The following is a 72,089-nucleotide window of genomic DNA, read 5'->3' as shown; positions in this document are numbered from 1 at the left end:
ACAAAAACATATTTGTTTGGTTATGTCAACAGTTTAACAGAAGATTGTCCGTCAGCATTTTGCTGGGTGTTATCTTAAAAAAAATATTTATTTCTTTACTTTCTGCAAACTGCATTTCTAATAAATATTCCTCTATAAGCTCTGCCCATTTCTACATTATAATTGCTTATACAAAAGTAATTTACCTCAAGTTGGTCATCCATAACATAATAATTATTACCCACGCTGACTGATTATCTTAAGTCAGAGTTAAACTTTCCTCACAGTTTCAGGAACTGCAAGCAAAGTCTATGATGAAGGGCACTCTCTGGGGTTTACCACACAGAGAAATCTATCAATGCTGCATTTTTACACATAATCAATGGGTTAGCACACGTTTGCCTAGGGTTTACGCTTTGGGGTAAAGGCAGTTTCAATGAATACTGTAGCTCCAGGCATGAACCATGAATTTTCCCATGCGACAAAACCTGCTGCTAACTGGATTCTCACTAAATTGGCTGCATTTGTAGTTACTTTGAAAAAGAACACATCTACATAATACAAGCATACAAGAATACTGTAAAGTAAAAGTTATATGTGGTGATGGTGAAAACTTGCCCCTGAGGGAGTCACTCTGAACATCGATAAAATGCATCAGAAAGGTAACTAATGTGAGGGACACTGGCATTTTTAGCCGATATTTTGCGCACTTATCACAGAGATGTTGGCAGTCAAAGCGTTAACCTGGACTGTTTGAAATTGCTCTCCTTTTGGAACGTTATGTGGATTAAAAGTTCTAGTGAAGAACATTTCCAGAGGTTACATATTGGTTAAATACTGACTATTTCATGGGGAAAAAGTCGATATAAACTGACAATGATTTTCTCAAAAAAAAAACCTAAATGCATTACATAATAAATAGGCCCCTTAATAATAGTATAATAATACATTACAATAACCAGTGTTTTCCAAATGTTTATCAATCACTGTGACCTAGAATAGGCCTGGCCAACCTGTGGCTCTTCAGCTATTGTAAAATGACAAATACCAGCATTCCCTGCCACAGTTTTAGCATTTCCTATTAGAAAACTGTGGCAGTGCATGCTTGGATATGTCGTTTTTTACCTGGAGAGCTACAGTTTGGCACCTTTAGGACAGAAGTTTCTTATTGAGAAATTCAACCAAAAATGAAGCAATTATGATCAATTTATTATATATATATTTTTTTTGCTCCTACGCTATTATTAACCTCAATAACATTCATTTCCACTCATTTCCTGTCTATTCTGAATATTGTTTTTAGGGAAAAAGGTTGCACAGAGGAAGCTGTATAGCTATGCATAGCCACAAAAGTGTGCGGCACAAACAAGTGGCTCATCTAGGAGTGGCACTGCAGCGGCAGACAGGATGGCAGTTTGAAAAACTAGGCCCCAAAAAGACCCCTATCTGGCTTGATCCTGTATACCACCAACCGAAGAGCAGTGGGTGATTGGTGCAGCAAAGCAATAGCTGCAAAGGAGTGGAAGCTTCTGACCACAGGCGATGACCAGCCGAGGAGCAGTGGGCGGTTGGTGCAGCAATGCAATAGCTGCAAAGGAGTGGAACCTTCTGACCACAGGCGGCGACCAGCCGAGGAGCAGTGGGCGGTTGGTGCAGCAATGCAATAGCTGCAAAGGGGTGGAACCTTCTGAACCTTCTGACCACAGGCAGCGACTAGCCGAGGAGCAGTGGGCGATTGGTGCAGCACTGAGTTGGTTTGCGAGTGTGCTGTGTATCTGTTTTGATCAGTTTAATATCCAATAAGACCACTATCTGGCTTGATCGTGTTTACCACCAGCCGAGGAGCAGTGGGCGATTCGGCAGCCTTCCCCAGGTAGTGGCAGAAATCCTCCTGTCACTTAGGCCGTCTTCTGACGGCGTCTGGTTGTGTGATGCAGGGTGAGAACAGCAGCGGCAGATTACAGAATAATATAGGGAATATACTCATCTAGTATAATAAATCTGGTATTATAAATAACTGACAGGCAGCTTTGGTATACCGCCGCTAAGTGAAATCTAAAATCCTAGCGGCTCATGACAGCGAATAATAGCAGCTTCATGCACTGACTATACCTGGCGGGCAGCTCAGTGACTATTTAGGGGATGCGGTCATTTGGTCTACTGCATTATGGTAGAAAGTCATTAGGTCGAATCCATTAGGTCGACATGCTAAAAGGTCGACATGACTCTAGGTCGACATGGGAAAAGGTCGACATGATTCTAGTTCGAAAGGTCATTAGTTCGACAGGTCATTAGTTCGACAAGGTCATTAGTTCGACATTGTCTATGTCGACATTCACAAGGTCGACATGGAGTTTTTCACTGTTTTTTGAGCCAACATGTGCCGACAGGCGGTATTTCATGCCCTATCATCCACTAGGGCGTGGTGGGAGAATAAAATAGTGTGCCGAGCGTAGCGAGGCACCGTGCCCGACGCATAGCGAGCGCAGCGAGCGATGCGAGGGGATGCAGTGCACTTTAAACTGTGTCCATGTCGACTGTGTTGACATTCAGGTAAAAAAACAGTGAAAAACCCCATGTCGACCTTGTGAATGTCGACATAGACAATGTCGAACTAATGACCTTGTCGAACTAATGACCTGTCGAACTAATGACCTTTCGACCTAGAATCATGTCGACCTTTTCCCATGTCGACCTAGAATCATGTCGACCTTTTAGCATGTCGACCTAATGGATTCGACCTAATGACTTTCTACCATAATGCAATAGACCAAATGATCCCAACCCCTATTTAGATATTCTACTACACTAGCACGCAGAGTGCATATATAGTAGATACTGCCAGTATTCTATTATAGCAGAATCAAAAACATTACTGTAGGATTTGGATATTAAAAATAAATACAGTATATACGATCTACATACATATCTGTAATAAATGTGAACACCAAACAGATTATTAATTAAAGGAATAAAATGTTATTTCCTAACATGGTGTTGTCATAAACAGATTTATATATGTATGAAGCACATCAAGCTCTGATTCATTATAAACACACAAACACATTGTAAAACTATTTAGCCTAAGTAGTAGTATTTCTTAATAAAAAGATACTACTAATCATTATTTGGTTACATAAATAACACAAGAGAAAAAAAGTAACTAATTTCTCTGACATTATACCCAGAGAGAGAGAGAGAGAGAGAGAGAGAGAGAGAGAGAGAGAGAGAGAGAGAGAGAGAGAGAGAGAGAGAGAGAGAGAGAGTGAGTGTCTCATTGCAATAGGTTAGAAGCATACAGGGACAACTTAACCCTATTAAATCAGTACACAGTTGAGCCGTGGTCATTTATATTTTAAATCTCATATTTCTCATTCTTTATTTCTTTCTATCATATTTTAATATTTCACCTATTTTATTGAAAATTATTAAAAGTTACATTTTATGAATCGTTATTGGGCTTACAGTGCACCTGCATTATACTTACTTTTTCTTGTTTGTTTTGTGAATATTCTCATCTGCATTACAGTGTCTGTGAATGTGACAGTCATGTACGTGTTGTCTGTGCTTAAGGTACAGTGCCTACATTAACGACACTGCAGAATGGCTTCCTGGAGACACCTATAACACCCTATCTAAGGCAGTAGATGGACCAGCAGAGAGGTATTATATGTACGGCAGTAGAATGGAATGGAACCTATTGACCAGACATACCTTTGTAGACTTATGTCCAGCGGAAACAGGAACACAACATACGCTTTAAACCGAGGATCAAGCACGGTGGCCAGAATGTATTCCTCTGACTTTAACAGACTGACCACCCTCGTATCCTTGCAAAGGGTATGGAGGGCTTCATCCACAAGAGCTACATGCTTTGCGGAATCGGAACTCTTTAGCTCCTCCTTCACTTTCTCCAGCTGCTTCTGCAACAGCCTAATCAGGGGAATCAGCTGACTCAAGCTGGCATTGTCTGAACTAGAGATGTGCAGGCTCGGATTTCAGAGATCTGAGCCCCCACGGACGTCATCATTCCGAGCCCGATTCCGAGCAGCGCTCGGAGATTCCCGCCTGACTCGGGTCCGTCCGCGTGATTAGAATGTCATCTCCCGGCGCCGGATTTCGCGAGGCTTTATAAGCGGCTGCCGCGCCCGCCATCTTCCCTCCAGTCAAGTAGTGGGTTGGGAGAGGGTGTGTTGGTGCTGCTGCTGGGGCTTAAACTTGAGGTTGACCTTGAGCTTGAGCGCAATATTTTGCAATCGCTGGGGCTGTCTCTCAGTGCTGCTGTGTAGTCTAACTGTGTACTTGTAGTACTACTGTCTCCTCTGTGCGGTCTACCTCTGGTGTGCTGTACTGTAATTAATTATTTTATTTGCTGGGCATGTCTCCCTCAGTGCTGCTGTGTACTCTGTTCTCCTCTGCTTAGGAGAACAGTCTAATTGTGTACCTGCCTGTAGTGCTACTGTCTCCTCTGTGCTGGGGCCTACCTCTGGTGCTGTGCCATTTATTATATATTAATAATTAATTAATTATATTAAATATTTAAATAATATATATAGTCCACTGGTGCTGCCTGCACTGAATCTGCCAGTATTATTTAGTTACTCAGTCCACTGTTGCCACTGACAGTGCTACTGCTAGTGTACCTACCTAGTACATACTAGGCTGCTACAGGTATATCTAATTTAATTCAAAAATAATACTTGTGCTGTGTGGGACTGTAAAAAATTATTACATGCTGCTGGTGCACTGACGTGTGCCACTTCCAAACAATACCTAATAATTAATTATTATAAATTCTGCTGGTGCACAATAGTAGTATTGCTGACGTATCTATCTACCTGTCTTGTGCCTAGTAGTACTCTCTTATCTACCTGTCTGGTGCCTAGTACTGCCATATCTCCTGTCTGGTCTGGGGCTCACTGCCTAATACTGGCGTACATGTGTGGTCTGGGGCTCACTGCCTAATAAATACTGCCGTATATCTACCTGTGTGGTCAGTGGCGTAACTATAAATTTTGCTCCCCCCAGCCAAAATATTTTCAGGCGCCCCCCCACATACTGTCCCTTATACATTAGGCAATACGTCTTAGTGTCACTTATACTATATGATACACACTATAATTCCACTCACACTATACACCCCACACCATAATGTACCTTACACTATACACTATAGGGTTATAGGATGTGGTGTGTGTATGTGTATGGTTAGGGTTATAGGTTGCGGGGTGTGTGTATGGTTAGGGTTATAGGCTGTGGGGTGTGTATGTGTATGGTTAGGGTTATAGGTTGCGGGGTGTGTGTATGGTTAGTGTTATAGGCTGCGGGGTGTGTGTGTATGGTTCGGGTTATAGGCTGCGGTGTGTGTGTGTAAGGTTAGGGTTGTGGGATGCGTGGTGTGCATGTATGGTTAGTGTTATAGGCTGCGGTGTGTGTGTGTGTGTGTATGGTTAGGGTTATAGGCTGTGGTGTGTGTGTGTGTATGGTTATGGTTATAGGCTGCGGTGTGTGTGTGTGTGTGTGTATGGTTATGGTTATAGGCTGCGGTGTGTGTGTGTGTGTGTATGGTTAGGGTTATAGGCTGTGGTGTGTGTGTATGGTTAGGGTTATTGGCTGCGGTGTGTGTGTGTGTGTGTGTATGGTTAGGGTTATAGGCTGTGGTGTGTGTGTGTGTGTATGGTTATGGTTATAGGCTGCGGTGTGTGTGTGTGTGTATGGTTATAGGCTGCGGTGTGTGTGTGTGTGTATGGTTAGGGTTATAGGCTGTGGTGTGTGTGTATGGTTAGGGTTATTGGCTGCGGTGTGTGTGTGTATGGTTATGGTTATAGGCTGCGGTGTGTGTGTGTGTATGGTTAGGGTTATAGGCTGTGGTGTGTGTGTGTGTATGGTTAGGGTTATTGGCTGCGGTGTGTGTGTGTATGGTTATGGTTATAGGCTGCGGTGTGTGTGTGTATGGTTAGGGTTATAGCCTGTGGTGTGTGTGTGTATGGTTAGGGTTATTGGCTGCGGTGTGTGTGTGTATGGTTAGGGTTATTGGCTGCGGTGTGTGTGTGTATGGTTAGGGTTATTGGCTGCAGTGTGTGTGTCTATGGTTATGGTTATAGGCTGCGGGGTGTGTGTATGTATGGTTAGGGTTATAGGCTGTGGTGTGTGTGTGTATGGTTAGGGTTATTGGCTGCGGTGTGTGTGTGTATGGTTATGGTTATAAGCTGCGGTGTGTGTGTGTGTGTATGGTTAGGGTGATAGGCTGTGGTGTGTGTGTGTGTGTGTATGGTTAGGGTTATTGGCTGCGGTGTGTGTGTATGGTTATGGTTATAGGCTGCGGTGTGTGTGTATGGTTAGGGTGATAGGCTGTGGTGTGTGTGTGTATGGTTATGGTTATAGGCTGCGGTGTGTGTGTATGGTTAGGGTGATAGGCTGTGGTGTGTGTGTATGGTTAGGGTTATTGGCTGCGGTGTGTGTGTGTATGGTTATGGTTATAGGCTGCGGTGCGTGTGTATGGTTAGGGTAATAGGCTGTGGTGTGTGTGTGTATGGTTAGGGTTATTGGCTGCGGGGTGTGTGAAGTTGGGGCTCTGTGCAAGACAACCTTTCCAGCACGGAGCACCATCACACTGTGAAGCAGAGGTGTAGCTAGGTTACGATGGTGCCCAGGGCAAAGGTATGTTGGGTACCGAATTGTGGTCGTGGCCAACATGTCGTGGCATGTTACATTTGAAAAAAAAAAAAAACATTTAAATTCCAAAATTGGTGACACAGTCTATTCCTTTGTATAATTCAATTGAAGATAGTGAGGTGCTGCAGTCTAAAACGGAAATTAAATGTATGTTTTATGATTATATATATATATATATATATAGTACTCATCCTGCCTGTCCACAACCTCTGCAACGTGCTCAGAGCTGGGCACTAGGACTCCCTAAGCCTGCCATCTCCGGGCCATCGTCATCCTCCTGATCATCTCAGCTCGCAGCTGAGAGAAGTGTTGCGGCGTCTGGAGCCTCGGGAATGGCGCTGGAGGTGTCAGGCATCCAGGTTACTGTGGGAAGGTCCAGGCTGACTGCAGGCGCTGTGGGTTGTGTGGCTCCTCATGTTCCGGCTCACAGTAACCCGACAGCCTGCCGCCCGTGCATTGGCGGATCTAATTCTTCTAGGGGGGGTGGGGCGGTTTACTGATAAATCTTGCCCCCCCTCCAGTCCCGACTCCTCCCCTTCCCAGTCCCGACTCCTCCCCTTTCCAGTTCTGACTACTCCATGAAACAGATAAATATATTGTAAGTTTATTTGCCTTATTTTAGGCAAAACACCAAATAGCTATAAATATCCTGGGCGGCGGCAAGATGTGGCAGGTGCTGACCTGAGTGGCAGGATGGGCTAGCGGTGAAGCGGTGCATATGAAGCTACACAGTAATATCCCATATACACAATGCCCACCATAGTAGTGACACTTTCTATAAGTTGTGTCGGCGCCTCTTAATGTGGTGGAGAGAAAGATAGATTGTTCAATGAGGTGGGAGGTCTGGGCACACAGGAGCATGCCAAGTCAGATCCAAGAACCATATTCCCCCCCCCCCCCCCCCCCCACTGAAGTTAACCTGCATTCAGCGCCTCCAAGTATGGACTGAGCAGTAGGTGCTGATTGGGAGCTGATAGTCAGCAAATACATGCAGGTAGGCCATGCTCAGCAATCTTTGGTGCAGGGCTGACTAGCAAATTTTAGCTTGGTGGGGGGGGTCAAAACCACTGGTCCATGAACGGCCCATAACACATGGACATGCAGACATATGCTTACAATGACACACAGATGCAGTGATACGCAGATGTGGACACAGACACTGACATTTAACACACAGATGCTGACACATAGACATATATGCTGACACACGGACACTGACATACAGACACATAGATTCTGATACACAGACGATGACACTCGGACAACCACTGACATACTGACACACACATGCTGACACATGGACACTGACATCCTGACATAAACTGACACACAGAAACTGACACAAATATACACTGACACATGGCGCAGACATACAGACACAGCCTCTGGTTGGGACAGCAGGGAAAAAGAGGAGAAATAGTTGTGAGTGGTAGGGGAGAGCAGGGGGAGACACTACAGCAGAGAGAAGGGGGCGTAAAGACACTGCCACCAGGCAAGAGTGTGGGTGCCTACAAACAGAAGCCAGGGTGACGACAAGGGGTGCATATCCAGTGGTAGTTCCCGTGGTTTCATCAATGAAGATAAAATACATCCATAAAGAAAGACAGTGGCATTCACAGTAGAGAAATAAAATGGTTTTCTGGTGATGTTTTGACACTAAAATCTGTCTTTCTTTATGGATGTATATATATATATATATATATATATATATCCATATACTATATGTGTACATTAAAAAGTAAAGAGGGTGCCTACCTATGTTTCACCAGGCTGTCCATGACCCAAGCTGCGCATCAAGTTCTGTTCATTCTGGATGCCTGGGAGCCGCCGGTGCCTGTGTGTAGGTAGGAACAGGGGCTGCTGCTCAGGTCACCGGACGGGGGGGGGGGCTGCAGCGGCTGCGGAATAAAGAGCGTGGATGCTGCTTGCGCTGTCATGTAATTTGACAGGCGCGGTAGCAGCAGCACTAAAGAACAGGGTCAGCAGGGCAGGGAGAGTATCTCTCCAGCTAGCACCGGCCCTGCTGTAAGGCTTAAGCTACGCTGATGCTCCTGCTCCGCTCACGCTGCATGGGCCCTTTCATTGCCGCAGGCGCAGGGACGGATACAGGGGGGGGGGGGGGAGTGAAGAGGGCTGTCGCCCCCCCAGGCAGTTATTCATCAAAGTTCAGGCAGGCACCGCTGGCGAGACGTCCTGCCCCAGCCACTCCAGCCCTGCTGGGTGCCCCCCTGCGGTCAGCCAGCCCTCATGTTACACCTGCGACTGGGTTAAGCTTTCGGCCTCGCATTCGGCCGGCCTCCCGGTAACTTCAATGGCCAATCCGCCCCTGCCCTCAGCGCTCCGTTACCAGCCAATTGTAGCGCTGCTTGTGGGGGGGTCCCAGCGCTGTAGTGACTACAGCGCTGGGACCCCCCACAAGCAGCGCTACAATTGGCTGGTAACGGAGCGCTGAGGGGCTAACTGCGCTGTCACTCAGAGATGTGACAGCGCAGGACCGCCTATACCTGTGGATGGTGGCTGCAGGGATCAAACAGCCTGCGGGCTGCTGCTGGCGTTGCCATGGACTGGAGAAGGTTGCCGAGCGCACCTCTCCAAAACCTGCGCCCCTGTGGCCCCGGCTCCCCCCCGCCACCGCGGGGGTGCCTACCGCTAGTTACGCCACTGTGTGTGGTGTGGGGCTCACTGCCTAATAAATACTACCATATATCTACCTTTGTGGTCTGGGGCTCACTGCCTAATACTGCCGTACCTGTCTGGTCTGTGGCTCACTGCCTAATACTGCCGTATCTACCGTCTGGTCTGGGGCTCACTGCCTAATAAATAAAATACTGCCGTATATCTACCTGTGTGGTCTGGGGCTCACTGCCTAATAAATAAAATACTGCCGTATATCTACCTGTGTGGTCTGGGGCTCACTGCCTTATAAATAAAATACTGCCATATATCTATCTACGGTACCTGTGTGGTCTGGGGCTCACTGCCTAATAAATACTGCCATATATCTACCTGTGTGGTCTGGGGCTCACTGCCTAATACTGCCGTATCTACCGTCTGATCTGGGGCTCACTGCCTAAAAAATACTGCCGTATATCTTTCTGTGTGGTCTGGGGCTCACTGCCTAATACTGCTGTATCTACTGTCTGGGGCTCACTGCCTAATAAATAGTGACGTATATCTTATCTACCTGTGTGGTCTGGGGCTCACTGCCTAATAAATACTGCCGTGTATCTACCTTTGTGGTCTGAGGCTCACTGCCTAATACTGCCGTACCTGTGTGGTCTGGGGCTCACTGCCTAATAAATAAAATACTGCCGTATATCTACATGTTTGGTCTGGGGCTCACTGCCTAATAAATACTGCCGTATATCTACCTGTGTGGTCTGGGGCTCACTGCCTAATACTGACGTATCTACCGTCTGGTCTGGGGCTCACTGCCTAATAAATACTGCCGTATATCTACCTGTGTGGTCTGGGGCTCACTGCCTAATACTGCTGTATCTACTGTCTGGTCTGGGGCTCACTGCCTAATAAATAGTGCCGTATATCTACCTTTGTGGTCTGGGGCTCACTGCCTAATACTGCCATACCTGTGTGGTCTGGGGCTCACTGCCAAATAAATACTGCTGTATATCTACCTTTGTGGTCTGGGGCTCTCTGTCTAATACTGCCGTACCTGTGTGGTCTGGGGCTCACTGCCTAATAAATAAAATACTGCCGTATATCTACCTGTGTGGTCTGGGGCTCACTGCCTAATAAATACTGCCGTATATCTACCTGTGTGGTCTGGGGCTCACTGCCTAATACTGCTGTATCTACTGTCTGATATGGGGCTCACTGCCTAATAAATAGTGATGTATATCTTATCTACCTGTGTGGTCTGGGGCTCACTGCCTAATAAATACTGCCGTATATCTACCTTTGTGGTCTGGGGCTCACTGCCTAATACTGCCGTACCTGTGTGGTCTGGGGCTCACTGCCTAATAAATAAAATACTGCCGTATATCTACCTGTATGGTCTGGGGCTCACTGCCTAATAAATACTGCCGTATATCTACCTGTGTGGTCTGGGGCTCACTGCCTAATACTGCTGTATCTACTGTCTGATATGGGGCTCACTGCCTAATAAATAGTGATGTATATCTTATCTACCTGTGTGGTCTGGGGCTCACTGCCTAATAAATACTGCCGTATATCTACCTTTGTGGTCTGGGGCTCACTGCCTAATACTGCCGTACCTGTGTGGTCTGGGGCTCACTGCCTAATAAATAAAATACTGCCGTATATCTACCTGTATGGTCTGGGGCTCACTGCCTAATAAATACTGCCGTATATCTACCTGTGTGGTCTGGGGCTCACTGCCTAATACTGCTGTATCTACTGTCTGATCTGGGGCTCACTGCCTAATAAATAGTGATGTATATCTTATCTACCTGTGTGGTCTGGGGCTCACTGCCTAATAAATACTGCCGTATATCTACCTTTGTGGACTGGGGCTCACTGCCTAATACTGCCGTACCGGTGTGGTCTGGGGCTCACTGCCTAATAAATACTGCCGTATATCTACCTTTGTGGTCTGGGGCTCACTGCCTAATAAATACTGCCGTATATCTACCTGTGTGGTCTGGGGATCACTGTCTAATACTGCCGTATCTACCGTCTGGTCTGGGGCTCACTGCCTAATAAATACTGCCGTATATCTACCTTTGTGGTCTGGGGCTCTCTGCCTAATACTGCCGTACCTGTGTGGTCTGGGGCTCACTGCCTAATAAATAAAATACTGCCGTATATCTACCTGTGTGGTCTGGGGCTCACTGCCTAATAAATACTGCTGTATATCTACCTATGTGGTCTGGGGCTCACTGCCTAATACTGCTGTATCTACTGTCTGATCTGGGGCTCACTGCCTAATAAATAGTGATGTATATCTTATCTACCTGTGTGGTCTGGGGCTCACTGCCTAATAAATACTGCCGTATATCTACCTTTGTGGTCTGGGGCTCACTGCCTAATACTGCCGTACCTGTGTGGTCTGGGGCTCACTGCCTAATAAATACTGCCGTATATCTACCTTTGTGGTCTGGGGCTCACTGCCTAATAAATACTGCCGTATATCTACCTGTGTGGTCTGGGGCTCACTGCCTAATACTGCTGTATCTACTGTCTGGTCTGGGGCTCACTGCCTAATAAATAGTGACGTATATCTTATCTACCAGTGTGGTCTGGGGCTCACTGTCTAATAAATACTGTCGTATACCTACCTTTGTGGTCTGAGGCTTAACATCATGTGAGAAAAATATGAGCACAGACCTGGAAGACGACAACTCGGAGACAGTGTGGGCAGAGATAACCGACAATAATAAGAAACCAAAAAACAAATTTATAATAGGGGTATGAATACCAAATATAAATGAAAGGGAAGAGTCTCTTCTTTTAAACCAAATCAAACAAGCATCAAATCAGGGTCAGGTATTAATTATGGGGGATTTTAATTTACCCGACTCTGGCCCTTATTCTGGTTGGTGCGGTCGAGCCGCATATGCGGCTCCGACCGCACCAGACGAATCCCCGCCCACGCTACGGATCGCCACGGCCGTCCGTACACGGACGGCTGGCGATCCGCACGAAAATGGTGGAGGCGTACGCCTCCACCATGGTGGGAGCTGCCCCCTGCATTCGATGGTCGACGACCATCGAAGGCAGGGCCGCACGCCGCGGCAGCTCCCGCAAGCTGAGACCACACGGACGATTGTCCGTGTGGTAGCTTGTATGGGGGCTGAAAGCTGACATCCGGCGACGTCAGCTTTCCGCCCCCATGAGTGGCGTCATGCCCTCATTACCATGCGTACGCCCCGCGTTTGCATGGGAACGCCCATGAAACGCGGGGCGTATACATAGGGAAATGAGGGACTGAAGCCCCTCACGCCCCTATACGCCCCCTTTGCGGCGTCTAATTTTTTTAAACGGAGATTTCCCCTGCACATGCGCAGAGTGACCTCTGCGCATGTGCAGAGAGAAAACATCGGCGGTACGGCCGCATGCGGGCCGTACCGCTTCAATCTGAATAAGGGCCATTGATTGGGAAAACGAAACAGGTAAATCAGCAAGAAGCAATGGGTTCTTAAGCTTACTTAAAGACCAGTTTATTACACAAACGGTAGAAACTCCAACTCGTGATGAGGCGCTCTTGGACTTAGTATTAACAAATAACACAGACTTAGTTTCAAACACAAAAGTAATTGAAAAATTAGGGAACAGTGATCACAATATGGTTTCACTGGAAATCAACTTCAGTAAATTACATCAAAAAGGATCTGCAAAAATACTAAACTTCAGAAAAGCGAACTTTGAATTATTCAGGGAAGCCCTTACAGGAATTGGGTGGGAAACGGTTATGGAGGGAAAAAATGCAGAGGAAATGTGGGATACTCTAAAAAAGGTGCTTGATTCACTAACTATTGAATACATTCCTAAAGTAACTAAAGGTAAATTCAACAAAAAAAAGCCACCATGGTTGGACAAAGAAGTAAGGTCAGCTATCAACAATAAAACCAGAGCCTTTAAATTCTATAAAAATAACTTGAATGAGGAGGCGTTCGCAAAATACAAAGAATCAAACAAAACTTGTAAAGGGGTAATCAAAGCAGCTAAAATGTTATATGAAGAGTGCATAGCCACTGAAAGCAAAACCAACCCAGTTTTTTAAATACATAAATAGTAAACATTTAATTAAGGAAAACATAGGCCCACTAACTGATACTAGTGGAAAAAGTGTTACTGAGGACAAGGGAAAAGCAAAACTGGTAAATGAGTTCTTCTCATCAGTATTTACTAAGGGAGAGCAGACTGTGGAACGAACATTTACCACAAACGGGACAAATAAGCCAGATCTCATTGTGGATTTCACGCCGAAGGAAATAATACTGAGGCTAAGCAAACTCAAAACAAATAAGTCACCAGGGCCAGATGGGATTCATCCGAGGGTATTAATGGAATTAAGGGATGAACTAGCTACCCCCCTACATTATATCTTTAGCAAGTCACTATCGTCAGGTATAGTACCAAAAGATTGGAGAATAGCAGAGGTAGTGCCAATATTCAATAAAGGAAAAAAGGAAGATCCCGCTAATTACAGACCCGTTAGTTTAACATCAATTGTGGGTAAACTATTTGAAGGATTTTTAAGGGATGGTATCCAGGAATATTTAGATCATCACCGTCTACTCAGTACTAACCAACATGGGTTCGTGAAAAATCGTTCATGCCAAACTAATCTACTAGGGTTCTATAAAGAGGTTAGCAAAAACCTCAATAATGGAAATGCTGTAGATGTGATTTTCCTAGATTTCGCTAAAGCATTTGATACTGTCCCACACAAGAGATTGATTAATAAAATGGAGAACCTAGGATTGGGTGAAAATATCTGCAGATGGGTAGGGAATTGGCTATGTAATAGAGAACAAAGAGTGGTTGTGAATGGTGCCGTATCAGATATGATACCGGTACTAAGTGGAGTGCCCCAGGGTTCGGTTTTGGGGCCCATTTTGTTTAACATTTTTATTAACGATATTGGGATAGGGTTACTCAGCAATGTGTCCATCTTTGCGGACGATACAAAACTTAGCAAAGTCATCAAATCACCAGAAGATGTCACCATGCTTCAAAATGATCTTGCAATTCTAGATGAGTGGGCAAAAAAATGGAAGATAAGGTTTAATGTAGATAAATGTAAGGTTATGCACCTTGGGAGACACAACCAGTGCGCAAGTTACAACCTTAGCGGAGAGGAACTGGGTAATTCCATACTTGAAAAGGATCTAGGAGTCCAAATAGACAGCAATCTAGGATGTAGTGCCCATTGTAATGTAGCTACAAAAAAATGCAACAAAATTCTGGCATGTATTAAGAGGGGAATGGAAACTAGGGACTCAAGGGTAATTATGCCACTATATAAAGCATTGGTGAGACCTCACCTAGAGTACGGAGTACAGTTCTGGGCCCCACACTATAAAAAGGACATCATAGAATTAGAAAAAGTCCAAAGGCGAGCAACAAAGCTTATTAGGGGAATGGAGAATTTAAGCTACGGGGAGAGATTAAGCAATTTGGGACTATTTACATTAGAAAAGAGACGTTTAAGGGGGGACATGCTCAACATGTACAAGTATATCAAGGGCCAATATAAGGAACTGTCACACACCCTATTTTCTACTAGAAAGGAATCTAGGACGCGAGGGCATGAGTATAGATTAGAAGAAAAAAAGATTTCATTCAGCTAGTAGAAAGAATTTCTTTACGGTCAGAACAGTCAAACTCTGGAACTCTCTTCCCAGAGAGGTGGTAACGGCTGGCTCATTAAATGCGTTCAAGGCAAAGTTGGACAAACATTTACTGGAGAAAAACATCCATGGGTACAAATAAGAAATATAATTTGTCTGTAAAATACCAGAACCTGCCAAATCAGCAATGGATATCTATACCAGGTTGAACTAGATGGACGCAAGTCTTTTTTCAGCCTTACCTACTATGTAACTATGTAACTATGAGGCTCTCTGCCTAATACTGCCGTACCTGTGTGGTCTGGGGCTCCCTGCCTAATAAATAAAATACTGCCATATATCTACCTGTGTGGTCTGGGGCTCACTGCCTAATACTGCCGTATCTACCGTCTGGTCTGGGGCTCACTGCCTAATAAATACTGCCGTACATCTACCTTTGTGGTCTGGGGCTCACTGCCTAATAAATACTGCCGTATATCTACCTTTGTGGTCTGGGGCTCTCTGCCTAATACTGCCGTACCTGTGTGGTCTGGGGCTCACTGCCTAATAAATAAAATACTGCCGTATATCTACCTGTGTGGTCTGGGGCTCACTGCCTAATACTGCCGTATCTACCGTCTGGTCTGGGGCTCACTGCCTAATAAATAGTGACGTATATCTTATCTACCTGTGTGGTCTGGGGCTCACTGCCTAATAAATACTGCCGTGTATCTACCTTTGTGGTCTGAGGCTCACTGCCTAATACTGCCGTACCTGTGTGGTCTGGGGCTCACTGCCTAATAAATAAAATACTGCCGTATATCTACATGTTTGGTCTGGGGCTCACTGCCTAATAAATACTGCCGTATATCTACCTGTGTGGTCTGGGGCTCACTGCCTAATACTGCCGTATCTACCGTCTGGTCTGGGGCTCACTGCCTAATAAATACTGCCGTATATCTACCTGTGTGGTCTGGGGCTCACTGCCTAATACTGCTGTATCTACTGTCTGGTCTGGGGCTCACTGCCTAATAAATAGTGCCGTATATCTACCTTTGTGGTCTGGGGCTCACTGCCTAATACTGCCATACCTGTGTGGTCTGGGGCTCACTGCCAAATAAATACTGCTGTATACATACCTTTGTGGTCTGGGGCTCTCTGCCTAATACTGCCGTACCTGTCTGGTCTGGGGCTCACTGCCTAATACTGCCGTACCTGTCTGGTCTGTGGCTCACTGCCTAATACTGCCATATATCTACCTTTGTGGTCTGGGGCTCACTGCCTAATAAATAAAATACTGCCGTATATCTACCTGTGTGGTCTGGGGCTCAATGCCTAATACTGCCGTATCTACCGTCTGGTCTGGGGCTCACTGCCTAATAAATAAAATACTGCCGTATATCTACCTGGGTGGTCTGGGGCTCACTGCCTAATACTGCCGTATCTACCGTCTGGTCTGGGGCTCACTGCCTAATAAATACTGCCGTATATCTACCTTTGTGGTCTGGGGCTCTCTGCCTAATACTGCCATACCTGTCTGGTCTGGGGCTCACTGCCTAATACTGCCGTACCTGTCTGGTCTGTGGCTCACTGCCTAATACTGCCGTATCTACCGTCTGGTCTGGGGCTCACTGCCTGATAAATACTGCTGTATATCTACCTGTGTGGTCTGGGGCTCACTGCCTAATACTGCTGTATCTGTATAACTGCCTGCTGGTGCATACCCACTGACATATATTAATTGCACTCCAGTGGCGCTGTTCTGTGACATAACTCCACAATAATAATGGAGATCCAAAATATGGAGGTTAACAAACAAAGGAAAGATGAAGATCCACTTCCTCATAGTTCTGAAGCTGCTGCCACTAGTCATGACATAGACGATGAAATGCCAACAACGTCGTCTGCCACGGCCGATGCCCAGTGTGAAAGCAGAGGGCATGTACAATTGAAACCAAACTTCCGTAAAAGGAATAAAAATATGAAATGTAAATCGTTGGAAGAGAAACTTAAACTTGGCAATATGCCATTTACGACACGGAGTTGCAAGGAACGGCTAAGGCCATGGCCTAACTTCATGACTAGTGGTGCAGCTTCAGATGACGAGGAAAGTCCTCCTCCTCCTCTCTCCCCGCCCAATAGGAAATTAAAGAGAGTTAGGCTGACACCGACTCAAAAAAAGTCTGAAAAAATTTCAGAAAAAAAACAGAAAAAAATTCAGAAAATAAATCTGAAAAAAAAACTCATCCTTCTAAAGACATATCCCAAATCCCCAAGGAGAGTCCTAGGGTGGCGGTGGTTGTGATGCCGGACCTTCCCATCACTGAACGTGAAGAGGTGGCTCCTTCTACCATTTGCAGTACGCCCTCTGCATTTGCTGGAAGGATCACCCACAGTCTAGTTCCAGATTTTAATAGTGAAGGTGATGTTGTACACCAGGAGGAGGATATTGATGTAGCTGGCACTGAGGAGGAAGTTATCGAGGAGGATGGAGACTTGGTTTGCTTAAATGACGCACCAGGGGGGGAATGAGGCACCTGTGGGGGAAAAAGTTGTTGTCCATGGGATGAAAAAGCCCATCGTCATGCCTGGACAAAGGACCAATAAATCCACCTCTACGGTCTGGATTTTTTTTTATCCGCATCCGGACAACAAAAGTATTGCCATTTGTAGCTTATGTAAAACTCCAATAAGCATGGGTAAGGATCTTGCCCACCTAGGGACAACCTCCCTTCAACGTCACCTAAAGACGCGTCATGGTTCAGTGTTTAGTCCAGAAAGTGCGGCTAGCAGTCCAGCGACACCTAAATCACTTGGTCCTCCTTTTGGAGCCAAGTGCCTGAAAAGCACACCACCAACTCCCTCCTCGACAAATTCCACCTCGATCCGGATAGGGGGGAGTCCTGCAGTCCATCTCACCTGCATGAATGACTCCATAGATTACTCCGGAGGATCCTGCAGCGCTACGCTTACTACTACTGCCGCTACTGCTGCTGCTGCTGCTCCTGGAAGTCGGTCATCATCCCAGAGGGGAAGTCGTAAGACCGCTACGTCTTTCACTAAGCAATTGACCGTCCAACAGTCGTTTTCCATGAGGATGAAATACAACAGCAATCATCCTATGGCAAAGCAGATAACTGCGGCCTTGACAGCTATGTTGGTGTTAGACGTGCGACCGGTGTCCGCCATCAATGGAGTGGGATTTAAATGGTTGATGCAGGTATTGTGTCCCCGGTACCAAATCCCGTCTAGATTCCACTTCACTAGGCAGGCGATACCAGCGATGTACAGGGAGGTCAAAAAAAGTGTCCTCAGTGCAGTGCCCTAAAAAATGAAGCTGTACCCACTGTCCACTTAACTACGGACATGTGGACAAGTGAATCAGGGCAAACTAAGGACTATATGACTGTGACAGCCCACTGGGTAGATGCATCGCCTTCCGCAGCAGCAGCATCTCCTGCACGCCAGCTCCTTCTTAGGCAGGCTATGCTGTGTATCACCGGTTTCAAGAAGAGGCACAACGCCGACAACCTCTTAGAGAAACTGTGGGAAATCATCTCCCCTTTGACTCTCCTGGTGATTTGTGGTGTCGGACAACGCCAGTAACATTGTGCGGGCATTAAACATGGGCAATTTCCAGCACGTGCCATGTTTTGCCCACACAACAAATTTGGTGGTGCAGCATTTCATAAAAAATGACAGGAGTGTGCAGGAGATGCTTGCGGTGGCACGCAAAATTTGCATTCTGCCACTGCCTGCCGAAGGCTGGAGCGGGAGCAAAAACTCCGCAACCTGCCCTGCCATCAGCTGAAACAAGAGGTGGTGACGCGATGGAACTCCACCCTCTATATGCTGCAGAGGATGGAGGAGCAGCAAAAGGCCATTCAAGCCTACACAGCCACCTACGACATAGGCAGAGGAGCGGGGCTGCACCTGACTCAAGCGCAGTGGAGGCTGATTTCCGTGTTGTGCAAGGTTCTCCAGCCGTTTGAACCAGCCACACGTGAAGTCAGTTCCGACACTGCCTGCATTAGTCAGGTGATTCCCCTGATCAGGCTGTTACAAAAGCAGCTGGAGAAAGTGAAGGAGGAGGTAAAGCTGAGCGATTCCGCAAAGCATGTTGCTATTGTGGATGAAGCCCTCCATACGCTTTGCCAGGATACGAGGGTGGTCAGTCTGTTAAAGTCAGAGGAATACATTTTGGCCACAGTGCTCGATCCTCGGTTTAAAGCGTATGTTGTGTCTCTGTTTCTTGCGGACACAAGTCTACAAAGCTGCAAAGACCTGCTGGTCAGGAGATTGTCATCTGAAGGGGACCGTGGCACGGCCCCAGCTCCTCCTTCATTTTCTCCCCCACCTGTGCCTGTGAGGAAACAGCTGCGATTTCCCACACAACCCGCTGGTGGGGATGCAGGGCAGGCAGGAGGGAGTTTGGACATCTGGTCCGGACTCAAGGACCTGCCAACGATTGCTGACATGTCTACTGTCGGTGCATTGGATGCTGTCAACATTGAAAAAATGGTAGATGATTACTTTGGTGACAGCATCCAAGTAGACATGTCAGACAGTCCTTACCTGTACTGGCAGGAAAAAAAGGCAGTTTGGAAACCCCTGTACAAACTGGCTCTATTTTACCTGAATTGACCCCCTCCAGTGTGTACTCTGAAAGAGTATTCAGTGCAGCGGGGAACCTGGTCAGTGAGCGGCAAAGGAGGTTGCTCCCGAAAAATGTTGAGAAAATGATGTTTATAAAAATGAATTATCACTTATTCAATGAAGACCAGGAATTGCCTCCAGAGATTATAACGGGACCTGTGATTGTGGAGTCCAGCGGGGACGAATTGATAATCTCTGAGAATGAGGAAGTACACACTGAAGGGGGCAAGGAATCAGAGGAGGAGGAGGAGGAGGAGGAGGATGATGATGATGAGTGACGATGACATCTTGTTGCTGTAGAGTCAGTTTATACAGGGAGATGTTATGAAATGGTTTATTTTCTGTGGGGGCCCAAACAAACCAATCATTTCAGCCACAGTTTTGTAGGCCCTGTCGCTGAAATGTTTGGTTTGTTAAAGTGTGCATGTCCTATTTTCGCAACATAAGGGTGGGTGGGAGGGCCCAAGGACAATTCCATCTTGCATCACCATTCATTATTCCTACTGCTGAGAGTCATTCATATGTGGGACTTGTCTTTTCAATGCATACAACTGTTTGCATTCCACTTGATTGCTGCACCAAACGCCCACTGCTGGTTGCAGCTCTCACCCTGCATTAATTTGGGAGTCATGGGTGAGAATGTGATCTCCTTGACCTGGGGGAGTCAGGGCTGGGGCAGGAAGGCTGCAATTACACTTCTTTTTGGGCGGCTAAACTTTTTTGTGGGCGGCTGCAATGAAACTTCTTTTTGGGTGGCTAAACTTTTTTGTGGGTGGCTGCAATTAAACTTCTTTGTGGGCGGCTGCAATTACACTTCTTTTTGGGCGGCTAAACTTTTTTGTGGGCGGCTGCAATGAAACTTCTTTTTGGGCGGCTAAACTTTTTGGTGGGCGGCTGCAATGAAACTTCTTTTTGGGCGGCTAAACTTTTTTGTGGGTGGCTGCAATTAAACTTCTTTGTGGGTGGCAGTAATTACACTTCTTTTTGGGCGGCTAAACTTTTTTGAGGGCGGCTGCAATGAAAATTCTTTTTGGGCGGCTAAACTTTTTGGTGGGCGGCTGCAATGAAACTTCTTTTTGGGCAGCTGAACTTTTTGGTGGGCGGCTGCAATGAAACTTATTTTTGGGCGGCTAAACTTTTTTGTGGGTGGCTGCAATTAAACTTCTTTGTGGGCGGCTACAATTACACTTCTTTTTGGGCGGCTAAACTTTTTTTTACCTGTCTGGTCTGGTGCCCACTGCTGAGAGTCATTCGTATGAGGGACTTGTCTTTTAAATGCATACAACTGTTTGCATTCCACTTGATTGCTGCACCAATCGCCCACTGCTGGTTGCAGCTCTCACCCTGCATTAATTTGGGAGTCTGCCACTGCAGCCTTTTTTTTTGGAGCCTTGAAACTTTTAGGGATGCTGTACTAGCCGACACCTTTAGGTGGACTCTGGTCTGTCTTGTATCAAGCACAGTGGTCTCGTGTGCAAGAGATTGTTCTCTGTCCTCTTTTAGAATTGTCTCACCATCACCATCTTCATGGGTGAGAATGTGATCTCCCTGACCTGGAGGAGTCAGGGCTGGGGCAGGAAGGCTGCAATTACACTTCTTTTTGGGCGGCTAAACTGTTTTGTGGGCGGCTGCAATTACACTTCTTTTTGGGCGGCTGCAATTACACTTCTTTTTGGGCGGCTAAACTTTTTTGTGGGCGGCTGCAATTACACTTCTTTTTGGGCGGCTGCAATTACACTTCTTTTTGGGCGGCTAAACTTTTTTGTGGGCGGCTGCAATTAAACTTCTTTGGGGGCGGCTGCAATTACACTTCTTTGGGGGCGGCTGCAAATTTACTTCGGTACTTGTGGAGTATCACGGCTTCCATCGCATGCCATCGCATGCCAAATATAGTGGATTGGATGCGATTTTTGCAGTTTTTAACCATTTTTTACAAAATCGCACGCAATCACCCCCACTATCAACGCGAACCCGAAGCGTGGCAAGCGCAGCGAGCCCGCGAGGGGCGGCGGTACACGTCCTACGACCTATTCATACCCTCACTATCCACGTCGGCGCGGAGATGAGAATAGAAAGTGTGGCGAGCGCAGCGAGCCACCGAGCCCAAAGCGTGGCGAGCGCAGTGAGCCCCGCGAGGGGACGCGGATACCTGTGAAGCCCGCGAGTGGACGCGTATACCGGTGGCTCGCTACGCTCGCCACACTTTCTATTCTCAACTCCACGCCGACATGGATAGTGGGGGTATGAAAAGGTCGTAGAACGCGTACCGCCGCCCCTCGCCACGCTTCGGGTTCGCGTTGATAGTGTGGGTGGTACAGCCTCAAAAATGACATTTGGGGGCTATTGAACATGTTTGATACTTTTCTGTTCGGATGCTTTTCTGTTAAAAAATGCATGCGATCGATTGCGATCAAATCGCATGCGATGCGATCGCATGCGATGCAATGCGATTTTTTGCTATGCGATGCACATCGTGGGAGCCGTGATTGTCCACAAGTACCTACACTTCTTTTAGGGCGGCTAAACTTTTTTGTGGGTGGCTGCAATTAAACTTCTTTGTTGGCGGCTGCAATTACACTTCTTTGGGGGCGGCTGCAATTACACTTCTTTTTGGGCGGCTAAACTTTTTTGTGGGCGGCTGCAATTACACTTCTTTTTGGGCGGCTGCAATTACACTTCTTTTTGGGCGGCTAAACTTTTTTGTGGGCGGCTGCAATTACACTTCTTTTTGCAATTACACTTCTTTTTGGGCGGCTACAATTTTTTGTGGGCGGCTGCAATTAAACTTCTTTGGGGGCACAGGGGCACAGGGGGTATCCTGTAGTCGGCTGCCACACATTTTTTTAAATATGGCTATCCACAGGTTGTTCAGTCTGCCATTTGAGATTGGGATCTTTCAGCACAGAGACAAACTGCACATCAGGGTCAGGATCAGGCAGGTTGTTAAACGGGGTTTCGACCATGAATCCATCACATCTTAAAATTAATTAATAATCAATCAATCAATCAGAATCAGAATCAAGCCAGATAGGGGTCTTGTTAAATATTAAACTGACCAAAACAGATACACACACAACTAGTACTGCCTCATCTACCTGTCTAGTCTGGTGCCCACTGCTGAGAGGCAATAAACTTCTTTGGGGGCGGCTGCAATTACACTTCTTTGTGGGCGGCTGCAATTACACTTCTTTTTGGGCAGCTGCAATTACACTTCTTTGGGGGCTGCTGCAATTACACGTCTTTTTGGGCGGCTAAACTTTTTTGTGGGCGGCTGCAATTACACTTCTTTGTGGGCGGCTGCAATTACACTTCTTTTTGGGCGGTTGCAATTACACTTCTTTGGGGGCGGCTGCAATTACACTTCTTTTTGGGCGGTTGCAATTAAACTTCTTTGTGGGCGGCTGCAATTACACTTCTTTGTGGGCGGCTGCAATTACACTTCTTTGGGGGCGGCTGCAATTACACGTCTTTTTGGGCGGCTAAACTTTTTTGTGGGCGGCTGCAATTAAACTTCTTTGGGGGCGGCTGCAATTACACTTCTTTTTGGGCGGCTACAATTACACTTCTTTGGGGGCGGCTGCAATTACACTTCTTTTTGGGCGGTTGCAATTAAACTTCTTTGTGGGCGGCTGCAATTACACTTCTTTCTGGGCGGCTGCAATTACACTTCTTTTTGTGCTGCTGCAATTAAACTTCTTTGGGGGCGGCTGCAATTACACTTCTTTGGGGGCGGCTGCAATTACACTTCTTTTTGGGCGGCTAAACTTTTTGGTGGGCGGCTGCAATTAAACATCTTTGTGGGCGGCTGCAATTAAACTTCATTGTGGGCGGCTGCAATTACACTTCTTTTTGGGCGCCTAAACTTTTTTGGGGGCGGCTGCAATTAAACTTCATTGTGGGCGTCTGCAATTACATTTCTTTTTGGCCGGCTGCAATTAAACTTCTTTCTGACTCAATGAAAGAAGATATTTTCCTTTCCGTAGTCTTCTTTTGTAAGGGATAAGTCTTATTCTTTAGCTTGAATTCTTCAATATGGTTCACCTCAGAAAAAGAAGAAAAAAATCTAATGGTGCAGATTTTCCTGGATATTTAGTGCACACACGACATTGAATAACGTAAAAGTGAGGGTACTCGTACCATGTGTGGGCCTCTCCTTTAGGCCAAGAAATCAAGCATAGGTCTGGGGTCACTTGGAAGATTCAGGGAATAATATCCTTTTTAGGTCCTGTTCTCTCATTTCCTCAGAGATATATAAGGGAAACACTCATCGTGTAATCAACCAATTTATTAATAAAAACCACACAATATAGAATATAAAAACAAACAAAGCCTGGTACCGTGTCTGGCCTTTCACCAAGGCCGGTTTAGGAGCATATGGGGGGGGGGGCAGATGTAATAACCCGGGTGGACCCCTGCATAGGTTCTCCAAAAGCTGATCCCGGTGTATAGGTTTCCAGGCAGGTTCCCAGGTGCCTCAAAAAACACCAACGCGTTTCGACTGTCAGAAGACTTCCTTAAACCGGCCTTGGTGAAAGGCCAGACACGGTACCAGGCTTTGTTTGTTTTTATATTCTATATTGTGTTTTTTATTAATAAATTGGTTGATTACACTATGAGTGTTTCCCTTATATATCTCTGAGGAAACGAGAGAACAGGACCTAAAAAGGAAATTATTCCCTGAATCTTCCAAGTGACCCCAGACCTATGCTTGATTTCTTGGACTAAAGGAGAGGCCCACACATGGTACGAGTACCCTCACTTTTACGTTATTCAATGTCGTGTGTGCACTAAATATCCAGGAAAATCTGCACCATTAGATTTTTTTCTTCTTTTTCTGAGGTGAACCATATTGAAGAATTCAAGCTAAAGAATAAGACTTATCCCTTACAAAAGAAGACTACGGAAAGGAAAATATCTTCTTTCATTGAGTCCGTTTACCCCAATAGGAAGCGCAGGGTTCCCATCCCCCTTTATTCTTCTAGCATATATCTTGTAGTAGGTGGTACTACTGGGTGCCCAGCAGCATCTTAGTGGACGCGCAGACTATTTTCTTCTTTCTTCTTTCTTTTTTCTTTTTTCTTTTTCATTTACACCATAATGTCCATTACACGTTAAGTTACACGCCATTATGTCCATTATGTGTTATGCCAAACACCATAATGCCTATTAAAAATTATGCTACATAAGTGCTGCTTCTCTACATGCTCATTGCCAGAGGTTCCATGCTCGTTGCCATGTGGGATTACATGCTCATTGCCAAGGGGGAATACATGCTCGTGGTAAATGGGGGACAGCCGCCGCCAGGCAGAAGTGATAGCCACTGACAGTGGCAGAGCCTGGCTGTATTCAGAGCACTGCAGGTACCGGCTATTTGAAATAATACCCCTTTCTCACCAGAAAATGCATTCCCAGGTTGGCCCCTTTTACACCAGCCTAGTCCCTGCATTTTCTGGTGTGAGGGGGAGAGAAAACCACCCCTCCCCCTTTAACCAGTTATCTCATTTAACCGGCTGTATCTTCGGAACCAACTGACCCATTTACATGAGACAAGTATTATATTGAAGAACTTTTGATCGAGCTTTGAATGATTTTGGTCCAGTGAAACTGGAACGTTTGGTTCCAGAGTAATCTGCCCACAAAGAACATGAACAGCCATGAAATTACATTTCAAAAATAAAAAATCGGTTTACACGCAATATTTCTGGAACCGATTGACCGATTTGGACCAGCCTGATATCATATTGAAGGCCCAGCGATTTGGAATTGAATGAAATCAACCACAAGCTTCTGTGATGCTAGTGCAGGAACTGGCAGCCGTCGGAACCGGGTGGGGGTCGGAATTGACGGGTCCCATATTATCCTATGGGGAAAAAACGTTACAGGTTTGCCAGGCGATATCTCCGGGTCCCGGGGGGCTAGAGACAAGGGGCTGGGCTCGTTGGAAAGCCCTGGTCCTCAGCTACAAAATAAATGACAGAGGGGGGCACGTGAACGGGTGCCCCCCCCTGAATCCGCCACTGAACACAGTCTGTGACATGGCAGGTAGGAGCTGATAGGCTGGCTGTTTATCACTCTCCATTTTATCATTTTTGAAGCTTAGTGCATCTGACCCCTGGAGAGGAGACTTCTAAAAGTAGGCAAGTATGATATAAAGCATAGAACATGTTACATTTACTGTTTTATTATTTATTAATTTGATAATAATAATAGAACAATAGGTTCAAGTAATGAGAGAACTTCTATTATAAAAGGCAAATAGTTATAAAGAAGTGGCTTTCAGTGCAATGGCATGTTATAATCACATGAAATTTGCTACATATTTCTTTTTTTTTTCTTAGAAACAAAGGCATTACAGCAAGTGAATTCGCTTAATGGGAACTACTGAGACGTATATGGGAAGTCACATGTCAGTATCTGAGAGCTTTCGTTGTGTCAATCCCTAACCTTTCCTTGCAGGATTTGAAGCCACCCAGTGTTCATGTGACTTTCTGCGAGACGCAATCTGAACAGATTGTGGTATGTGTATAAGGGAAGACCACGTACTGGGGTAGATTATTATGCCTTGTTATGGAGCAGAAGTGGTATCAGCGGGCAGTCTATGAACCTACAGCTATCAATTTACCCCATTGTATTTTCATATGTGTGAGGATTTGAGCAAGTGTGTGTGTGTGTACAAATGTGTGTATGTACAGTGGGAGAGAGATAATACACATATGAGGTTAACTTAATATGTTCATGAGCAATAACTTTATAATCATTGAGTTATGATGTCATCAAGTATTGTTAAGGAAGGCTGTGGATTAGGTGTGAATAAATAGATTAATAGACAGTAAAAGGGCCGACAGTCATTTGGTCGACACCCAGTGGTGCAAGGTGTTTCCCTTGCTGATGCTGACTCTGATCTTCTGACGCTGTGGACGTCTCTCGGTCTGTCCGGTTCCCGGCTGCGTGCTCAGTTGCCTGCACGTTGTTTGCACTTTACCACTGTCCGTCAGTCTGCTCTTACCTAGCTCACCTCTTTAATCTTCCCCTATCCTCTGGGATCTTCCCTTCCTCGTTTAAACACGCTCTTGTCTCCCCAATTCTCAAAAAAACAAATCTGGACCCCAACTCTCCATCCAACTACAGGCCCATCTCCCTCCTCCCTTTTGCCTCCAAGCTCCTAGAACGTCTGACCTATAATCGTCTCCTAAGCCACCTTACTGCTAACTCCATTCTAGACCCCCTCCAATCCGGGTTCCGCTCTTTACATTCCACTGAAACTGCCCTGACCAAAGTCACTAATGATTTACTATCGGCTAAATCCAAAGGCCTCTTCTCTATCCTCATCCAGCTTGATCTGTCGGCTGCCTTTGACACTGTTGACCACCTTTTCCTGCTCAACACCCTCCGCTCCTTTGGCATCACTGGCACGGTCTTCTCCTGGTTCACCTCATACCTCTCCGATCGCTCCTTCTCCGTCTCCACTCCGAGCTCCTCCTCTCCTGCTACCCCGCAGCCAGTCGGTGTTCCCCAAGGGTCAGTCCTTGGCCCTCTCCTCTTCTCCCTCTACACCACCTCTCTGGGCACCCTCATCAGCTCCTATGGTTTTCATTACCACCTTTATGCTGATGATACCCTAATCTATCTCTCCTCCCCCGACCTATCCCCATCACTCCTGTCCAAGGTCTCCGAATGCCTCACGGCCATCTCAGCCTGGATGACCCAACGCTTCCTGAAACTAAACATAGCTAAAACTGAGCTTCTAATCTTCCATCCCCCGAACATCCCCTCTTCTCCCACTATCTCTATCAGCATTGGTGAAACCGAGATCACCTACACCGACCAAACGCGCTGCCTCGGTGTCATCATTGACTCCTCTCTCTCTTTCACCCCCCACATTCGTGCTCTCTCACAGTCTTGCCGCTTTCACCTATGCAACATCTCACGCCTCAGACCATTCCTCTCCACTGACGCGACCAAAATTCTCATTCACTCTCTTGTCATCTCCCGCCTTGACTACTGCAACATCCTTCTCTCTGGGTCTACCTCTCACCCGCCTCGCACCTCTCCAAACCATTCTTAACGCTGCCGCTAGGCTCATCTTCCTCTCCCGCCGCTCTACCTCCACCTCCCCCTCTGTCTATCTCTTCACTGGCTCCCCATTCCTTTTCGAGTTCTCTTTAAACTCCTCACCACCACCTACAAGGCTCTCTCCTCCTCCACCGCTCCTTACCTCTCTTCACTGATCTCTATCCACACTCCCTCTCGTCCTCTTCGCTCCATCGCTGACCGCCGACTGACCTCTCACCTAATCACCTGCTCCCACTCCCGTGTCCAAGACTTCTCTCGTGCTGCCCCCCTGCACTGGAACAACCTCCCGCCACCCATCAGGCTTTCTGATTCCCTTACCTCCTTCAAGCGTTCCCTCAAAACCCTCTTTTTTCGACTAGCCTATCCCTCCTCCTAACCTCTTTTGATCCTCCTATCCTGCCTCTGTTCCCCTCCGTTCCTACTTATCCTGTTGTTTTTTGTTCGTCCACCCACCTATTTTTAGTATGTTAACTCTTATGAGTAGGGTCCTCCTGCCTCACAAACTCACCCTACCTCTTTACCTCACCTGTCCTCCTGTCCTGTTCTTCCCTTCCTCTACTTCATCTTCAGTCTCCTCGACAATTTTGACACCTACTTCTGAACTGATGCTGATTTTATTTCTACCAGCTATACCCCTATTTATACTGTATTTTTCAACACACCCTGTACGTTACCTTGTCATTTGTTTTTTGTTTGCTATGTACGGCACTGCGGACACTTTGCGGTGCCTTATAAATAAACGTACTACTACTACCACTGGTGTTCGACTGCTGCCGTCCGGGTTACGATAAATATCTACTGCATACCTGCTATTTTAAACTTACATGTATGTGAGCTTTGTTATACCAGTAAAGTGTTACTTATCTTTATGCTAATTTGTGTGCTTCTCTGTTTTTTCTCCTGCATGATGTACTAATTTTTGAGGCATTGGTGAGCCTCATTCTGGAAAACAGCTGCACTGCATGTGGATTCATTTCACTGACGGATAGTTACTTTTATTGGACTTTCCGCAAAAATTGGACTCTGTATGTGTGTGAGTATATATATATATATATATATATATATATATATATATATATATATATATATATATATATATATATATATATATATATATAAAACAATATTTGGAGACGCAGGCACTCACCATAGGCAGCTTTCAAGGGTTGAAGCAAAATTTATTCAGTCATAGCTGTGGTGACCACAGCTATGACTGAATAAATTTTGCTTCAACCCTTGAAAGCTGCCTATGGTGAGTGCCTGCTTCTTCAAGTATTGTTATATATGGGACTCAGTTGCCTCTAAAAGTGGAGCACGCTGAGTTGAACAAAGAGTCTATTGAGTGCGGTATCTCACACCTACTATATATATATATATATATATATATATATATATATATATACCCAACACCGCTGCCTGGGTGGTCTCTCTTGACTCCTCCCGCTCCTTTGGACCCCACACCCAAGCTCTGGCCCATTCTTGTCAGTTCCAGTTGGGCAACATTGCTCGCATTAGGCCTTTTCTCTCCCAGAGTGCAACTAAACTTATCTTCCACTCACTGGTCCTCGCTCGGCTCGACTACAGCAATGTTCTCCTCACTGGCCTCACTTGCTCCCAACTGGCTCCTCTCCAACTGCAGCGGAGCGGAGGCGGCGAAAAGAAGCCCATAGGCTTCTATAGGGTATAGCCACCCAAAGGTGGCGATACCCTGCCCGGTGATATCGGTGCGGTCGGGTTTTAGTAAATATGTAAATGCGGTAAAATGTTGGTTTTAGCGCATTTTCAATTTAATACATCTCGCCTTAATGCATTCATACTAAATCCATATACTGTACATGTATATTAGCTTACAGTGGGCCAATATGCTATATTATTATTATTATTATTATTATTATTATTATTATTATTATTATTATTATTATTGAAATTTTTTATGGTGCCACAATGGTGTATATGGCACCATAAAAATTGGATGGCCCTCGCAGAAAGTTGGGCAAGCCTCCAACATTCCCCCCGACAGCATGTAACATGGAAGCTAGGAGCTGATTGGCTTTTGAATCTCATAATATTGGTTTATCTCTGTTCAAGACAAAGTAAATAGACCCTTAAGTTTGTTGCCAGTAAAGGTTCCCACACATGAACAGATATCAGATCCAATCCAATATCTATCCAATTTCCCTCGAAATCCAGGACACACCTGATCATGGCCACACAGAGAACGATTGAGTAAATGATCAGAGGGTTTACTCAATCATTCAGTGTGGCCATGATCAGAGGTGTTTGGGGTTTGCCCCTCCACCCACCCAGCGCACGCTTGCCACTGGCAGACGGAGAGAGAGGCTGGCAGCAGGCAGATTTCAAATGAATAGGGTAACTGCTGAATAGCTGAGAGAGCCAGTGCTGGGACATGACGACATCATTCATCATGCCTACACTTGGAATGATATGGCCATGATCTTCCAAGACACAACATGATCTTTCTGCCTGCTGAAGGGATCAGCAGGCTTGATGAATGACCCATGGGCACCCGCATAGGATTATCATCAAGCCCCCCATGGTAAGTTTTTAAACGATCGGTCATTCCAATCGGTCGGAAACGGCCATATCGTTTAAAAAATCTTACCTGGTGTGGGCACCTTTAGTCATGAAAACTGTGACAATGTAAAAACTGACACCAGAATAACATGCAAACCTCTATACTTGTATTTGCATGTGCAAATTAATATTCATGAGTAAAAGTACATTTTAAAGCTCCAATCAAAGTCAGAGATATTTATTGAACTGACAACGATTGGTTTACATATTTGCCCATGATGTCTCAATACTACTGACAAACTATAAAAGGGTAGGACTCAGCTCAGATAAAGGAATAGGCAATAAGAGCTTAGGAGCTTAGCAAAGTCACTCCCACTAACCAGTGTGCTGTGAAGAGGTCCAGGCTGCAAAAGGAACAAGTGTTACAGACATCCCTGGTAGGAATTTAACTAAACCAACAGGGTCAAGTGATTGAAAACGCTGCCAGACTTTTCTCTTGCACTCAACACAAACTTTGTTCAATTAACTGACAAGCCGTCTGCAGAAGCATGGACAAATGGGGATATGCTGAGCACAATGGTAAGCTTTTCATAGCTTATACAGTATTATTGTGAAATATGCATTATATATAACAGTAATGTAAGTGTAAATGCTCCCCATTCACAAGTACCTCCGATCCGATTCGTGGTCCCGTGCACATCGCATCCAGAGATTGTCACTGCTGCAATAAGGACACATTGTGTGCCGCAGCGGTGAATGGCATAGCATACAATACATGCAAAAGGACCGCATACGATATATCGTATACTATCTATCCGTCTGACGGCTCCTTGGTACCAAGGTATTGCATGTGAGGCTGCATGCGATACCATGGCCAAGTGTATGGCCACCTTAAAACCATATTTATTTATGAATTTGCAGGACTGTACATACCTGTGATACACTTTTTATTTTACAATACAATGCCCTGTAAATGCCTGCCACTTTAAAGAAATGTCCAAATTCAGCCGCCAACCCGCACCTCTGGCGTCTTTGGATTGTATTACATCCCGCCACCAATCTCTGATTCCTTGCAATGTAATACAACTGTTTCAGTTTATTGGCATTGCAGATTAAATTCCAGATAATAGTAAACTACAATACTGTATCTGTGAGATGTATTTTAATGGAAAAGGCTAAATTTACATTTGTTGCAAAAAAGTGTATTGTCCAGGGTTGCACTGGACAGCAAATCATCAAAGGAGCACCGTATGGTGAAAGCTGCATTATATTGCACTTTTATCCCTTTAAATTTTACAGCCTGGTGTAACACAGGAGAACAATAACTACTTAACTGAACCGATTACAGGTTTAATGTCTCCTAATGCATTTTTCATCATTTTCCTTGCTATTGTTGTTGTGGTTAGTAGTGCATGAAGCACAACTCTTCTTATTACTGTATAGCAAACTGATTCCCAAACCGCATGTCATGTTGTGTCGGAGAAAAGAAGAACTGGGCAATTTTGTGGACACGTGTGGTAGTGACAGAATAACAGCTAATTAATTTGTAACTTATTAATTTTTTTGATCCTTGAACTATACATATCCCACTATCACAAGACGTCACAAGACGTTCTGCTTTAGATAGATAAGTGCATTGATCTGAAGTGCAGCTTGTACACGCTAAAGGGACATTCAAGAATGTGTAATCAACTTGCGATATTTACTTAGCTCCACTGATAACAGTTATGAAGACGTACGGGTTTATGGAGTTTTGGATAATTGTTTATAAACTGAGTACGGTATCTTTGGACAAGATCGCATCTAATTAGAAATGCATGTAATATGCTCAAGCAGCGTGTGTTATGAACTAGATGCGATGGGCTGTAGTCCAAAAAGCTCATACTGCACATAGGTGCGAATCATCTGCACCTAATAGGATCGACCCCATACAATGCTCAGTACTAATGCCCTTATTCTGGTTCACTCACAAAGGCAAATTCCTTCTCAAATGGACAAAACCATGTGCACTGCAGGTGGGGCATATGTAACTTGTGCAGAGAGAATTTGATTTGGGTGGGGTTTTTCTTCAAAGTGAGATCTATATTGCAGTGTAAAAATAAAGCAGTCAGTATTTTCCCTGCACAGAAACAAAATAAAAATAACTCACCCAAATCTAACTCTCTCTGCACATGTTACATCTGCCCCCCTGCAGTGCACATGGCTTTGTACATTTGAGAAGGAATTTGCCTTTGTGAGTGAACCAGAATAAAGACCTTCAGATGGAGCGTCTCTTGCAGGGGCTGGCACTCCCAACGCCCAGGGGGCGCGCACATGAGACGCTTGCGTGGTGACGGAGCTCCCCGCAGGGCAGGTGTCAGCTGCCCAGCTGCCGAGAGTCCCAGGTTAATGGAGTCCCTCTAGAGGGGACGTTCTGGCGAGCACCGAGCAAAGACAAGAGGGGCTCTATCTGTAAGTGCCTGGTTCAGATGTGGACAGAGTTCTGTCCTGGGCCGCACTGATGACAATGGATATTTCTCAAAATTGAGGCATCTTGCCACCACTGCACAGGAGGAAGAGGTCAGGAACTCTGTCAGAGGTCAATGATTTACAGGTTTCTTGGTAGCTTCTGCGATAGTCAGCTTGTGCGACCCCGTGGGTCATGCAGACAGGTGATGGCGTTGATTATCTGACACTGCGTCCTAGGATGCCTGATGCCTTCTGCTTTATTACCATATTATAGATACATTTACTAAGCTCCATGTTTGCCTAAACAGGTTTTTGGCCATTTTTACAAATACATTTAGGGGGAAATTTACTAAAGGAAATTTGTAAAAAATAGGTGTATTTGTATCCAGAAATACACTTATTTTTGACATTTAGGGGGAAATTTACTAATATGAAAAACCTAGTTTTTCATATTAGTATTTTCCCTACGACTGCATACGACTGTTCCGGAGGGGGATTTACAAAGCAGTCATATACGACTGCTTTGTAACCCTCCGATGTCGTAGGAATTCGTATTAGCAGCCATATATACGGCTGCTAATACGAATTATTTGTAGGCAGTCTGCACGGATCAGTCAGATCCGTGCAGGCTGCAAGGTGTAAAAAAAAATTAAATAAATAAAATAAAAAAATAAAAAACCGGCGTGGGGTCCCCCCCACAGCCGAAACCAGCACCAGGCTGACAGAGCCTGGAGCCGGTAATTAAAAATCAGGGAACCCGACAAATAGGGGTTCCCTGATTTTTAACAACCAGCCCCAGGCTCCTGCTCTGGGGCTGGTTCCCAAAATACGGGGGACAAAATGACTAGGGGTCCCCCGTATTTTAAGAACCAGCCCCAGGCAAAACCAGCCAGCAGGGTAATGCCACAGCCGGGGGGGAGACTTTTTATGCAAGTCCCCCCGGCCAAAGCATTAACCCTACCGACCAGTCAGCCTGGCCAGGGGCCCTGGGGGAGTGGGGACCCCCCCAATAAAGGGGTCCCCCCCTCCAGGACTTACCTGACCAGGCTGAAGCCTGGTGCTGTCCTCGATGCCCCTGGGCGGTGGGTCTTCTGACAGCTGCTGGCGACTTCCAGCAGCTGTCGGCATCTTCCGCGACGCTAACCGGCTTTCAGAGCCAGAGAGAACCTTCCTCTTCGGTGTCTGGGTTTAGAATGAATTCTGGCCAATCAGGAGCCGCCTAGCCGCCAATCAGGAAAGACCTTTCCTGATTGGCCGCTAGGCGGCTAGGCGGCTCCTGATTGGCCAGAATTCATTCTGAGCCCAGACACCGAAGAGGAAGGTTCTCTTCGGCTCTAAAAGCCGGGGAGCGTTACGGAAGATGCCGACAGCTGCTGGAAGTCGCCAGCAGCTGTCAGAAGACCTGGATGTCGACAGATGAAGAAAGAAGACCATCCATGCAGGACCTGGGTGAGTAGGATTTCCTTCCACAGGTCCAACATGGATTATCCTCGGACAGGACGCCGTCCCCGGAGCCGCCGACACGGAGCCGCCGACATGGAGCCGCCGACACCGGAGCCAGCGATCTACCAACGGGATCAAGATAGGTAAGTATCAGTATGTGTGTAATGTGTGTATTAAACTTTTATTTAAAATGGGTGTCAGTGTGTTTTATTTAACTATTTTTTTTTACTGTGGCACTACAAGACCCAGCGGGCCCTTTAATGCCCAGCAGGCTGGGACTTGTGGTTCTCCAAGTCCCAGCTTGCTGGGGAGGCTTGCTGGCACTTGTAGTGCCACAGTAAAAAACAATCGTTTGTTCTATTTTTTACACCGCTATCTGCTCGATGCCCAGCGCCCAGGGGCATCGAGGACAGCACCAGGCTTCAGCCTGGTCAGGTAAGTCCTGGAGGGGGGGGACCCCTTTATTGGGGGGGTCCCCACTCCCCCAGGGCCCCTGGCCAGGCTGACTGGTCGGTAGGGTTAATGCTTTGGCCGGGGGGACTTGCATAAAAAGTCTCCCCCCCGGCTGTGGCATTACCCTGCTGGCTGGTTTTGCCTGGGGCTGGTTCTTAAAATACGGGGGACCCCTACTCATTTTGTCCCCCGTATTTTGGGAACCAGCCCCAGAGCAGGAGCCTGGGGCTGGTTGTTAAAAATCAGGGAACCCCTATTTGTCGGGTTCCCTGATTTTTAATTACCGGCTCCAGGCTCTGTCAGCCTGGTGCTGGTTTCGGCTGTGGGGGGGACCCCACGCCGTTTTTTTTTTAAATTTATTTAATTTTTCTATTTTTTTACACTGAAGCCTGCACGGATCTGACTGATCCGTGCAGGCTAAAACGCAAATAGAACAGGAAAATGGTGTTCTATTTTCCTGTTGTATTTGCATGGGTGTTTTACACCACTAAGCAGCCGTATTATCAGTACGGCTGCTTAGTAAATCAGAAACCACCATTCTTTTGAATGGTGATTTCTGTCGTATCCTATCGATGGTGTAGACATTCGTATTTGTAAATACAAATACGAATGTTCCATCTTTAGGACTACAAATTGTTGTATTTTTGGGATTGTAAATCCCGAAAATACAAATTCGTAAAAAAAAGGTGTATTTCTCCCTACGAATACACCTTTTTTCTACGAATCCATTTTGGTAAATGTCCCCCTTACTATCCCGAAAATACGGCAATTCGTATTCGTATTGATAGCACATCAATACGACTACAAATTGCTGTATTTTCAGGATAGTAAGGGGGAAATTTACCAATATGAAAAACCTAGTTTTTCGTATTGGTATTTCTCCTACGACTGCATACGACTGTTTCAGTCGTATGCAAAGTCGTGTTCCAGAGGGGAATGTACAAATCGGTCATATACGACTGCTTTGTAACCCTCCGATGTCGTATTAATTCGTATTAGCGGCACATATATACGGCCGCTAATACAAATTTTTCTAGCAGTCTGCACGGATCAGTCAGATCCGTGCAGGCTGCAGAGTGTAAAAAAAAATAGAAAAATAAATAAATATTTAAAAAAAAACGGCGTGGGGTCCCCCCCACAGCCGAAACCAGCACCAGGCTGACAGAGTCTGGAGCCGGTAATTAAAAATCAGGGAACCCGACAAATAGGGGTTCCCTGATTTTTAACAACCAGCCCCAGGCTCCTGCTCTGGGGCTGGTTCCCAAAATATGGGGGACAAAATGAGTAGGGGTCCCCCGTATTTTAAGAACCAGCCCCAGGCAAAACCAGCCAGCAGGGTAATGCCACAGCCGGGGGCAGACTTTTTATGCAAGTCCCCCCGGCCAAAGCATTCATCCCTACCGACTAGTCAGCCTGGCCAGGGGCCCTGGGGGAGTGGGGACCCCCCCAATAAAGGAGTCCCCCCCCTCCAGGACTTACCTGACCAGGCTGAAGCCTGGTGCTGTCCCCGATGCCCCTGGGCGGTGGGCATCGGACTGATTCAAGTGTAAAAAAAAGATGAAACTATTGTTTTTTACTGTGGCACTACAAGTGCCAGCAAGCCTCCCCCGCAAGCTGGGACTTGGAGAACCACAAGTCTCAGCCTGCTGGGCATTAAAGGGCCCGCTGGCACTTGTAGTTCCACAGTTAAAAAAATAGTACACAAAACACACTGACACAAATTTTAAATAAAGGTTTAATACACACATCACACACACACTGATACTTACCTATCTTGATCCCATCGGTAGGTCGCTGGCTCCGGTGTCGGAGGCTCCGGTGTCGGCGGCTCCGGTGTCGGCGGCTCCGGGGTCGGCGTCCTGTCTGAAGAAAATCCATGGTGGACCTGTGGAAGGAAATCCTACTCACCAGGTCCTCCATGGATGGTCTTGTGTCTTCTGTCTTCTTTTCCAGGGCTTATTTCTTTATCTTCTTTCTTCTTTCTTCTTCTTTACGCTGCCGGGCTCTCGGGACTTTCAGAGCTTCAGAGATGTCTCCTCCTCGACGTCTGGACTAAGAATGAATTCTAGCCAATCAGGAGCCGACTTTACTGGCTCCTGATTGGCCGCTAGGCGGCTCCTGATTTGTAAATACAAATACGAATGTTCCATCCCTAGGACTACGAATTGTTGTATTTTGGGGATAGAAAATCCCGAAAATACAAATTCGTAAAAAAAAAGATGTATTTCTCCCTACGAATACACCTTTTTTCTACGAATCCATTTTGGTAAATTTCCCCCTAAATGTCAAAAATAAGTGTATTTCTGGATACAAATACACCTAGTTTTACACCTATTTTTTACAAATTTCCTTTAGTAAATTTATCCTTAGTGACCTAGAATCATGTTTACAATTGCACCTGTGAATTGTGTAAGCTCAGACCAAAACACACTTTTCAAATATACGTCCCCCTCAGCAGCATGTTGAGAGAAGTCTGCATAGATAATCAGAATCAGAATCACTTTATTTGCCAAGTATATCAATGTACAGCATACATAATACACAGGGAATTTATTTCCGATAACCACTGCTCCCACACAGTGCACATACATAACAGACCAATACAAACAGGATCCTTTCAAGGGGAGGGCATCCTCCTGAACAAGTCATAGGCAGGTTGGGAGTGGTCACTGATAATTCTTTCGGCACGTTTTGTAACCATTGGCCTATACACGTCCTCAATCGCCGGGAGACCCAATCCTATGATTTCTTCCGCTGCTCTTACAATTCGCTGTAATCTATTTCTGTCATAAGCTGAGGCCGAGCCATACCAGACTACGATTGAGGTACAGATCACAGATTGTATAATTGCAGAGTAGAAGAGCACCAGCGGCAGTTTGAACTTCCTGAGTTGACGTAGGAAGAACAGTCTCTGTTGGGCTTTTCCCACAATGCCATCTATGTTGGCCCTCCACTTCAGGTCCCTGGCAATGTTGGAGCCTAAGGATTCCACTACCGCCGCTGCACTACCTTCAACCGTTAGCGTGGGGAGTGTAGGGGTAATCTTCCTGAAGTCTATGATCATCTCAACAGTTTTTGATGCATTCAGCTGTAGGTTGTTAGCACTACACCAGGTGACTAGCTTTTCCACCTCTTGCCTGTAGGCATACTCATTACCTTCTGTGATCAATCCAATTAGCGTGGTATCATCCGCGAGTTTGAGAAGCTTCACCGATGTGTCTCCGGAGGTGCAGTCGTTGGAATAAAGAGATAATGGGATCAATGCATTGTTTCTATATCACCCCCCCACCCACCCACCCCATCCACAAGTATAACCAGCCCTGTATCGGTTCCTGAAATAGAGGGGAAAAGTTGTGTAGGGTTCCCCTGTACCTTAAGAACAAGTAATGGGCCCTTGGACTGGTTGTGGTTTAAAAAATAATGGGCAAAAAAGACATTGAGGTCCCCCGAATTTGAAATACCAGCACTAAATTCCATTAGCAAGAGGGTATTGCCACAAACAGGGTACATGTTTGAATTGGTCCGTGAGGCCATGGCATTAGCTCCCCCCCAACTATTCAGCCCATGCCAGGTTGTGGCATCTCCCCCTGCTACTAGCAGTACTGGCGGTTTTAAAAATATGGTGGAAACATACACAATTTTCCCCCATTGTTTTTGGAACCAGGAATGACTCAAAAGGGGTTTACTGTATTCACTAAGATGGACATTCTATTGAAGAGGAGATGTTGCTATGGGCAACCAATCAAATTCTGGGGGTTATTCTGGTTCACCCGCAAAGGCAAATTCACTCTCAAATGGACAAAACCATGTGCACTGCAGGTGCAGAGAAAGTTAGGTTTGGGTAAGTTATTTTGTTTCTGTGCAGGGTAAATACCGGCTGCTTAATTTTTACACTGCAATATACTGTAGATATCAGTTTGAAGGACACCCCCACCCAAATCTAACTCTCTCTGCACAGGTTACATCAGCCCCACCTGCAGTGCACATGGTTTTGTCCATTACAGAGCAAATTTGTCTTTGCGAGTGAACCAGAATAACCCCCTCTATTATCTTCTAGAAGGTGCTAAATAAATAACAAGTAGATTCTAATTTGTTGCTATGGGCAACATCCCATTTTTAATAGAACTCCCATCCTAGTAAATAAACCCCAAAGAGCTGGTTATGCTGGTTAAACGTTTCATTTTTCAGGACTATTCGGTGGAACTAAGGCTGTAAAGCTTTTTTGCCCATTTGCTCCCGCATGGTATCAAAGGGCCGCAAGTTTGGCTTATTATATCCAGCAAGGTTACGGATCTAAGGCGGATCCTCCTACAAGGATTTCCTCTCTCTCTTGCCAACGCAGAAGCTTATCTTCGAAAATTATCTAGGGCACAGGACCGCGACCAAGGCATAAGTGACCTAGGTCCTTCACCGACCTCTGCTCCCCACTCCTTGAGGATCACTCCATAAACGACTGCCTTGTGCTACCCTTTCTCTAGTTGACCTGCATGTATCCAATTGATCAGTCACATTATATGTCAGAGAGAGCTGTTTGCCCCCTTTCTTCCTCTCCCACCTATTTCATTCTACCATTTGGATGTAACAGTTTGTTTTTTCTCCACCTTATTGTGGATGTTTTGCAAGTTTGTTCAGATTCCACAGATAACTCTATAGACTTGCTGTTTAAAACTAAGTGGTTATGGTCTATCAAGCATTATGGTTCACTGCCACTGCCCTGTACTCTATGACACCTAGCATAACTAGCATAATCTCAGCATTGACTGGAAGTGAGTTGTCTTGGTCTATTAGATTCCAAATTTTACATATATAATAGCTCGTCTTGGCACTCACACCTACATAATGTCGCTCTATGTTATACTTGTTTTTTTCTTGTTTGTTATCCCCCTTTATGTCTCTCTCCTCCCTGGCCCCCTCCTTGCCTTTCCTCCTCCTTCTCTTCACTCCTTCCTACCCCTAGGTTTGCTTTCGCTGCACTACTTCTCCCTCATAGATCGTTATGTCTGACTTGAAAATTGGCTCTTGGAACATAGGTGGCTTCAACTCCCCTGTGAAAAGAAGGAAAGTTCTCCTGTGTCTGAAAAAAACAAGATATTTATTTAGCGTGCCTATAGGAAACACACTTAATCCCCTCAGAAATGTTAAAACTTAATATGCTAGGATGGAATGTTTTGGGATCTAGCCCTAACACCTCCAAAGTATGTGGCATTTTCACAGCGGCGTAGCTTTGTTTGGGGCGCCCCCCCGCCGTTAATGGGAGGGCGCCCCCCCTCCCCGTCCACCCGCCCCCCCCCCCCCCCCCCCCGTGCCCTCTCCCCCCATTGCCGCATGCTTACCTGTCCGCGCGTCTCGGCTCCCCTCCTGGCTTCAATAAATTCTATGCAGACGGACCACGATAAAATGGCCGCCCCCATACCGCAGACAGTTTCAGAGAACAGTCTGCTTTATGGGGGCGGCCATTTTATCGTGGTCTGTCTCCATAGCATTGATTAAAGCCAGGAGGGGAGCCGGGACATATGGACAGGTAAGCATGCGGGGCATGGGGGGCGGGGGGATTACTATAGCACCGCAGCCCCCCCTAATAAATACACAAAATCATTTTTTCAGAAATTGATTACACTTGTCACTCCGAAGATGCCTACTCCCTTATTGTTTGTGGAGATTTTATTTCTGATCTCCTCTCTGCTCTAGGACCGGTCCTCTACTCAGTGGCGTAACTATTAATTATGTGCCCCCCTGCCGAAAATTTTGCTAGTCCCCCCCCCCCCGTGCGGCCGGTACCTCCTGCCGCATCTGTCTTGCGGGTTCCAGCTCTCCCGCCTCTTGCTGCTTATAAAAAAAGATGACATTGGGAAAATGGCTGCCCACATACTGCAGACCGTTTTTAAGGTTGCTAGAGGAGGCCGCCGCCTCCTCTAGCAATAGAAATACTTTCCTATGTGTCTTCACATAAAAAAACAATACACTGAAAACTATTTGACTCTCCAATCTGACTTGATACACACTTTCCAACAATACAAACTCTCCCCTACAACATCAAACAAAAACACATACCTCTTGGCTAAAAGGAGCTATGAGGAATATCTGTATGCAGAGGGTGATAAACATTTACACTCATTGAGTTATCACAAATTCGGTAATAAAACCAGCAAACTACTCACCAATCTGCTCCATGGCTCTTGTCCCCTCTCTGTGGTACTATGGTACACCCACTCCGAACACCCAAAGGCTCTATATCAACGCCAGATGAAGAAATAGTGGAAATACTTCGTTATTTTTCTACACAGATTTAAATTCTGGATCACCACCTTCCCCCTCACCATTCTATATCTCTAACTCCCTTACCAGAAGATTTCTGGTCCACTTTGACTTACTGTACCCTCTTATTTCAAACTCAGAGGCACCCTCACTTCTAGCTCCCTTTACCACGGAGGAGGTAAAGGTGCCATCAAGCAACTGAAATGTGACAAGGCTACCCTACTCCGTTGTGCTACAGATTGGATAAGTAATACCTCATCTTTCACTGACACTGCCCTTGACATGGCTCTCCTGCATCCTTTCTCTCCTAGTGTACTTCTTCACTCCAAAACGGCGGATATCCCTCCTACTATTCTGCATAATGTCCTTTTACAAGATGTTTACAAAGCATAGTTTACAATTAATGGTAAATTACGTAGAAATCCCTCAATCTCCCATCGTATTCCACCTTCCCTCCATCTTTGACAAATACGGCTTATCGACTCTGGAGCGATAAAGGCCTCTCTGACTCTTCCAAGGTGGCCAGATTAAATCTTTTTCACAACTTTGTGATGAATTCTCTCTATCACAGTCCCAATGTTATATGTACCTTCAAGCTAGGCATTTTTTGTTTTCCTTACAACACCCCTGGCCTTCAAACGGTAAAACCGTACCAAGAAACGTCGTTTAACACCTCTTTTGACAATTTTATTCACTGTTGCAAAAAAGATAATACTAAACCACTAAGTTTCACACTCATCACCCTCTTTAGCTGAGATTCACAGGAAAATGCTCCAACTACTGTATTTTTATTTTACAATACCTGGGGTTTATACATTGACACACTACTAGAGCAAGCAACCTAACCTCATATTTTCTGCATATTTGACAATACTGAGTGTGTTCTCCACAAGAGACTACTCGCATCCTTTAATTAACACATTGTTCGTCTTGACTTTATCTTATTATTGCTCTTGGTCTGACCACGGAGAACCCTTATCACTCCCTCCCCCTCCCCCCCTTTTTTTTTTCTTCACGTTTTTTCCCTCTTATCGATGTTGTTAAGTATTGCTTATTCTTACGGGTGCAATGTGTGACCATTGCTTCATATTCATCATTTACAATTGATGACACTCTTCATTTTCTTTTTTTCTTTTATACAGTTTTTTATACAGCTTTCTGCATTTATGAATAAAGTGCTTTCTCTGTGATCTTCGGTTTGATCTGACATCTCTTCTTTTATGTCACTGTTCTGTCATGTACTCGCTCTGATTTAATGCATTCCACAGTCCATCTTTTAAAATTTCTTTGGAATAATGTTGATGTCTGTCCATGTTGGTCTCCACATTGGCTAGGTCTATGCAGGGCCCTATATTTGCCTATTATATAAAGAAGGTGATATAAAGATCCTTTATTCATCTACCACTTTGAACTGTAAGGTGTTGAGACGGATGGCACAAGTTAGACATATTGCCCTGAACATTCACACATTAGCATTTTTTTTTCACAATGCACCATCGCACCAGCAGAATTATAGTGTGCTGAGGGCTTATCTCACAATCTTATCAGTGTAAACTTGTACAATACTACATGGTGGTGGCTCAGTCATTGACCGCCAGTCTCCTACATTTATCTCAGAGTAGTGTCCTCATTGCACTGCTACAGCAGGCAGAGCTACTAGCAATGTACTGTACACGTGGACTCATTTGTAGAGATGGAGACAAATTGCATTTGTGTGATACAATAATGCGTGTCACAACAATATGTTACACTGTGCATGTGCACTGCTTCTGCTGGTATTCTGATCTGGTATCCTGTTCTGTGGCACTGTTATCTGCCCCTAAGGGCTCCACTGGCTAACAGCATTTTGTATCCTGGGTCAGATTCAGACCTGAATTCGCACAGTGGACGATTATCGATACATTGTGCATGCGTACGGCCTGTGGTACACAAGCACGACGCCTGTTAGCAAAGGTATTCAGCTACTTTTTTCCTTCGCTAAACCTTCGCAAGGTGATTCACAGGAAGTAGACATCTGGGTGTGGTAACTGCTTGTTTAGTGGGAGTGCTAACAAAAACGCTGGCGTGCCAGAAAAAAATGGTAGGAGCGCCCAGGAAAAAGCAGGTGTGCCAAAGAGTTTTAGGGGAGGGCTCGTGACCTGTGCTCTAGGCTGGTATTCATCGCAGTCGCTGAGTAAGTCTCTGCCTACTCCTGGCTTGCGATGACTGGTGCCCAGTGGAGAAAACATTTGATGGTGAGTCTTTATGAACACGGTGTGATGATATCCCCTGTGAGTTTGGTACGACATAAAGGTGCCTTATGCTCCTTATAATACTAGTGGAGTTAGAACCATTTCTGAACCATCTATATCTGTGTCTTTCCACTTGTATGCACTATCGGTCTTTGGAAGCTAATCAAGGGAGGGTCAGATTAATGGTGAGAGGTGAAAGCTTTTTATTCCAGTAAGTACGGTACGCAGTCCATCCATAACCTACGATTGAGCATGACTGCTGACCCTATAAAGATACCTTTATACACGGGGTCTCACGATTTACTTTGTGAGTTCGGTACGATTTGAACCCATCTTCCCCTATGGAGTTGCTTGCTTCATTTTTTGTAGATATCTGATACATGTTATCTTTTGATTTTTCCATACATGAACATCGTACCCATCATTCCACCATTAATGATTTTTTGGGAGTCAAGCGCCATCAGTGTCGTTCCCTAGCTACAGTATTCTTCTAAGGAGGCATTTCCAGTGACCCTCCATCAACATTGTGGCAGCAAGGACTCCTGTATTGCGTCTTGGGATTTTCTATTGTTTGTTGTTTTTTGATGGTGAGTCTGTAAGGAAGGATTTTGGTTATTTTTGTTCACCTGCAAATTCTATGCTAGCCGTACACATCTATTCGCACCGTGGGCACATTAATTCACATGGTAGGATTTCTCTCCTGCGGGGCGGTGTCTACCATCCTGACCTGGATGCTGCCAATTTGTTCAGCAGGACTTGCTGCAGCAGGACACGCTTGTAGTTAGCTGAAGTTTGCTGTGAGACAATGGGAGACAGTGGTCCGATAGTGCACTAATAAAAGGAAGAACAGAATAATACAGCCCTGTGTACAGAGCGAAGTTTTCCCTACAGTACCCTCCTTATTTACCCGCATATATAGGTCAAGGGTTACATGTGAAATGTGGGATTTATAGGTGTATCTTTGTACATGTAGGTTCTATGCTTTCAATGTTCTAACTTGGTCACTTGTTATACCTGTATTTAAATGAATTGCTCTGATATGATTCCTTCCAACTGCTCGGACTGATGGCGGTAGCCCTGATACAAGGGGACTGTCTCCTCATCTAGACAGTTGGGAGATGAGACCATGCTTAAGGAATTTTAGGGTAGAGCAAGGTGGATGAGAGTATCCCAATGCCTCTGAAGTGCAAGACACAACTCGCAGAGAAAAGTTATCAGTGGCATGCCCCCAATTTGATGTTGTGTGTTCTCTTGACCCATGCCAATGTCCTATTCCAATTCACAGATCCTGGAAGCTGGGATATATGCCTAAGAGTAATGTAACTGTAAGTACAGGCAGACATACCTGTTAGCATGATCCCTCTCACTAGAAATGCATAGGCAGGCTGCTACTGACAGTTTGGGAGTCATATGATGACGGACATTGGAGCATTGGTTGCGCCTCTGGGATTATATAAGGAAAGGTTAGAGGTTCATGCTCTCTACAGCTTACAATCAATGGTGTTGCAGCTGAGGAATTTGTATGACCTTCTAATAAATAGAAGTACATGACATAACGCTTTCCAGCCAACCTAAAAATCAATAAAAGAAACCTGTCTGACTCCATTCTAATCTGCAGAGCACACTTTTAAAATGGAAATGACGGAATGATAAGAGTTAAGACTACATGTGACTAGCACATTTCTCACCCGGCTATAGAATTACTGTAAACAGAAGTTTTCCATGAACTGAATGCAGAGTTTTAACAGAACACTATTATGTTCGGTACGTATTAGGGGGTAATTCTGATTGACTCGCTAGACTGCAAATTCGCAGTCTGAGGGGTCCACCAAACCTGACCCGGCGAATGCAGGGCCGCCCACCCCCTTGCAGCGTGGGTGCGTCCGCACTGGCTGCGAATTGATGTTTAACATAAACATCCACTCGGAGGCTAGGGGGAACCAGCCCCATCCACTCGGAGGCTAGGGGGAACCAGCCCCATCCACTCGCAGGCTAGGGGGAACCAGCCCCATCCACTCGCAGGCTAAGGGGAACCAGCCCCATCCACTCGCAGGCTAGGGGGAACCAGCCCCATCCACTCGCAGGCTAGGGGGAACCAGCCCCATCCACTCGCAGGCTAGGGGGAACCAGCCCCATCCACTTGCAGGCTAGGGGGAACCAGCCCCATCCACTCGGAGGCTAGGGGAACCAGCCCCATCCACTCGCAGGCTAGGGGGAACCAGCCCCATCCACTCGCAGGCTAGGGGGAACCAGCCCCATCCACTCGCAGGCTAGGGGGAACCAGCCCCATCCACTCGCAGGCTAGGGGGAACCAGCCCCATCCACTCGCAGGCTAGGGGGAACCAGCCCCATCCACTCGCAGGCTAGGGGGAACCAGCCCCATCCACTCGCAGGCTAGGGGGAACCAGCCCCATCGAATGATGGTGAAAGTGCACGCATATGTAAGTGACTCCCAGGTCACTTAGATATGCGTGCACCCTCGGGAGGAAGTGAGCGAGCAGCTGACATCCAGTGATGTCAGCTGAACCCCCCGACATCCCCCCCCCACTCGCATCACCAGGCGCTTTGCATGGGTACGTCCAGCGTTCTCATGGGAACACCTATGAAACACTGGGCTTTCCAATGGGAGCTGGCCAAGGAAGTGTGGTCAGATCTGGACTGCACATCTCAACAGAGGTAACCCTATTAACCCTTTGAGTGCCAACATCTCTGTGGGAGATGTGCAAGATATCTGCTAAAAATGCCAGCGTCGCTCACATTTGTTATATAAATTCAAATAGAACAAATGTGTTTAAAAAGATCAAATTTCCTATATAAGGTAACATTACAGGTCATTATGATGAATACAAAATGTTTGCTTGGCAATTTTCACAACTATTTTAACAAATTCACTTGGGGTTAATACACCTATATATTTATCACAGCAGTTGGCTCAAGTGTGGCAGCCCAAACATAACACTCTCCTGGCCCTATAAGTCCAGTCCTTTTTTATATTTCTTCATGTGGACATTTTATTATATTTCAATAGAGAGAAATCCTCGCAGTTTACACTCTCTCTGCTGGTGTGTTTTATTTCATCAAGTGTTATACATTGTTTCAGACATCATGGTTACAATTGTTTCCTTTATGCATTAGAATAAACTCAATTTTTTATGCTATGATCTTTTGCCCTATTTTTTCATCTGAGCCTAGCGCTTTTCCACCTCCACTTTTTGCAGAACGATATAATGCATACACACTGACCGATATCATTCAGTGAAATCATCCGCCTCCCACTCCATTGATTAGATTGTGAAGACTAATAGAATTAAGCGAGGAACAGGGCCGGCGCCACCACTAGGCAGCTCTAGGCATTTGCCTAGGGCGCCGGCCACTGGAGGGCGGCAGTTCGCCCCCGGATGGAGGTGAGTGGAGGTGCCGAAACTGGAGCTGGCAGGAGCGGGCAGGGGGGTCCGTGCAGCGGGGGTACCTGCGGCGCTGTGTAATTAGCTGGTGGCGGCGGCAGGGTCCCTGCAGTGATTAGGAAATAACTAGCGCTATCTGCTGGGCGGAGGCGCGGGAAGTGCTGCTGGGTTTGAAAACACTAGCCGCACGCTGATTGGCTGAGTTTTGGCCAATCAGCGAGTGGCCAGTGTTTTCAAAATCAGAAGCGCTTCCCACGCTGCCGCCCGGCGGATAGCACTAGTTATTTCCTAATCACTGCAGGGACCCCGCCGCCAGTTTAATAATCTCTCCAAGCTTTGATGCATCTCCCCCAATGACTCCTGCGGTCTGTTAGATGCACTTTCCAAAGAGCACTGTCAGATGAATGGAGTCTTCCTATATATATACTGTACAAATGTCTGAAGTAATAACAAATAAGTATCCCTAATTGTAGTGTCACACACAAATGAACTAATATGTTTTCTTTAAACGCAGGCCCTGCTGTGTGGCATGAATGGTTTCCCCTTGCCACTGGGGAGCGTCAGTCGCCTATCAATATCATATCTAAAGATGCCATATACGACCCCAGCTTGAAGCCTCTCCAGGTCCATTATGATGCATCATCGGCAAAAGTTATCATCAACGGCGGCCATTCATTCAGTGTTGAATATGACGACGCAGAAGACAACTCAGGTTGGGTTTTATATTATTTTAGCACACACCGTTTTCTGGCATAGCATTCCTACAGAGAAGACTGTAACTAACATTTACCCATCAATGGCATCATATTACCCTATAGAGATGATTGTATTAATGGTTTTGGTATATTCGATCTACAATGTCTAGGTCTACAGTCATATGGTCGACAGGGTCAAAAGGTCGACAGGTTCCAAAGGTCGAAAGTGAAACTTTCGACAGGGTCCAAAGGTCGACAGCCAAAAGGTCGACATTCAAAAGGTTGACATGGAAAAGTCAACATGAGTTTTTCATGTTTTTTGGTGTTATATCGACATAGGTCATCATGGACACAGTCTAAGTGTTCCACGTACCCTCGCATGGCTCGCTACGCTCGGTGCCTTGCTGAGATCGGCACACTATTTTGAGCATGTCGACCTTTTGATCATGTCAACCTTTTGGCTGTTGACTTAGAGTCAATCTATCATGAGTCCGGACACTGGCCGATTCAGGGGGGGGGGGGCACCCGGGCACGTGCCCCCCTGTCATTTCAGACGTTTTTTTTTTATTTCTGCTGCCCGCTCCCCCGCTGTGCCCGCTCCCCCGCTGTGCCCGGCCGGGAGAGAGATGTGCTACTGTATAAAATTCACTTCTCCTGCTGGACCGCTAGCCAATGGGCGCTTGCGGTCCAGCAGCCAATCAACTGGTGGCTGCTGGACCGCGAGCGCCTATTGGCTAGCTGTCCAGCGGGAGATATGAATTTTACATAGGATAGGAGCACATTTCTCTCTTGGCCAGGCACACTGTGGAGCGGACGAGCGGGGAGACGCGGGCGAGCGGAGCGGGGGGGGGGGCGGGCTGGCTGGCTGTCAGCACAGGCGGGGGGGGGGGTGCACACACAACCCTCCCACCCTACTGCACCCACCCTGCTGCAAGCACCCTCCCACCCTGCTGCACCCAAGCAGATTCAGTCGAGCATGAAGCCCCTTGGCATCGAGCATGTAGGTAAGTGGCATTTATGTGTGAAATGTGTAATGGGCACACAACTCCATCCTTCACTTTTCACTCCACAATGGGCCTGTGGACTTAAAATGTCCCTCTCTCTCTGCTCTCCTCCTCTCTATCTCGCTTCACTCTCTGAGAATGCACACTGGCACTACTAACACCGCTCACTCCCATCCCCCTGTCATTTTCTCCTGGATCCGCCCCTGAGTCCGGATACCGTATTAATATAGAAAACAGGTAAGAGTCTATGCAGTCTTCAGAACTTGCCTTTGCATGGGGAAATTGTAAAGGGCAGAGCCAGATTAAGGGGCCAATTCAGACCCCTTCATTTGGGTCCAAAATTGTCTCCGATGCACAAATAGGCGCATGTGCAAACTCCGGGAACGAACGGCTTGGCGGGAAGGGAGGGGCCATGGGTGGGCAGGGGGCGGTAACAAGGGAACTGCCAGCATTTTATGTCCCCATAAAAACTCTGGGCATTCCCCTGGCAATGCAGTCATGGCGATGCCTGCTTGGTGCAGGCGGCTGATGTCACATGCCATCAATGCCCGCCCGGTATTCGGGGGATAGCGACCGGAATAAAAATCAGTCTAGTCTGACTTTTATTACCAAAGGGGGGGGGGGGGGAACCATTAGATGGTCAGTGACCATGGAATCATTTCTCTCCCAATCGGCCGCATGCGAGGGGATGTGATCGCGTACACTGAACAATCCGGCTGACAGGTTGTGATGATTTACCTGGAAACAACATATTGGTCCGACATTATTCTGGTGTGTTCCCACCCTAAAAGGCTGAATGAATGATCTGGATGTAGTAATGGGTGTGGTATAGTAGCCCGCACCCGTAGTAATGGGATTATATGTCACCCCCACTCAGAATGACCCCAAATGAAAGGTATATGAATGTGCAAAACTGAGTGAGACTTTTGCATTACATCCATTGTGCTGTCCCATGCTCTTTCTCTTGTGCCCCTTTCAGACCGCACTAAAAAAACTGTATTTTGCTGATTTTCAACCATTTTAAAATGGTAATCTGTGCAGTCTGAAAGGTCCAGAGTGATTTCCAAAAAAAAACAGTATTTGGAAATGGTGAAAAAGCAGGGCCCTACCCGTTTCAGACCTGGTTTTTTTTTGCAGTATGAACGGGTCTGAAACGGTATTTAGGACCCAGCCAATAGTGATCCCACTCTGTGCATATCTAATGAGCAAGCAGTGAATATTTAATGAGCGGGTGGGGATATGCACACTTCCAAACCTCCCCCCACCTCCTTGAGGCCCCCCCCCCCAATGAGACATCCTCCCCTCCCCCACCTGAGCAGCGCAGGGAAGAGAACGATTGGCGGTGGCGGGAAGGGGGTCCCTGTGGCGTAGCGTATGTGAGATCGGCAGCAGGGTCCCTGCAGCGGATGGGAACTAGTAGTTCCCATCCGCTGAAGGGACGCAGACACTAATCTAACATACACTGCAGGGACCCCCTGACCACCAGCGTGATCATTCCCTTCCCTCTGCTGTGCTGCGCTGCACTGCCCAGGTAGGAAGGAGGGGGGGGGGGGGGGTGGGTAGCAGCTTTAAGACCAGGTTTATGTATGGTCTGAAAGGGGCATTAAGCCTGCTTTGATTGGTTTTAAGACCCATTTTAAATACCGGGTCTAAGCAGGTTTTGCGGTGTGAAAGCAGCATTAATGGAACATGGTCAGGGCCTGATTGTGGGTTCTAGCTGCCTTAGGCTAATACAGAAGTGGTCACCCATCCCTTCCCCACCATCAATTTTTTCACTCATATGCAGCTAAAAATCTGTAACAGGCTCAGGCCTCAACTCCATTCATATTGCCACTTAACAGCCATGCAGTGCTGGCAAAGGCAGTAGTGGCATACAGCACAGCCTCGGTGCAGGAGGCAGCTGCGGCTCTCAAAGTGGGCCAGATGCACTAAGCTTCAAAAAGTGATAAAAATGTAGAGTGATTAACAACCAATCAGCTCCTGTCTGACATTTTTCAAACACAGCCTGTAACATGGCAGCTGGTTGTTTATCACTCTCCATTTTATCACTTTTTGAAGCGTAGTACATCTGGCCTGGGATCTCCTCTTCCTGGTCCTGATCATGGTGCATCATGGAAACAACCACTGCTCTGCTCTGCATTGTAGCAGTGAACAGAACTTATCTCCCCACCTTCCAGCATTGTCCTGTCAAAGATCTCAAAGCTAAACTGTAGTACCAGGGGCCAGTCTTTCTCTAGATTCCAGGGCTCCAAGTACCGAGTTAAATCGCCATGGTCCACCAGATGTCCGACCACCAAGCCAGCTGACAAGACTACCATCCAAGTGTGGATTGCCAGCTTCTGCTTCTCGCGCCGCTATGATACGTCTGCCCCAAAGTCTGTTAGATGGCAGGTAAGAGCTGATTGGCTTGCTGGTAATCACTCTCCATTTTATTACTTTTGAAGCTTAGTGCATCTGGCCCCCTGACTGTTAAGTTACAGGCTGTTTTTAAAAAGGGACAGTTAGGAGCTGAATGGCCGGTGGCAGTGTCAGGCAATTTATCACTTCTCCCCTATCAGTGTTTCACTACTTTATATATCTACCCCACAGTTTCTTTTGGCGCCGACAGAGGAGTGCCAGGGGTGCAGCTATCCCGGGCCCCGGCCTCTGGAGGGGCCCGGGCAGCTGCCCACAGTGGCACAGAACCCCCCCCCCCCCCGCACCCACACAATGCATCCCCCACCCGGCGGCCAGGCATGCACAATACACAGAGCAGCCTGCAGAATGCCGAGCCTAGGATACAGAGGGGCTCGGCACTCTGCAGGCTGCACTGTGCACAGGGCCGAATTTAGGGGTCAGGCCGCCCCTAGGCACCAACTTTTTAGCCGCCCCCTGGCCCCAGAGGGAGAGAGAGGACCCTTTTTGAATTTTTAAAATAGGAGGGAGGTCAAGTGGGCTGCTCCCCGGAGTTACCTCTTCCACTGGTCCAGAACACCGCGCTCATCTTTCGCAGAAGCCACCGGCGGCAGAGAGGGCTGAGACCCCCGGGAGGCAGCAGCAGTGGCATCAATAGCAGTGGTGGTGGTGGTGGTCACCGATAGCCCGGACACCGTGCCCCTCCTCTGCAGCAGCAGTATCCGGCGGCCAGGGTGAGGGCTGAAACATCCGGGCGGCAGAGGTGGCAATAGCGGCGGTGGTGGGCACCGGCAGCCCGGACTCCGCGCACTTCCTGCGCAGCAGCAGCAGCTATAGGCGGGCAGAGAGACGGCTGAGATATCCAGGTGGCGGCGGGAGCTAGGTGCAACACACCCTAACAGAGCGGAGGGAGGGCGCTGCAGCACATAGTGCTCCCAGGCGGACACTCGGGGAGCTCTGCATAGCCCGAAGTTCCCGGAAGCACTTAGACGGTTACCCCAAGAGCAAGCAGCACTGCAGCCCGCTGACGCCGAGGTGCGGGATGCTGCTGCTGTGGGATGACAGCTGACAGGCGGGATGCTGCTGCTGCTGTGGGATGATGAGCCGTGCAGCGCACCGTGCACCTGCATAGCTCGCTCCCCATAATACTGACACTGCTGGCTGCCGCCCTTAACATGTGCCGCCCCTAGGCCCGTGCCTCACAGCCTAGTGGCAAATTCGGCCCTGACTGTGCAGTGAGTGTTAAAAGTCCAGACTCCTGACATGAAGGAGGGAGAAGATGCTGCGCTGCCGCTGCTTGAACCTGGGAGATGTTGCGCCGCCGCCACCGCTGGTAAGTAATAGTAATTGGGGGGGTAGGGGGAGTCGGGGTGCTGGTGCGCACGAGGGGGGGGGGGGTGCCGCTGGGGGTCTGGGATGAAGGTCAGTCCAGGGCCCCAACATTACTAGTGGCGGCCCTGCATTTGGAAATTAGTCTTCCTTCTCTTTCTTAATGCTCCTTGCCCTGGGATCTATAACATAGCTGGCTGCTTTCTTAACCATTTGGTACCTGGACAGCTGTTCAGGCTCTACCCAGAGTAACTCTGTGTCCCCTATTGATTGAATAAAAAGTATTTAACAGGTAAGAACATAAATCTTCTTATCTCCACTCTTGTACTTCTGCTTTAAGCAGAGTTCAGCAAATCGTTGATAACATGTTTGCCTTGTTCAGTACTTTTGATAACAATCAAGAACCATAATGAAAGCTGCAGATCAGACCCAGCATGCCTGGGTTAGTGCCAGGGCTTTCTCCATTTGGTACAAAATTACCATGACTTTTGCCCACATCATTTTATTTATTATATCATAAAAACAACATCAATCGATAAATGTGTTACTTATTTAGCTACTATGTTATATGCCATTGAAGGTCAACTTACTGTCTGATAAAGACATTAGATAAACACGATGCATGTGGTTATCAGGTTTGCCTGAAATGCTCTGAGCAATGAACCCGATGAAAGGACTACTGTACATGAAAGTATAGAACGGAGACTTTCCGTTACATCTATTGTGCTGAACTGGCCTATGTGCCATCGTTCTTGCAGTGTGTTCAGTAGCATAACTATAAATTTAGCTCCCCCTGCCAAAACATGACAATGGAGCTGACTGGTTACCTGGGCCACTGTGAGCCGCCATGTATAGTGCTGCTGCACCCCAGGAGTGACATGCGTCCATGCGGCCTAACAGAGAGGACATCCCGTCCGCGGCGCTGACATACTGTAGCCTTCCGTCACCAGGGGATACTAGCGGAAGTGTGTGCGGGTAATGACACTGGCCGCCCCCAGGCACAGGAGAGGAGACAAGGATACTGGGGAGGTAAGGGGGGGGTGGGTTGTCACCTACGGTACACAGCTACAGTACACAGCCATCGCTGCCCACTACTACTGAGTGACAGAAAACTGTGTATTTGAAAGCAGGTATTTTTCAGTGCGCCCCGAGACCGCTGGCTCCCCCTAGCCACAGCTGGGGCTGCCACACCATAGTTACACCACTGAGTGTGTGTAAGGATCACATTGGTTCCTGAGTCCAGGGGGCCCTCGCCACACATTCTGCACCCATACTTACCTCTTCAGAGTCCTCCAGCAGTAGCAGAATCTCTCCACAAAACCCCAGCAAAATGGAGCAATGGCCATTTTCCCCAGCATTCTGTGCATTTACAGTAAGGTACTCTCAGGGAAAATGACCACACTTAGGGCAGGGTTTCCTACCTCCCTGAATGCTATGGGCAACATCTCCACTTGTCTGCTTCACTCTTTAGAAGGTTTGACACATCTCCCCTAACTATTTTCCTGTCTTGACAGCAGCTCTGCAATTAGTCTAGAGATGGGCCCCCTTCTCTGTATAGCCCCGAACTTTTGCCCTGGTGGTCCGCCTGATTGCAGTTCTGGCTGGTGGGAGGGAGAGTTATGCTGCACATAGTTTTTGTACTTATCTCATCTCATTGCATTGCAAAACCTATGAAATGCGATAAGATGCGATGCGATATTGTATACAATAATTGTACCATGTAACCTTTAGGGTTAGGCACTAATGAAGAGTGCAAGGGTTAGACTGCAAGGCAGGGTTGGGGGTAGGGTTAGGTATTAGATAGGAAGGTTTAGTGGGGCAGGGGGTGAGGGCAAGTATATTTTCCCAGCCCCTGTTGGGATTTTCATTATCGGAATGCCACTGTCTGTCTTCTTATAGCCCAATTGCCGACCACCGATCACGAATATGTATTCCATTTGTACTGATATCCAATGCTTTATAGCCCTTATTCTGGTTCACTTGCAAAGGCAATTCCTTCTCAAATGGACAAAACCATGTGCACTGCAGGTGGGGTAGATGTAACATGTGCAAAGAGAATTAGATTCATTTGGGTGGGATTTTTCATCAAAGTATCAGTAATCAGTATTTTCCCTGCACAGAAACAAAATAACTCACCCAAATCTAACTCTCTATGCACATGATACATCTGCCCCCCTGCAGTGCACATAAACTTTTCAAGCGAATAAGGGCCTTTATGTCTATGAGAGTCTTATTACACAGCAGTACTGGAAGACATAATCAAACTGGGTTTCATGGATTACAATCTTCCCTGCAATTTCTAAGAATGTGAATGAATTCAGCACCCGCATGTTTAAACAATTGTAGAATGGGTTGTGGCACCGGCAGTCGGGATTCCGACGTCAGGACACTGCGTCGTCCGGCACCCTGTAGAATATATGAGGAATGAACAGTTTTGTTTCAGGGGCTGCATTTTTTTCATTTCTGTAAGTGCACTTTGTGTGTACCTGTATATGCCATTCATTATTATATGTCTTTTAGTACACTGGAGACTGGAGGTCAGTGACTTAGCAAGCAAGAACTTATTCCATTGCTGAGCAGTGGCCCCCTTGGCTGTGGAAAGACTGTAATTGTACCATGTCAGAGAGCTGCATGCTGTATGTAGGCTTGTCTTCTGATTGGCTGCAGCTTCTTTTCCTTTGTTAGATAATTAACTTGCTTGTTTACTTCTGGAAGCTATAAAGCACTTGCTGTAGCTATTGGAACCATTTCCTTATGTTCTACTCATGATTTTAAAAGCTCCTCTGGCTTGTAACAGACTCTCGGCCAACTGTATGAAGCCTTAACAAGTAATAAAGCGGAGAATGATAAAGCACCAGTCAACCAGTCCCTAACTGTCCTTTCTCAAACACAGCCTGTAACATAGCGATTAGGAGCTGATTGGCTGATACTTTATCACTCTCGCTTATATCACTTGTTAAAGCTTAATACAGTTGGCACAGTGTCTGTACCTGACTCATGCTTTACCAACAGACACGGGGCCAAATGTGCTAAGCCTTAACAAGTGATAAAGTGAAGAGTGATAAAGTACCAGCCAAATCATTCCTAACTGCCATGTTACAGGCTGTGTTTGAGAAATAACAGTTAGGGGTAGATTTGCTGGTACTTTATCACTTGTTACGGCTTAATACATTTGGCCTCTTGTTACGTGTTTCAGGGGGATGGGTCACCAGTGTCTAGGATGACAGTCAATATGTCAACACCCTATGGTCGACGTGTATATGGTCGACCTGGTCCAAAGGTCGGCCTGGTTAATAGACATGCACGTGTTACACCAATTTGGGGTCCTTGTGCCATATGTATCAAGCTTCAAAAAGTGGTGAGTGATAAACAACCAGCCAATCAGCTCCCACCTGCCATTTTTCAAACCCAGTCTGTAAAATTACAGTTAGGGGCTGTTTGGCTGGCTGTTAACCACTGTCTATTTTATCGCTTTCTGAAGCTTGATACATCTGGCCCATGTCCTAAAATAAATAAATTGACACCAAAAAAATACCCATAAAACACTCATGCTGTCCTTCTCATGTCTCAACCATTTCCATCTTGACCAATTGCTCATGTCAACTTTTCTCAATGTCGACCTCGGGCCTGTGGATCTTTTGGGGTCGACCTTTTCATTGTCTAAATGATATACCCCACCCTTTGTTAGGCAGCCAGCCCTACTGCCAGACGACTGCTATATTCTTTGTAGTGCCATATATAACCATGAAAAATAATGTTTTCCTTTATTATCTATACTCACATAGGAAGCGCTGGTAATATGTCTTTGTCACACAGCACTTTGGTGTTTATTTACTAAGATGGGACTTCTGCTGAAGATGGGATGATGCTATGGGCAACCAGTCATATTCTATTATCTTCTAGAAGGTGCTATATAAATAAGAAGTAGATTCTGATTGGTTTCTCGTCATACTTGCCTGCTTTTGAAAACTAGTTTCAGGGAGATTACAGTTGGTAGTAGAATTTTGCACGGAGCTCTATTGAGGGGGTGTGTCATGCTCCACCCAATGGGCGTCTCTAATTCCATATATAGAGGCATCCCAGAGGGAGTGAACACCTCCCAATGGTACTGCCTTCGGTGACTGGCAGGTCGGACTTCTAATAGGAAGTCAGTGCCAGTCACAGTGACGCCAGTGCAGTCTCACAGACTGCATTTGGCTTCACTACAGTGACGGATTTTACCTGGGGGGGGGGGGGGGGGGGGGCTGCAGCCCTGCAGCCCATACGTAACAACCGCCACTGGAGATTGTGAATGTGGCACCTAGAAGCGTGGGTGTGTACTGCTACATCTGAGAGGAATCTTTTAAAACGAAATATCCAAATGTAGATGAGCCCTTAAGCAGTTAGTAAGAGCTACTTAAGAGTCATCAGCACCATTTCCCAGCTAAAGTGCTGGGAAATGGTGCTGATGACTCAATGTAAATGTATCTAGCTCTCATTCCTTTTCCCCAAAAAGATTTAACAGTGTAATGCGGACTAGGTGTAATGAGGGAGATTACTAGACTAATGAGGGAGAGAGGGAGATTGCTGTTATTTCACGGAGTCTCCTGCAGAATGCAGGAGGGTAGGCAACTATGTTTCACATACAAACATCCCATCTACAACAGAACTCCCATCTATCAGTCTTATCAGTAAATAAACCCCTTTGCATCTTTTTATATAACAGAACAGAAATCCTCACATCAATAATGATAAATGATACATAGTTTTAATATCTAATGCAATCTCTAATTAACATTGTTTTGCATGTATCTGCCTAGTAGAAGGAAGTCAACAGAGTCTGAGCTGGTTCTAGAAGGTCCAGCCAAAATAACAGACAGGAGATGGCAATAAGGCACCAGTGTAATAGGGCAGGAATTGTAAGGCAAGCAAACATTGCAGCGATGGGACAGCTTAGATTCTCTTTTATCACATTCCTGTTTTATGCATGAATTATAGGAACAAAGAAAAGTCAGCATTTTGTCCTACAAATATAGAGAGCGCTACTGATCTCTTCATGTACTATACAGTATGTGTAAAGATAATATTCCCCTTAATTAATGTTTTAGATTCACTGATGATGAACTTTTTGGAACATCTCTGATTATAACGAATTCTACACTAGGTCCCTCCTAATACCTCTTCCACATCGCCTCTAACTACCGGGTTGATGCCGGTGTCATGCCGGTTCTACCCGGTAATTGGTGCCATGTGAAAGGGGTTACCCAGCAAACCGGTAGAAAAATGGCTATACGTACCGGTAAAAAAGAAGGTTTTCCGATGATGCTCTGCCGGTCAGCCTTGCCCCCGCATGACGTCAGCAAACCAGCAATATTGCCAGTTCGATGAAGATCCGTAACGTACAAAATTAAGGGTCGCACCAGGACTGAACCTTTTAAAAAGTCCCGGTATGACCCTGCATTTGTGGTCTAAAAGCAGTATAAGTTTCCTATCAGTTCCTATATAGCTCAGTGGACCCCCCCCCCCCCCACACACACACACACACACCGCATCCCACATTTACCTCCTAGTTGCCTAAAGTAGGTAGTGAAGTACAGTGATGCTGTTCATCCCTGTTCTTCTTTATTTAATCTCTTTTCTTTCAATCATTTTATTTTCTTTGACACACACACAGCTAATGTGATACTATATACAGTAATAATATAATAAAGATCACATAAAGTAAATATGGGGATAATATGAATACAAGTTAATAATTACCATAAACACATACAGTTGTTTTTACCATATTCATTAGCTCGGTTCTTTTATCAGTAACAATTTATGCAAATGCATTACTGTGTTCTAAGGAATCTTCCTTCTGTTTGTAGTGTTAAGTGGAGGGCCGCTTCATGGGAGATACAGACTGCGGCAGTTTCATTTTCATTGGGGGACCAGTGATCACTCTGGAGCTGAGCATAAGGTGGATGGTAAAGACTACCCAGCTGAGGTAGGCCAATCATTGTTTCTTGGTCTAAACAACTTAGATCTGTATTAGGGCGTACACACGGTTCAATATTGGGTACTTGTGTATTATCACGGCGCCCACTAAGCAATTTGCTTTGTTGGCTATTCTGCATAAGAAAATCGCATATCATCGCATAGCATGGGCCATTTTAGTGCCATGCGATGCGATTTTCCTATGTAATTTATTCACTGCTCTCTCAGCCCTGGCCCATCGCATCGCATCTGCCGCGAAATCGCATGCGATCGCATGCGATTTTATAGGGTGTGCAAAGCCATGAAATTTGGTATACAATAATATGATTGTATGTCCCAAAAATAGGTTTAACGCACCCCCCCACTATCCATGTCACCCCGAAGCGTGGCGAGCGGCGGTGGAATGCGTCCTCCGACCTTTTAATTCTCCCACTATCCAGGAGTTGATGTTATATACTGTAGCCCGAAGCGTGGCGAGCGTAGCGAGCCCCGCAAGGGGACGCAGAATACATGTAAAGTAATCCAAATCCGCTCGCCACGCTTCGGGCTCGGTGGCTCGCTGCGCTTGCCACACTCTATATAACATCAACTCCACGCCGACGTGGATAGTGGGGGAATGAAAAGGTCGGAGGAAGCGTTCCACCGCTGCTCGCCATGCTTCGGGGTGGCGTGGATAGTGGGGGGGGTGCGTTAAACCTATTTTGGGATATACAATCATATTATTGTATAGCTAATATAATGACATCGCACACCCTATAAAATCGCATGCAACCGCATGCGATTTTGCGGGACATGCAATGCGATGCGATGGCTGACAGAGCAGTAAATAAATTACATTAAAAAATTGCATCGCATCGCATGCCCCGCAAAATTGCATGCGATGCGATGCGATTTCCCTACGGTGCCATACGTAGCAAAACTGGGCATCGTGATAATACACAAGTACCCAATGTTTTCTATTTTTCTATTAGATTTTGCTTATATAAGCACAATAGAATTGAAAGGAAATCGAATGCATTTGATTTCGATCCCAATGCGCGTCCCCGTGGTATTTAAATCAAATAGAAAAATAGACCGCAGGCAATACTATATGGTACAGATCTGTTCTATATAGTCTAAATGGATTGTGTACAGAGCGCCGTGAGATTTGAGATAGTACACCGCACCATGTGTACACCCCTTATGTTATTTCTACATATCCAGAGATGAAAGTGAAAACCACCACATGATTGGAATAGCAGGGGGCTCCCAATCAGGTGGTCCTCTCCGCACCTCCTTAAAGGTGGGAAACGACCGCATTTTCCCACAGAACTATACCCCCCGACCACCACCACCACCACACACACACACACACACACACACACACACACACACACACACACACACACACACACTGCACTGCTTTGGGGGAGGGTTGGGGCTAAAAAAATGGAGATCGCATTATTTTAGGTCAATCTGTCATATCTCACACTGGTGTTAACCTATTGTTAAATTGACAATCCCTTTTTACAGTGAAAACACAGGTAGTGGGCCTTTACTAAGGCAATACTTAGTACCTTCTCCCCAATCTGTATTAACAGTGCCCAATTTGACAAAATTATGCTTTTTTCAGGTATAGGGGGTTATTCAGACCTGATCACTCGGCTGTGAATTCCCAGGATGGGCGGTATTCGAGAAATCACACAGAAAAATCATATGATGGGAGTGGCTTGCGATCAGTTCTGAATAACCCCATTATACACAACTTTTTGGTCTGGACTGGCCAACAGGATTTTTGGATTTTCTTAATGTATATAAATATTTTACATTACTACCTGATATTGTTATTCAATTGTGTGAGTTACTAGGAAAGTTACCAGCACCCTGTTATCTTGTGTATTTTTTTGTATATTTTTGTATTTTTTTGTATTTTTTTACCGTTGTCTTATGTACCTGTTACAGCTGCACATTGTTCACTGGAACTCAGAGAAGTATTCAAACTTTGTGGAAGCTGTTTTCCAGCCAGATGGGCTAGGTGTTTTGGGGGTACATTTAAAGGTAAGAACAGTTCCCTGTCAAAAGGCCTTGTGAAATTCTAGAATGATTGTAAACCCAAATACCTCTGCGAAGAAATGTACAGTATAGAGGAGACTTAAATGTAATCCATTGACTCACATAGATAAGGATAGTAACTAGGGATGCCAATCCCGGGGCATTTTTTTCAATCCTGGAATTCGAAGTCGGGAGCTCGGCGGGTGGGCGGGCAGTGAAGCCAGGAGCCTGAAGCCGGGTGGGTGAGGCAGTCGGGGTGGGAGGGCGGGCTGATGAGACGGGAGGACAGCACGCCCAGGACAGGGTTGTGTGGCATGCACAGCATGACCTGTGACCTCGTCACGCTGCGGAGAGCCGCACTGCGGGGGATGGGAGAAGCCGGGCAGCGCCTGAAACTCAAATCCCGGTATTGAAATCCCAGTGTTTTAGGGGCCCAGTCCCGGGATCCCGCCGATCCCGTACCCGGGATTGGCCACCCTAATAGTGACCAATATAGATGTTGATACATGTAGCCTATGGGGAAGGTGGTCACGTTAAGGGAAAAGTGGCTGTTATGGGGCCTACACACGGAGCTATTTCAGGGCACTTTCTAAGCGATCTCACTCGATTGTTTAGAAAGTGGGGCTATAGCGATAGCAATGCGCAGCCCCACAAGTCGCTATGGTCTGGCGATTAATATCTACCAGAGAACACTGGCCCTGGCACATTGCTCAGCATACATTGATGACACATTGCTGAGTGCTGAGCAGAGTGCCTGTCCTCCAACGATAGCTACTTACAATCAGTTACCAAGGAGTGGAAGGCCAGGACCAAATTATTTACATAGTCTATGTTACTTTTCCTGAGCACCGCAGATGTGCAGAACGTAAGGTGAATAATGCATTGGGAGCGAATGTCAGTCAATGCAAATGTGGTTAGCAACATGTGGAAGTTTCAAATATTGTGATGGTTCTTTGTCCTTAAAGTAAAGTATATGTGGTATATAATATGATCAATAGAGCTATCACCACATCATGCAGTGTAAGGGACAGAGCAGAGCTGCTGCACATGCCCAGTGTACCAGCTTCTTCTACCACAATTACTGTATGTGTGGATCTGAGCCCTCCAACATCGCAATGCACCAGAGAGCAGTTGCCAGGAGGAAGAGACAGGAGCCTTACCATGAATTGGAAGATTGTGATCTTAGAAATTGCAGTACTGGTTCTATTATGTTTGTGTATTTATTTATTATGATATGTTTAACCTTTCCCTGACCACTTATATTATTTAAATGTTTGAAACAGCCTATACTATAGACCATCTGTACTGTTAAATATCAATACTGTATTCCATACAGTATCCAGTGTATAAAAAGACCAATTTTGGGGCTTTTACCATCCCCAGATTCCCGTTCTTACTCCAATGCAGAGTGGGAGATTATGATGTTGGGAGATTATGACATTTGGAAACCCCCCTCTAAAAATCCTGCGTTTGCCACTGAGACTAATCACCTTTTGACATTAATTCTTGCTTTTAAGTCTATGAGCGATGGCAAGCTTAATTATTTTTAAAGTAACAGTTAAGCTTCTGTATCTAAAGAGAATATTCTGGTTGGTACATGCAGACATTTAGCTATTTCACTGATTAGAAAAACTATACCATATATGTTCGAATAACCATTTTCAAATCCACATTAAATCTGAATCTAACATCAAAGACAATCTACCTAATGATCAACAGAGCAATAAATACATATTGTACACATTTTGCAATGCCTTCGGTAGGGCTCTCATTTCATTCCTGGCCTGGGCAGCAGCTTCACTTGCTAACATTGGCAGTACCGTAACCGAGAAAATTGCAATTGCATTTACAGTACGTACAAATATGAATTAGGCACTATACAGTAACCCCTGTGTGTAACCTAAGTACAATTTAAGATAAAATAATCCCATACAGACCCTTTGTCAGTTTGCAAAATATTCTGTATACCAGGGTGGTTGTCACAGTGGTTAGCATTACTGTTTAAATGAAAAAGGTCATCTGGCCAAGGCCATATGTGTGTGGGGTTTGTATGTTCTCTCCGGGTTGGTGTGGGTTTCTCCTGGGTAGACAAGTAACTGAGATTACTATTGTCACTTTGGAAACAAGAAGAATATAAATGTCATTGATATGAGCATTTTAATGTGTATTCACCAAGATTCCACCTTTAATTTCAGATTGGAGAGCACAACAAAAGCATTGAGAGAATTACAGATGCGTTTGATGGCATCATTGCTAAGGTACTTCAGTTTAGCCTTATTTGTAGGCAGGGCTTAAAGTGATCCTGAAGAGGTGGTAGAACTCATTCCCCCCTCCCCCCCCCCTCCACTGCACACATTAGGTGGACTCCAGGCAAGTGCCAGGGTTTTTGACACTCCTGCTAACTACAATATTTGTGTCCTACCTCCCATACTTTATAAAGGGACAGTCGTCTCACTTTAGTAAACCCAATTCAAAATATACAGTTACCAAAGAAGTCCTGTTTTTCTGTGCGCAGAGAATCAAAAAACTGTGGCTGCTGTACTGAACACACAAAGCCTTCACCAAAAAGCTCCAAAGATAGTCAAATATGCATGCACGTAGAAGTGTCTTTCCAAAAGCGCCACCAGTAGTTGTCTTTTCACCAATACCCAAGTGGAAAAATGTATTTAATAAACTTTACTGGAAGTATAGAGTATGAGTCCTTCTTCAATTTATATAGATCTGAAAATAACTTCAAAGAAAAAGATAATAGTGCAATATTGTTTTTACACCATTAATCTTTTTGTTTTTAAATGTCCACTCACATTTCCTCTATAAAGGTAAAGCATATAACTCCACTTAAAAATGGATAGCCTGGATTTTTCTTCCCCTTAAAGGCTCAACAAATGCGACGGCACTAAACGGAGCTCAAACATACAAGAACATAGTGCAATATGTTTGAAAATATAAAACAAATTTATTCCAAGAATGCACTCACAGGAAGTAAAACATTAAAAGCATATCACCAAAATCATTTGGTAAGGAAGGTCCTCAGAGATATCCACCACGCTAAACGGGTATCCTAAGTTGTCATCAAGGCAGTAGATCAGGTTCAAGTCCCGGAAACTGTCACCTCTAGTTACTCCTTGTCAGGAGTAAGATTCTAGAACCAGACTATAAATAACCCTCTGCTATCTCATGTCCGTCCAGGAGAGGGCTGCCTCTGTCACACTGGGCAGTGTGACAAAGGCAGCCCTCTCCTGGACGGACATGAGATAGAGGAGGGTTATTTATAGTCTGGTTCTAGAATCTTACTCCTGACAAGGAGTAACTAGAAGTGACAGTTTCCGGGACTTGAACCTGATCTACTGCCTTGATAACAATTTAGGATACCCTTTTAGCGTGGTGGATATCTCTGAGGACCTTCCTTACCAATTCAAATAATGCCACACAGTAGCACAATCATATTCACATTACACCCCATACACCCCATACATCACATAGTGGTGCCCATTATTCACATTATGACACACATTAGTGCTCCTTATTCAAGTTACGCTACACAGTAGTTCTCCTTATATATGTATGCCACACATTAATGTCGCTAACACATCATGCCCACAGTAGTATTGCTTATACAGATAATGCCCACAGCCTTGACCCAAGACTGAATACCCCCCTTAGACTTACTTAGATGTTTTTGCTTCAGTTTTTGCTAATGGATCTGCAAATGCATTGCTATATGCAATGCTTTTGCAATTTTGCAAAGGGTGTTTATTCTTTCTGGGCAATGACTTTTTGACCGTACGCAACTGATTTTTCTCTAGTTAGCGATCCATGCTGAATTAGGCCCTGTGTCCGGGTATGAATAATGCCCTAAGATCACAAGTGAGATTTAAACCAGGATATTGTTATATCTCATATGTACATAAACATCCTAAAATGAGGTTTCTTAAAATGAGGGTGATCATCTAGACTTGGGACTATTTCCTGAAGAATCAAATTTAATAATAGCTGTACTTTATCCAGGAGGTCTCTTGGTATTATTATTAGTGCCCATAACCACTGAGCCGGTTATTAAAGTCCATCTACAATGCGTTTGCATGCCTACATCCTACTTTTCCTAGTAATATATACACACGCAGGATTGCTGATCACACATAATGCTCCATTAACAGTCCCCTCCATAACCCTTGTGCTTTAATTTATAGTGTTCACCAATATTTATTCTAAGTGAATGCTATTGTTTGTGATGAGATCACTGTCAGATTACTATTGGCTAAAACAGACGACACTCTTAAAAGATAATTCCATTTTTAGGACAAGCAGTCGACCTTCACCAACTTTGATCCATCAAGTCTACTTCCTGACTCTCTGGATTTCTGGACCTACCCAGGATCACTAACTGTCCCTCCCCTACTAGAGAGTGTCACTTGGATTATGCTAAAGGAACCCATAACAGTCAGCTCCAGACAGGTAACTATAGTATATATGATGTGTGTATAGCTATGATATTTGTGTGTTATTCCACAGTGCATGAGAAATCTATTAACAGCTATCATTTCTTAAAAGATATTGCTTAGTTATTATTATTGCTGCAATAAAAATAATAATAATAATAATAATAATAATAATAATCTATTTAAATAGCACTGTAATAGTCTATAGCACTTTCTTTAAAATCATTATAATGGGTATGACAACCCAGCATAATTACCAAGAGCAAGTTAGGCAAATCAGTTTTGAGTAACATCATCCTCCATGTACAGTAGAAACTTATTTTGCTCACTAATACCAGCAGTGGAGTAACATGGTTTGTTGCCTCATCAGCCACTGCACATGTACCTACAGAATACAGTACTTAGTAGTCCTGTTGGAGAAAGTGCGCTATATAAATAAAACGTACTTACTTACTAGTATACACTAATCCTTCAGTTTAAAACAAGACCAGTATTATGGGCTGATTAATCTAAGGAGATGCCATTAGCATCCTGGTGGAATGCCAACATCCATCGCTGAGGATGCTGGTGTTAGGAATCCGATCGTAAGTATGCAGTCAGTAGCGCACGCAGGGGGGGTTCTGAGTACCAAGAAACCCCCCCAGGAATCTAAGGGCCCTAGACTGAAAGCTGAGGGTCCCCTCTTTCCATGGGTACAAGAATTTAAAGAAATAAAAAATCGGCCCTGGGGAACCGGAGATATCTGACTTCAAAGCAGTGGTCCCCATCCAAGCCTGTTAATTGCTCTTCCCAGTCAGATATTTCAGGATCTGTCTGACTTAGAGTTTTTATGATGGTATTTTCCAAAAGCTGGGACTCTCCCCCTTTGATGGACACTAGAAGCTTGTCTCTGGTTACTGCTGCAGCTTCACACACCTGGTATGTAGTTTTATATACTCATTGGCAGATTGCTCTACCTCCTGAATTCTGATCCCCTAGTCCCCAGTACCGTTTTGTAGATGGGATTCTCTAGTTTTTAATTCCATTAAAAGCTAAGAAATCTAGTTCCAGGAACTGGAGATATCTGCAGTCAAGCAAGCTGTCCTCCCACCAGAAAATTATGAATAATAAGCCAACTCCACTATACACCCCTCCTCTGCATATTAAACATCCTCTACCACCCTGAAAGTTATGTATCAGGGCCCCTTCATTCAGCCCAATGCCCCCTTCTCCCACCCCATCTCCCACCATCTGTGCAGTAAAGGGGTACGTAGTGGAAATTACTGATCCTGGCCCTACATGCTGAGCTGTTGATATAATACCCCCTGCCACCCGCGGGACATCAAAGCTTCCGCTCATAGCACCTCCCACCCCTACCGCTGGAGGATAGGTAGGGGCCCCAATACATTGCTATGCCCAGGGGTCTACACTGCTGTTATTTGTATGTATGTATATATATATATATATATATATATATATATATATATATATATATAATTTATATACATTTGGTCTATCTATAATACTTTAACTGACCTGGCATATGCTGGGTCACCTAAGTGCCCATCTCTGTGCTTTGCTCCGCCCCTCTCTGGAAACCCCCTTCTGAAAATCCTGCATTTGCCCCTGTGCAGGACAGGTTCGGTATGATTTATCTACAATCAAAATCCCAACGGTCAAAATACTGACAGCAATTGACCGACGGTCAAAATACAGACAAGGTCAAAATACCGACATGGTCAAAATTCCTACATTTAAATATAGACAGGTCAAAAATTAGCCACGTTTTTCAAAATTTTTGTACGTTGACATCTGTCGACATGAACCCCGTACTTCGGGCATGGTGCCTCGCGCACTATTATATTCCCCCTCCATGTCCACTGGGATGGTAAAGTATGTACAAGTCGGTATTTTGACCATGTCGTTATTTTTGACCTTGACGGTATTTTGACCGTTGGTCAATGGTTGTCGGTATTTTGACCATCAGCATTTTGATTGTAGATAAATTGACTGCATCCCTGCAGGACAGGTTAGTGTTACGTCGGGGGCTAGGAGGAGGGTTAGGTCTATAAACTGGGGTGGGGAGTTAAGGTTAGCCTGCTGGGGGAGGTTAGGGTTAGGCTGTGGGGAGGGAGGGTTAGGGTTATGCACTTAGAAGGGAATTAGGGTTAGGCTGCAGGGAAAGGGGGTTAAGTGGCAGGTTACAGGGTTTAGGATTAGGAACTAGTGAGGAGGGTTAGACTGTGGGGGAGAGAAGATTAGGGTTAGGTTGCAGGGAGTGAGGGTTACGGAGGTGTGTGTGTGTGTGTGTGTGTGTGGGGGGGGGGGGGCAAGATAAACATACTTACCAGACCCCTGTCAGGATCTCTCCTTAGGGTTCTCTGCATGTATTCCCAACCTATTTTGGGAAACCTCCATACAGTTGAATTCTATTTCTGGATTTACCAGAATCAATCTGCCATATCTACCCATGAAAAGATTATCAAGTACTAAAGCTGTATTCTGATAATTAATCCCATAGCAATATGGAGTGGGTGCCACAGCAAAAGTATTTGTTCCAATTTTCTACTTTGGACTTCTGTTTTAACAAAAGTAATTTTTTTATGGAATCTGTCATTGGAAGGCTGGTCTGTGCTTCTATTCTGAGAGCGGGATCTGATGAGACTTCTTACCCATCACACCTACAGTACCCGGCCTGTAAAGCAGAAAGACTGCTGCTGGCCAGTATAGCTTGTGAGCTGAGCATCATTCAGCTGCCCTGATGACTTTTATTGATACTTGTGTATTATCATGGCGCCCCTTACATAGTTAGAATCAGCAAAGTGTTCCCGCGGCCAGCGTAGGCAGCGTAGTCAGAGTCCCTGTCAGTATCAGTGTAGTTTTCCCGCCCGTGCGCGGCTAGCCGGAGCTTATGTAGTTAGTGTAGTCAGTCAGACGTCCCTGTTAGTATCAGCGTCCTGTTCCCGCACGTTCGCGGCCAGACGGACCTTACGTAGTTAGCGTAGTCAGTCAGCGTTACGCAGTTAGCATAGTCAGTCAGCATTACGTAGTTAGCGTAGTCAGTCAGCGTTACGCAGTTAGCGTAGTCAGTCAGCGCTTATTACATTGTGTGGGAATCATTGACCATTTAACCTGCCTGACATGACAGGTGTGAATGTGTTCCTGAAACACCCCCACTATCCACGCCAGCCTGAAGCATGGCGACCTTAGTGAGCCCAGTGATAGGACACGGTACGTGTCCTCTAGAACTTTTCATACCCCCACTTTCCACGTCGGCGTGGAGTTGATTTGATAAAGTGTGGAGAGGGGACGCGAATATACATCCGCGTCCGCTTGCCACGCTTCCGGCTCGGTGCTGGTGTACTTTATAAAATCAACTTGACACCGACGTGGATAGTGGGGGTATGAAAAGGTCAGGAGGATGCATACCGCATCCCCTCGCAGTGCTCGCTACGCTCGCCATGCTGGCTGGCGTGGATAGTGGGGGTTTGAAATGGAGGCATTTGCCAGTATGTAACATGGAGCACTGTCAAATGAGTCCTTTATTGTGCATGAGACGCACTTGCACACCGCACCCCCCTCCCCTTTGTGCAGGAGACACACGTGCTACCAAACCCCTAACCATATCCGTCTCCCTGAAGCGGACACAGGCAGGGTTGCTGTACCCTGCCGCAATAATTACTCGGACGCATGAGCGTCTGAGTTGCTCCTGCGTCTCAGACAGATGGAGCGCCTCTCGGCCAGCGCCCGCCAGCACTGGGGATCTGGCGGTTACCGGCGCTGTGTGAGAGGTGCTCACTATGCTTGCCGGGGACAGAGCGTCAGCTCCCAGGGACAATACGGTGACTAGCTGCCTGACGGGGACACTACGCTGACTACGCAGGGCTGCCTTGGAGTCACTACGCTGACTACGCTAGGCAGCCATTGGGTTACGCTGACAACGTAGCTTAGCCTACGCTTAAAACGTAGCGTAGCCGGGCGCCGTGATAATACACAAGTACCCTTTTATATAATAATCTTTTTCTCAAACGATCTTTAAATATAGACCCCTTAGACTGATGCGATACGCAATAGCCTACAACATCTTGCACTTCTCGGTGTCTGTCAATAATTAAATGTCATTGTTTTTTAGCTATCCAAATTCCGCCAGCTATTGAGCACCAGTGAAACCAAGGGCAATGCATCCTGCTGCATGGAAAGAAATCACCGTCCCGTCCAGCCACTCAATGGGAGGACAGTCAGAGCCTCGTTCCAATAAATAACCCTCATACCTTAAGCAAGGGGAGACCTTCAGGGACATTCCACAACAGTGCATCTGACAGTATTGGCGAAGACGTGTACTGTACACAATATTTTTGATAATAAAATATTTTTATTCTACAGGCGTGTTCAAATGTTTAAAATAATATTTTGGCTATGAACATGTATGTAATTTGTATTCCTCTGAAAGTCTTATTATAATTTGCACCAAGTGGTTACAAAATTTCAAAGATTGTTGGGTCACAATTACGATGTAGTGATCGTACAATATTAGTGGCATTGCCAGATAGGAGAGTCTAAGTGAGGTAAGCCATTGTGCGATGATGTCCCTCAGTTCCCTAAGCACCGCGGTGTGCCTCTTACAGAAACCCATCATACACATCATAGTATTGCCAAGGAACGAGTTGGCCTTTGTGAGATGCTGCTACTGGTGCGACTGCTGTTGTTGCTGCATAAGGTAATACATCTACCCAGTGTGCTGTCACAGTCATGTAATCCTTAGTTTGCCCTGTTCCACTTGTCCACACATCTGTGGTTAAGTAGACAGTGGGTACTGAGTTGTTATGGCCTCAGTATCCCGCTTTGCCACAGGGTGACTTCATCTTCCTCACAAAGGAGGTTATTCTGGTCAGTGCGTACATTTCCGAATTCTTTCGGAGCGGGCCGCACGCCACGCTGTGCGGACATCGTCCGAAGAAACGCCCACCGGACCTCCGCACACGGACGGACTCACACTGGAAGAACAGGGCGTGTTTACGGACGACATCCAAACCTTGCGTGTGCGGTGGACACACACATATTCTGCACGGTCTTACAGCGTATGCACGGTCTTACCACGTCAGAACGGACGGGAACCTGGCCGTACGCACCGATGCGGTGTATTTACGCACAATTCAACACCATTATCTGAACACAGAAATCGATCACATGACCCACTTATGCAATTAGGCAACCTCATTAAAAAGTGCTTGTTTCCTATTGGAATCAATTAAATCCTAATACATACTTTAACACATTACTACTACATTCATTACAGACATTAACCCTTACATCATGTGAACATAACATACATCTATATACAGTATGTACCTTTTGCTAATTAAAAATATTCTAAACAATTTACACATATACTGTTTAATGTAAAAAAAACACACAGACAACTTCTAACTGTTTACAACAATTTATTAAATATTTGTCAACATTTTTTAAATGAAAAAAAAAAAAATAATTACATTAGCAGGTCCGTCAGGTCCTGCAGATCTGCCACGACCAGGATGTGGGCCCTTAATCGCAGGAGGGCCCCACGGACACCCTCATCTGCTTGGGTTGGCTCATCTGTGGGCATGTTAAAAAGGGTACAATTAGTAATGATATACATGAATACATTTAACATAGTCATACATAAATTAAATAAATGCAAGGTGACAGGTGTGTGTATATATATATATATATATATATATATATATATATATATGTATATAGAGACATATATAACTATATATATGACACATACATCTATACATACATGCATACATACTAGATGGAAAGCCAGTTTTTTTCCCTCTACCCTTTACTCTGTAGAACACCTCACAGTCATAGTGCTCCTTCTGAATCCAAACCCACCCATGACTAAGCTCTGAGAAGCATGTCATGAGCTCCACCAATAGTAACTCATCAAAAAGCGCTCAGTGTCTGTTCTATGATGCAACGTGGCATGGGACTTAGTCAACTCTCAGGAATGCACAGTACATTTGTGCAATCAAGCATGGCTTGCCTGCTGATGGTCTGCTCCATAAATCATTGTCATAATGCCAGGTAGGTGAAGCTGCAGCACTAACCCACTCCCATGCACAAAATCATTATTAAGACAAAATCAACCAACAATTATGGTGGCAACAATACATGCAGACCACAGGGGGTGGTTAGCTAGAGGAGGGCCCAGGGGCACTGACCACTTGTGACTCCATTCTAAGCCACGCCTGTCCATACTCCATTTATGCCATACTTAATCTAGTTTAGAAATATCAATCACCTGTAAACTCTATTCACCTATATGAGGCTACAGATTGTACGCTTGCAGCAGGGACATGTAACCCTTAGATGAGCACGTCATCCCTTTCTTCCAGGATACAGATTAACTACACAGGTTCAGTGGCATTTAAAATCGACCTGAAAGCCATCCCCACAACCTGTGTCATTAATATGTGTCCAGGATGAAAGGGATGGTTTGGCCACCTTATCTAACCCCTAAGTGTGTCTGTTGCTACCCAGTTTGTTTTATGACTTTATAGTATTTTAAAACACAATAGAATCACCAGTGCTACATAGCAAATAGTAGATGACAAAAGGAATAATGATTCTTTATGTATACATACCACTTTCGGCCGCCTGCACCACCTCACAGGCCTCCTCATCCTCCTCTTCTTCCCGGCCCTCCTCAACTGCCACCACCTCCTCCTCAGCTGCCACCACCTCCTCCTCAGCTGCCACCACCTCCTCCTCCACTTGCTCCCCTTCCTCTGGCACCACCTCCTCGGCCATCTCATCTGTGCCCTCCTCCTGGGCATGGGCCGCCTCTGCCTCCTCCCGTGCCTGTCGTGCTCGATCCCGTGCTGTGTTGGAGAAAAAAAACATTAGTGCCAATTAGGGGTCATTGGGACAGATGTATTAAGCCTTAACAAGCAATAAATGTAAAGGTGATAAGTAGAGATAAATGTCCAGCCAATCAGCTCCTTACTGGCTTTTAACAAACACAGCCTGTAACATGGCAGTTATGATGTGACATTTGGCCCATTGTATGCATCACAAACAATAATCCTACACAATTACATATTTTATCCCCATTACAGGATGTCAAACAGGAAGTAGCACACATATAGTGTATGCCATGTTTAACTCATGATCAGCCAGGTTACCTTATTGGCTTAAAAATGTTCATGTAAGCAATAATGAACAATTGGCCATTTAATGTGTAAACACTCACATCGCGCAATGCGGGCCGCCGCATAAGCATGCCGCTTCTGGTGGTTGGTTATAAATGGGCCCGCACGCCCCAGCCTGGTCTCCATAACGGAGACCAGTGCCCTGAGCTCCGCGGGCGAAAATGGGTCTGCTCTCCCATAGGCCGCCATCTTAGCAATGGCACAATTCAAGCAATCATGTCCTGTAATTGGTTGTTCTGAGTGATATTTGGTATTAACTTTATTGTTCATTTTTACATTAACAGCGTGTATGCGCCCCAACAGATGGCTAAACCATTGCATCGCAAACACTTGCTGTAGCTTTGCATCGCTGAGCTGACCTTGGCATTACTTAGTATCTCCAAAACAGACAGGGTGAAAGAAGTTGGGAAACCATTCTACTCACCAAACATGGCTGGAAACAACAGGTGAAATAGTGTGCATCAAGGTACTAAAATAGACAGCTTTATTAGTGTGAAAGCTATACACCAGAAACATAGCAAATAGTGCAAGACCTTTTCCCAATATTAGGCCATGGTGCCATGTAAACACTTTCCTTCTACCGGGCCACACTAGAGATGTGGAATGAAATGTACCTAGCATCAAGGCAGTATTGAGAGACCTTTCACATGT

At 45.7% G+C, this 72,089-nt stretch overlaps 1 protein-coding gene across 1 annotated transcript; it reads left to right on the top strand.

The window, feature by feature from the left end:
• Positions 1–45,593: 45,593 nt before the first annotated feature.
• LOC146005698 (carbonic anhydrase 13-like) lies at positions 45,594–68,494 on the top strand. Its single transcript, XM_083145125.1, is given in 7 exon segments — positions 45,594–45,679; positions 46,881–47,119; positions 57,679–57,797; positions 59,729–59,824; positions 62,014–62,076; positions 64,118–64,273; positions 68,369–68,494. Coding segments are annotated over 7 exon segments (885 nt in total).
• The last annotated feature ends 3,595 nt before the right edge of the window (positions 68,495–72,089 follow it).

Source organism: Crinia signifera, chromosome 5 (assembly GCF_055691185.1).
Source record: "Crinia signifera chromosome 5, ASM5569118v1, whole genome shotgun sequence".
Taxonomy (NCBI): domain Eukaryota; kingdom Metazoa; phylum Chordata; class Amphibia; order Anura; family Myobatrachidae; genus Crinia; species Crinia signifera.
The sequence above is the reverse complement of the archived record's forward strand: the minus strand, read 5'-3'. Positions and strand labels throughout refer to the sequence as shown.